This window comes from Microchirus variegatus (assembly GCF_963457635.1).
Source record: "Microchirus variegatus genome assembly, chromosome: 7".
Classification (NCBI taxonomy): Eukaryota; Metazoa; Chordata; class Actinopteri; order Pleuronectiformes; family Soleidae; genus Microchirus; species Microchirus variegatus.
Genome location: NC_139808.1, coordinates 5,202,573 through 5,274,661, shown reverse-complemented (window position 1 = coordinate 5,274,661; position 72,089 = coordinate 5,202,573). Strand labels below are relative to the sequence as shown.

General features: G+C 42.6%; 3 protein-coding genes across 3 annotated transcripts in view; 2 read left to right on the top strand and 1 right to left on the bottom strand.

The window, feature by feature from the left end:
* The window catches only part of gli1 (GLI family zinc finger 1), a gene marked incomplete at both ends in the record, with an annotated part of 8,959 nt that extends 4,689 nt beyond the window's left edge, over positions 1-4,270 (top strand). Inside the window, 6 exons of the mRNA XM_083892919.1 lie at positions 13-153; positions 329-478; positions 569-733; positions 917-1,159; positions 1,274-1,598; positions 1,707-4,270. Coding sequence (XP_083749045.1) covers positions 13-153; positions 329-478; positions 569-733; positions 917-1,159; positions 1,274-1,598; positions 1,707-4,270 — 3,588 coding nt within the window. The remainder of the gene's footprint in view (positions 1-12; positions 154-328; positions 479-568; positions 734-916; positions 1,160-1,273; positions 1,599-1,706) is intronic.
* Positions 4,271-12,570: 8,300 nt separating this feature from the next.
* Positions 12,571-40,122, top strand: LOC310929980 (zinc finger E-box-binding homeobox 2; the record flags this gene model as incomplete). Its single annotated transcript, XM_083892860.1, has 8 exons — positions 12,571-12,628; positions 32,873-33,172; positions 35,882-36,097; positions 36,273-36,466; positions 36,566-36,677; positions 36,881-38,400; positions 38,488-38,671; positions 39,491-40,122. The coding sequence occupies 8 exons, from the start codon at positions 12,571-12,573 to the stop codon at positions 40,120-40,122; spliced, it is 3,216 nt and encodes a 1,071-aa protein (XP_083748986.1).
* Positions 40,123-44,973: 4,851 nt separating this feature from the next.
* On the bottom strand, positions 44,974-71,647 carry arhgap9 (Rho GTPase activating protein 9; the record flags this gene model as incomplete). Its single annotated transcript, XM_083892612.1, has 19 exons — positions 44,974-45,160; positions 49,237-49,342; positions 50,969-51,103; positions 51,799-51,852; positions 52,139-52,216; positions 52,797-52,895; positions 55,107-55,226; positions 55,613-55,718; positions 56,060-56,158; positions 56,496-56,591; positions 57,138-57,225; positions 57,315-57,376; positions 57,742-57,840; positions 58,067-58,213; positions 61,045-61,110; positions 65,599-65,853; positions 69,979-70,385; positions 70,520-70,709; positions 71,426-71,647. The coding sequence occupies 19 exons, from the start codon at positions 71,645-71,647 to the stop codon at positions 44,974-44,976; spliced, it is 2,616 nt and encodes an 871-aa protein (XP_083748738.1).
* Between the last annotated feature and the right edge of the window lie 442 nt (positions 71,648-72,089).

The window sequence follows — 72,089 nt, the reverse complement described above, 5'->3', positions numbered from 1 at the left end:
TGTGCATCCCAGGACCCTCTCCTTGGTCTGTTAGACGGCAGAGACGACCTGGACAAAGACGATGGGAAACCAGAGCCAGAAGCAGTTTATGAAACCAACTGTCACTGGGAAAGCTGCAACAAGGAATTTGACACACAAGACCAGCTCGTTCATGTGAGACATATTGATCTATAGACGCCGAAGGGTGGAGAAACAAGAAAGGGGAAACTATTAGAAAGTTTGAGCGGTGTTATAATAAGATGAATCCTTTTTTTTTATAGAAATGGTATCTACTGTAGATCCCTTTTGATTATTAATTTACTTGACTGCTTTTATCTTTGCTCTGCAGCACATCAACAATGAGCACATTCATGGCGAGAAGAAGGAGTTTGTGTGTCACTGGCAGGAGTGCTCTCGCGAGCAGAGGCCTTTCAAGGCCCAGTACATGCTGGTGGTTCATATGCGCAGACACACTGGAGAGAAGCCACACAAGTGCACTGTGAGTCGATCTCATTTTTATCTATCTTTATCTTATGCTTTTCTTTATTGCAACGTGTTTTTAACAAAACAACTGTACATATGTTTTCAGTTTGAAGGCTGCAACAAAGCCTACTCTCGTCTGGAAAATCTAAAGACTCACCTGCGCTCCCACACCGGGGAGAAACCATATGTGTGTGAACATGAAGGCTGCAACAAGGCTTTCTCCAACGCTTCAGATCGCGCCAAGCACCAGAACCGAACTCACTCCAATGAGGTACTGTGATGCAAACAAAGTCATTTTATCGGCATAGGTTAATAGCTAATGTCTACTTTTGGATATGCACTTAAGCAAGAATAATACTGACATAAACAAGGTAGACAATGCAAATGATGACATGCAAGATGATACTCATAAACTAGATTATGTGCACTGACTGATACTTTTGCTCTTTTGCAGAAACCTTACGTATGTAAGATCCCCGGTTGCACTAAACGCTACACAGACCCGAGTTCTCTACGCAAACATGTGAAGACGGTGCACGGCCCTGAAGCCCACATTACCAAGAAGCATCGCGGAGACACGGGCCCTCGGCCACCTGGGTCAGCTATGACACCTGGTGGCCAAAACTCTGAACTGCTGCTGGAGAAAGAGGAGACTCACAGGGAGGACTGCAAACTGTTGGCACCTGAGACTGCCCTGGTTAGTGCTTTTGTTTTTATTTATGGCCTGCAATTCAACTAACTGAAAGAAGGTTTTTCATAATAAGTATTAAACAACAACAAGTCATTTATTGCATATTTGAATACATTACAGAAATCTCAGCCAAGTCCTGGTGGTCAATCGTCCTGCAGTAGTGAACGCTCTCCTCTAGGGAGTGCCAACAACAACGACAGCGGGGTGGAGATGAACTTAAATGCAGCAGGCAGTTTGGAGGATCTCACAGCGCTAGAAGATGGAGTAGGGGCTGGAGGAGGAGGAGGAGGTGGAGGAGGGGAGCCAGGAGGTCTAGGAGGAACAATGGGTATGTCAACACAGGCTTTGAAGAGACTGGAGAACCTGAAGATTGACAAACTGAAGCAAATCCGTAGACCTACCCCTCCTGGCCGCTGTGCCAACAACAAGCTACCAACACTTCCTGGTAAGTTCTAATGATAAATCATTATTGCTTTTCTTTATCAGTAGATCAAAATTGATTTGCATTGATGAGCTGTCTGTAACATATTTTCTATTGGATGTTCATTTTCAGGTACAGGAGACAATCACGGAATGTGTGCACCTTCTCCACTGCTTTCAAATCGACGCGTCATGGAGTTGTCTAACCATGAGTTAGGAGGTGGAGCTTCCATCGGCTGCTCTACTAATGACAGGAGAGGAAGTGGCACCAGCAGCCTAAGCTCTGCTTATACCGTCAGCCGTCGCTCCTCCATGGTGTCTCCTTATCTGTCCAGCAGGCGCTCCAGTGAGGTCTCACAGATAGGAGGGACAGGAGGAGGAGGACAGTGTCACCTTCTTGGCTCAGATCAGAGTGGGGGCGATACCCTCTCCCCCGAGACCAATCGTAGAGGAGTTCCATGTCCTGGAGGTGGAGGTTTGCCAGGTCTTCCAAATTTAACACCCGCCCAGCAGTATAGCCTAAAGGCCAAATATGCTGCAGCAACTGGTGGACCACCACCTACTCCTTTACCCAATATGGAGCAGCCATTAACTCCAGGCAGAAGAGGAGGCATTTTGAGTGAATATCAGGGGCAGCCTCTGCCTCCTTTCATTCAGCACAGTGGTCCACGTAGACACAGTGCCAACACAGAGTATGGCACTGGTGTTATCTTTCCTCACCAGGCTCCAGGCAACAGCAGCAGGCGAGCCAGTGACCCGGTTCGGCCATCAGCAGATCCGCAAGCTCTTCCAAAGCGTTTCAATAGCCTTAACAATGTGTCTATGATGAGCCGAAGGAATGCGCTGCAACATCGTGGTTCTGACACCAGTCTTTCACGCCACCTGTACTCCCCGCGGCCACCTAGCATTACTGAGAATGTAATGATGGAGTCCATGGGTATGGAGCCACACCTTGCCCCTGTTGATACCAGGGAACGTTCCATGATGATGCCCCCTGGAGAAAGAAACTTCAGGGGATATCAGCAACAGCATCAAACTCTTGGAGGAGTTGGAGTTGGAGGTCCTCTTCCAAACCAGCTGTCCCCAAGCCATGACTCACTGGGCTGTCCAGACCAGGGTTACATGCAGGGGCACTACCAGAACCAGGCAAGGGAAGTCACTTCTAGGACTGGCGGAAATCCAATGGCCCAAGAAAGACCCATTCATCCAGACGGCGTGGCAAATACACTTCTCCAGCAGGCTGAGTACAGTATGAGCAATTGCCAGCTCAGTCCCTCACGTCCTCAATATCCCAGCATAGGTCAGAGCGGTAACGCTGGAGGCCCATGGAGTGACACCCACCGCCATGTCCAAACTTCCAACCATGCTCTCCAGAATCAGCGAGCAGCACAGTATCCAGAGCACGCCCTGCAGCAACAGCAGACACAGGCCCACTTCACCAATCCGACAGGGCTCTATAACAGTCCCGATGGAACCCACAAACTCACCATCAAGCCTGAGCAGCAGTTTCATCCCGGGATGGGAGGCAGAGATGCCTGTCAAAATGCTAAACTCCAACAACAGCAGATGCTCCTCCAGCAAACTCCGGGTTACCAACAACAGCCCGGCCAAGTTATGATGAGGAACTCTAACAATCCGAGCTGTGATTTTCAAGGGCAGAACCAAAACTCTTACCCAAATAGAGGTGGGTTGAGTTTGGGTTGTGCTGGGCCAGCTCTCGCAGAGGGCCAGAGATCAGAAACCCCCATGATGCAGGTGAAGGAAATGATGGTCAGGAACTATGTACAGTCCCAACAAGCACTCATGTGGGAGCAGCAACAGGAACAGCAGCAGCAAAGTGGAATAAAACCTTCTTCTCTCTCTGACAATATGGATATGAGTGGCCAGACAATGATGCAGCACAGTCCACAGCACCAAAACCAGAATCTGTATTCTAACCAGACCTATCCCTCATACCCCAACCAGAACTTGGTCATGAGTCCTCCAGCCCACAGCCAAGGACCTGCGCCCGTGACATGTAAAGACCAGCAGCTGACAGGTCTCCCAGGCACATGCTATGGTCAGGAGATGGTAGTCCCCAGGCCTCCTCAGGGAAGGAAACCCCTCAGTCGCCAGAATAGCCTCTCGCAGGTAGGAGGAGGCTACCTGGGCAGCCCGCCTCACCTCAGTCCTGTCCATTCTACTACCAGCCCTAGACGAGGGGTCAGGCTGCCTCCAGTTCAGCATCCACAGAATGAAATGTTTTCTCCTTCCAATAACAACAACATTTACTACTCAGGTCAGATCAGCATGGAAATGGAGAAACACATGGACGCCCAGAACGGGCCTTGTAACAACCAGCAGCATAACATGCCATCAAACCTTGGTCCAACGGGTGGAAATAAGCCCTCCCCAATGGCTCCTTACCCAGAGTCCGGCCCCATCTCCAATGACTTAGAAAACCTTGACCTGGACAACACGCGCATAGACTTCACTTCCATCATCGATGATGCCGAGTCGTCCTCATTCAGCCTGGTTAGCAATCCCCTTCAGGGTCAGCCAGGTTCTGCCTCCCAGGCCTCGTCCCGCCTCACCACCCCCCAGACTTCTGTCAGCCTAGTTGCAGGTTCTGGCCTGACCAACATGGCTGTTGGTGACATGACGTCCATGCTTACCTCGCTGGCTGGGGAGAATAAATACCTGAACACACTGTCTTAGAAGACGCATATATTCAGGATAACACTCAAATTGAGTCCTTGGCATGGTCTTAATAAGGACAACCTGGAGTTCCTCTTCCTTATCATGATTTTCTCTTGGACATTATGGGGTATGACTTTTGAATGGAACATTTCATATATTGGATCATTAGTCTGGACTTTTTTTTAAATACATCCCCACAAGCCTTTATGAATGAACACAACACATTAATCCTTCTTGGAGTCAGGATCCTGGATTTGCAAGGGGTTCTGTTACTACTGGATACCAATGTTTGGGAATAACAATATACCATAACGCATGCTGGTTGCTGGCTGAAACTAAGCTAATGTGATGTGGTCCCTTCATGGGTTTCAAAATTGTTAAAAGTCACACCTTAAACCTTAAAACCAAAGGTGCCTGATCACTCTCACTCCTTGCTGTATTCCTCTGCCTTTGGTACTTAGTATTTTTATGCCTGACATGAAACTGATCCTGAACTTTTTCCAAGAAGGCATTCCAGTCACACGGGGGCGCCGTGGCAACAGTGGAGCAGAGAATGATACGTGTAAATACGTTTTTATATACATTTATATATGTTGTTAATATGACAATGAGACATTTGGAGCAAAATCATCCTCTGTCTCGTGATCGACTGCTTGGATACTGAAGGTTAAACGTTCACACGGGAGTTAGTAAGATAATACTTTGGCAGGCTGAGAAAGATGTGCTTTTTAGCGATTGAGAATTTCATTTCTCGGTGCTACTAAATATTAACCTGTATGGCTAGATTTTCTCATGAACTCTGTACCAGGAGAGTATTCACACACAGGAACCACGTTGTTATCCCACAAATGCAGACACAGACACTCAGGACTTTGAATCTTTGGTGTTGAAATTGTGTTCTTTCCAGACAGAGAGTTTGCACTCGACATGTTTACTGTAAAGTGTCCCTAAAGCAGCTGTGTGTACAGTGACGTTTATCGACGTCAGACACGGAAAAGTGCCTTGTCATCTCTAAGGTACATAGGCTACATATGAGTAACGCTAAGTAAGCTAATGTTACACGATATATTCAACTCAACACTAACCAGACCTACGACTCGTACATGACTCAGATGAGGATGACGGCTTTTTATTTTCCTTTTAATGAAACCTGATTCAGCTGGTATGTATTTGCTAAGAGATCAGTAATAGTTGCCTGCATTTGAGAAGGTACTGAGGTAAATAGTACGGCGCTGCTTCACGTTGGCTCTAATCCCAAAGAGGAGTTCATTGGAGACAAAGAAAAAATCTGCATCACTAATTCAAGACCGGGGATCAACGTTATGAGTTGCCGCCGTTGCAGTGAAATGCATATTTTGTGGGTACACTGAGGTACTTTTTTAGTGACTGTTAATCGTATAGGAAAGAATGGCTGGAGTAATTTTACACTGTGGCTTTGCACTGACTACAGCACTGTCTGGAAAGGTCTCTGTCTTCTGACGATTCACACGAACCTCATTTTGCTAAGAATCACAGACTTATCACAGTATTTTTTTTATTTTTTTTTGAAGAACACGTCTGAGAACAGCCAGACTCAATAAGAAAATATCACTTTGAAGCATTGTTTTGTGACTGTTCAGGAAAACCACAACACAAAGTGTTATAATTGCCTTTGCAGGAATGAACATTTATTCATATTGGTACAGTGTACAACCTACCAAAGACACCTTAAAATGAAAGTAATGCACAAATAGTCTACTTTTAACACAACACTAATACTAGCAACAAGCAACACTGACTGATAGTGCTGTTCTCTAGAATGTATGAGATGTTTTGTATAAAGTGATCTTTTTATTAATGAACTTTATGTACGTCTTCTCTGTGCTGTGCGTGTGTGTGTGTGCGTGTTTATAACTGTCATCCTTCAATTCTGACTTTTTTGCTGGCAAAAGAATATCACCTTTAGCAACAGAAAGATATAATAGTAGCATAACTGTAATAGACAGAAAAAAAGCCACGTGATATATTTTGTGTACAATTTTCTACATTTTTATACAAATGTGCTATATTTTACCAGTTCATGAATAAACATGTTCAGTTTGGGATGGATGCAGAATGTTTGTCAAAGTTATTTTCTTTCAAGATTTCAAGATTCTTTGACAGAATTCAAACTTCAATTTTAGATAAATAAGTTAAAGATGACTCTTGCCTTTTCAGCAAAGGAGACTTTGTGACCCACGTGGAAACAAGGCTTTTCTGCATGGAGTTTGCATGTGTGCCCCGTGTTTGCATGGGTTGGGGATTAGGTAAATTTCGGATACTCTAAATCACATGTGTCAAACTCAAGGCCCGGGGGGCCAGATGTGGCCCGCCACGTCATTTTATGTGGCCCTGCGAGTGATTAATTGGTCTTAAAAATCTGTGTTAAAATAGGTCCATAGCTGCTTTAAGGCATGCATTGACCATAAACTACATTTCCCACAATGCATGGCGATTGCGTTACCCGCAAAGTGACGGCACCGCCACTAGATCGCAGTGTATCTTGCGACGAGTGAAATTGAGATTGAGACTGTGATCGGGTTACATCTATAATGCATCAGGTTTGTAACTTGAATAAGTAATAAATACAGAAAGTTATTTAGCAATATGTCACGGAGCAGTTACCTTTATTTTAAATTATATTTGGTGACATTTAGTCACATTTATTCTGTATGACAGTTACATCTGGCCCTTTGAGGGTAACCATTATGCTGATGTGGCCCTCAACATCATAATACGACCCTCATGTGGACGATAAAGTGGTAGAAAATGGATGGATGAAGTTAAAGCTGCACAAAGCAAGAAGTGAGTTTAAGAAGAGTGGCTGCTCTGCTGGATGACACCAACAAGATAACGTGCCGTGGTTGTGCCGGGTGGATTTTTGCAGTGACTCTTTTCCTCCAGTAGAGTGCAGTACTGCCTGAGAAGATGCACAGTGCCTGTTGCATTCACTTCAAATGAAAAGCATAGTGTGGCCTCTTCTTTCTACATGGTTTCCCCCCCCTGCAGTACCTGTTATTGCATTAATTGTGATTCAGCACAACTCATGCAGAAAATAAAAGTATAATCAATTCAATCATTTTTTCCCTTCATGGATTGAATAGAAAAGCCTTTGTTATGAAACTGTTTTAGACCTTTTTTATGAATTGAATGATCTGCTATAAGCAGTTAATACAGTGTAAAAAACACATCTGTTATTCGTGACATCAGGGTCTTTGTGGCACAGTGGGCTGCTGCTGAATGCTATGATAATACAAAATAAACGTTACTACTGTTAATATTCTCACCATCACACGTGTGCTTTAAAGCATGTGTCACTTGTCAAGAGGCTGATGGGAAAAGCTGAGGAAAAAAACAAAACATCGACTGTCTCATTTGATACTTCATACTAGTAATTTCCCAAACTCTCGGGCTTGCGCCTCCCTAAAATTAAGTCATGACTCAGTGGAGTCATTTATCTATTTATTTATTTATTTATTTAATTTCACGGTGAAAAGGAGAAACAATTTTGTGGGGAGGGGGGAAACAAAATCAGTAGGTTCAAGGTGTATTTATTTGTCATTCCAGCCATGTGAAAATACACCCAGAGAAGGAATGAAATAGCAGTTTATCGCAGTCAGAAAGGAGACACAATGAAGGCGCATGTGAAAATGCACCCACAAAAAAGACAATTTATAGACTTCCTAAAGTGGAATCCAGGGATTAAGTTGAAATATATGTCCCCAATTTATATTTGCTGATAAAAACTAATAATGAATTTGACCACAACTGCTGAAAAGATTCACGGTGTAGTTTCACAAATTTGTTTATACTATACTAGTTTATACTTTTTAACAAACTTTGGAATATACCCACTTAATTTCATTAACTACACTTAGAAATAAATGTGCTCACTAGAACCATATAAGGTTCTTCGGCTTTTTATAAAGGTTCCACCAAGAACCCTTTTAAAACTCTTTCTTAGAAATAAGGGTTCCAAAAGGGTTCTTCTACAAGGGTTGAGGTTCTACCTGGAACCATTTGCTTCTGAAAAACCCTTTCCCTACTAAAGGGTTTTTCAAGGGTTCTTGGTAACACTAATGGTTCCAGTAAGAACCATTTTGATCCAGAGAACCCTTTAAAACCCCTTTCCTGAATAAAGGGTCTTAAAATGGTTCTTGGTTGAACCCTCCAAAAGGGTTCCAGGGTTCCTGAAGCCAAAAAGGGTTCTCCTATTAGGACAAGCAGAAGAACCTTATATGGTTCTACTTAGCACTTTTATTTCTAAGAGTGTATACGTCGGTATGCTTTTCATAAATTATATTCAGAATCTATTTTTCTTAACCAAATGCAGAGACCATGTCTCTTTATACAACATTACATAAAGAACAATTAATATACTGTTTTGAATGATTATGATTTTTTTTAATAGCAAATGGTTCCAGGTAGAACCTCAGCCCTTACAGAAGAACCCTTTTGGAACCCTTATTTCTAAGAGTGCAGCCCACAAACATGTCTGCTATACATATTTATCCACCACTTAGACACGAAGAGAAGATCTTTCACTGGTGAAGGAAACAGTTTGAAATGCCCCCTTTAACATGCACATCTATTGTTTTAAAACGGTCCTACATTCTTAAATCGTGTCCTATAGTTGTCAGTAACCACAGCAACAGTGCACACATGCAACAGGTGCAACCTCACCAGTCAATAGTGGACTCCCACTTTTAACAGGTTTAAACTAGACAGAGAGTTAATAAAAACATATCTTTAAAACAGATTTGAGCATTATGGTGTTATGACACACTACAGTCACAGAGGACGTTCTCCTGAGAGACTTTAGTGATTTGAAACCTAGCATGGCCAGATTTTGTGATCCCTAAATCTCATTAACCTTTGCAGTTCATACATAGAAGGATTTTATTGTCAAACAATCATATTTCAGCTGAAGGTTACAAGCTGAAACAGTGATAAAGTTTTCTTCATAGGTGACGTGCTTAAAAACCTTACTTACTCTGCTTTTACACGTTGAAACATAGACATTTAGGGAATTATTCGTGCATCAACAACAGCTAATTTAAACTCACACAAACCACCACTTCTGAGTCCATGTATTCGCTTTATTTACGCACTTGAAATGTCACAAAGAAGTTGCACAGACTAACAAGAAAAAAGGGAGTCATGACGAGATAATTGATGCTTTGTAGAATTTATTGTAAACGACGAGTGAGGGCGCCTGGGCTGGTTCCATGTTCAGACTCTAATGTAACTCTCTGTTTGACACAGAGATATAAATCTGTGACTAACTCACAGTAACCTTTACCTCACGCCTCGGGGCACAGTGATTGTCATGCGAAAAGAGGTCGGTGTTTTCATCAGAGAGACGTAAAGAGTGTGTACAGCATGCACGTGTGTGTGTGTGTGTGTGTGTGTGTGTGTGTGTGTGTTTAAATCTATATTCTTCTTTTACGTTGTTTCCCTGAAGGTAACGTTAAATAAACAGCACTGGTTTGTACAGCGTGGTCTTCTCGCTCCTCTGCTGAGCAACAAATGGAAATGTCAAAATAAGAAGTGAGTTTTTCAAATGCAAAGAAGTGGGCAGCATAATGACTTTTCTCTTTTCTTGTCTTGCCATTCAGGGGGGGGGGGCTTTTCTTTCCCTTTGTCACTAAGGTTGGCATATAATTAACTCCTGCTTAATATGCTGTTTAAGGGCTCTCCTCCCCATGCAAGAAGCTTTGAACCCATAGACCACAGACTGGGACAAAACCCCAGTGGGACTGCTTCCTCCGTGTGTGTGTGTGTGTGTGCGTGCGTGTGTGTGTGTGTTTGTGAGCGACAGAGAAATAAGTTATTTCAACAAGACAGTGGAGGGAAAAGCTTCACCGCCACAGCATCGCTGCATCCGTCCAACACAACAAATGTGCTCACAAATCCCAACTCTTAATGTGTGTGTCAGTGAAATCCTTTAATATAAGTGGGGGGAAAAAAAACACCTTAACACCTGAAAGAGAGACATACAGTAAACTAATGTGACTTTAAACAGGACTCCCAGGACCTCTGAGGAACCTCTGTACCTCACTGACCCTCCTCCATCAATAACAAAGTTTATTGCCCACCACTCTGCTCCTCACCCACCTCCACTCTCCTCCCCTCTTTCTATCCATCTCACCACAAAAGGGCCCGTGATGACCCCTTCTGTCCCTCTCTCTCCTTCTTTCAGCTCGCCGCTCCCTCCCCACCTTCAGGATGCTTTCTCTTCCAGAATCCATTAAGAGACGGCAGTTGTGATGGGTGAAGGAATGAAGGAATGAAGAGAGAGAGATAGAGTGGGGGATTTGGTATTTTGGGTTGTCATCATGAGCAGATAATGCAGGAGAAAACGGGTCTTCTAGGAAGTGTGATGTCATGATGACAGTTGACGATCTAAACTGAATCATAATGACAATTTTTTTTTTAAAAGTGTGTAATGACAGCTTCTTATTATCCCTATTAGTACTTTATACAAGCCAACCTGACCTAAACATTTTATTCTGTCTTTTTTTTCCCCCCTCACACTTTGTTGGATACATTATGTGTCCTCCTCTTTGCTTTTATACTTAAGAGGTGGGGGGGCGCTGCAAAAAGCCAAGGTGGGGGTCCTGAACGCTGCGTTAGAGTTCTATGTCGGATGTTTTTTTCAGTTGCAAAACAGATTAAGGTCCAGGTTGCAACACAAAGGAGCGTCAATGCACCACTTCCTACAGCCATCCAGCGGTGAATGGCGCGCAGGACGGGGGTCCACTCCAGGACACTCGAGCGCAGGTGCGACCTGCATAAAACAGTCAGGGCCATAAAACACCAAGAAGAAGAAGAAGAAGAGGAGGAGGAGGAGGGGGAAGGGGAGGGGGGGGCGCGCACACATACCTGTCCCCATTAACCAGCAGTTATACGGTAATCCCCTCGTGCAGCGTGAAAATGCGTAAAGGTGACACACAGAGGGGATCAATTAGCACTTTCAGATCCGTGTGTGTGTGTGTGTGGAGGAGAAATTAGATTCAGTAAATTAACAATGCAAAACACACACACACACACACACACACACACTGTATTATTTGTGATTAAACTCGTGGAAAAAATAATATTTTTCCTTGTTGAGAAAAAAAAAAGCACTGCAATATGAAATAATAATATAGTTCCACCCAATGATTATACTGCGCGTTTATTGTTCGAACAAAAGAACCGAAAAAAAAAAAATCGGGGGAAAAAAGTTGCACACAAAATGATTTGCACATTTTTCAACCCAAAGTTTCTGGACACAAAGGAAACAGATGAAGCCATGTTACAGTTTAGAAAAGCTGTCATGTGACGTTAGAATAACCAAAGCTGCTTTAAAGTAGAAAAACCAAGAACATTAAAGTGTGTTAATCATCACGAGAGTCCTGGAATGACAGGAAAGACGCAGACTAAATCACTTGGACTGTATGGTGGACATTTTCTGGTCACTTTTTTTGGGGGGGCAATTCCACAGCTTCTTCTGAAAAGAAGTTTGACAAAAATGACTTTTTGGAGGGATATATGTGATATATTTTCCTTTTTTTTGTCATCCAGCTGATGAAAATACAAATGATACACTTAAATAAACATTTATTGACCATCATTTATGGTCTGTCTCCGTCTGTCTCGTGCCTTTAACTGCACAAAGGCAATCAAAACAAATCTTCAACTCTGTCAAATAAACTTCTGGAGGAAAATGTTGGGGAACATACAGCACTTTTGAGGACAGAAATGTGTAAATAAACAAGCAATAATCGACCTTTACCTCGTGAAAAACACACTGGAGTGAAGGCTAAAGCGGACGTGATGAGGTCAGAACATGTTCACATGTTCCTCTCTTTATAGAAGGAGAGAGAGGAGGCGCAGGGGGAAGAGGATTCTGGACAATAATGTTGTCAAAGCTGGACCTGCTCCTCTGTGCGTGCATGTGTGTGTGAGTGAGTGAGTACGAGAGGGTGAGTTCCTCCACCATCACCATCATCATCATCATCATCATCACCAAAATGAGGAAGGTGACCGTGCGCGCTGCCAACACTGACCTCAGGTCCAACCTCTGCTGCTGACATCACTCCTCCTCACGCGGCTCCTCGTCGCCTTCAGCCCTCGGAGTCCCCCCATCAAGGATCTGAGTCTCCCGCTGTGACCGAAGGAGGCGATGCCTCGACACCATTCATTCTCAGGCAGGCGCTCACTCAGGACACACATACACCGCTGCTCATCATCATCATCATCATCATCATCATAGCCAAAGGACAAACTGTGAAGCGAAGTGAAGAAGTGTGAGGATGACAGAGGAAAGCAGGGGCAAACGGAGGAAACAAGCGAACCCCAGGAGGAACCGAGGTAAGAGGCGAACTCTTCCAGCGCGAGAGACGTCGCTCCCCGTGACGCAAAAGGGCACGAGAGCACCAAACAATCACGTATATATGCACCCACACTTATATATATATATGCACCTTTATTTTTTTTATTTGTTTTAAACCATTCATATACTTTAATCCGCATTTTTCTTTTTCTTTTAAATACTTTGTTTTATTCTGAAGAAAAGGTTGCGCGAGGAAACCCGGCGACAAAAAGTCCATCAGCACTTCTGTGAGATCTCGTGATCCATTAAACTCTCGTGAATCCTTAAAGGTTAAAGTTTTTCCACTTCGTTTTTAAACTTTCAACACATTTTATTGATGTCAGTGTTCAGAAAAAGTGATTTTTGTCAGTAAGGAACGCTTCTCTGTGCCATGTTGGCTTCAGCTGTGCTGTTGCGTTTTGTGCGTAAAGTTGAACATGCTCCGAGATTTAGACTTTCGAGGACGCACTCTGCTTGTTGGCTATTTTGTTTATTATTTCTGTGTCATTTCACATGACTTTGTGTGCGTTTTTGGTGCTTAAGTATTGTCTAGTCAACATTTCTTCATAATGAAAGTGGAAAAAAATGGCTTAAGTGAGACTTTTGTTCAGCTTAAATTAGTAAAATATCAATTAAACCTAAAAAAAAGACACTTAAAATATGTATTATTGCAGGAATCACATTGATGTGGTGTCAAAGAAAAAGGACTTAAATTATGAAATAGTTCTCACTCACTCACATGTGTAATCCTGATATTTTGTTATAATATTTAATGTCATTTTCATACATTTTCATTATCAACCACCTCATCAAAAGCTTCAGTTTCCTGTGTAGGTTATCATCATCAGCAGTATATACAGGGGGGAACATGGTGACTGTGTGTGTGTGTGTGTGTGTGTGTGTGTGTGTGTGTGTGTGTGTGTACGCTGAATATAAGGAACACTTCATCAGTGGAGAGACTCTTGTTTTGTGCCTTGTTTTCAAGTGTGTGGCAGCTCAGAAAGTCACCGGCTGCAGCAGAGGGTAAACACACTCGCACATGGATACACACGTAAACATTCGGTCGCCTATTCTTCTGATGAGGACTGAAAATTTATGTTAGAATCAAAATCCTTGCCTCCCCAAAAAAAAAAAACCCAAAGCCACAGGACTCTAAAATTATCCACTACATCGGACATTTCTCTAAACCCTAAATTTAACTGGCAACCCCCCTGGCTTTTAAAAAACAAGTGTAAAACTATAGCCTTTAGAACCTTACAGGGGCAAATTGTAATTTAAATTAATACTGAGGTGTTTGTGGGTGATAGTTTGTGTGTAACGCAATTTATTTTGTGTGTGTTAAGCAAGGCAACTATTTGCCCAAGTGCAAACATGGCCTTAAACTGTGATTATCTTTCTGTCACCGAGAGTCAACTGCCGCCCAAAAGCAGAGACACAGTCGGCACATTATACTGTTTTTTTTATATATATATATATATATATATATATATATATATATATACTGCTTTAATTCTTCACTCTTTATTCTTTTAAATACAAGTCAGGCACCTTGCTTGTTTTTTTGTCCGTCCTCCTCTGAGCTGACAAACGTTTGCTTGTAAGGACCCCATTAGTTTTGCTGTGAGTGTTTCCTCATTTTCATTCAGAGAGGTGTGATTCTCAGCAGAGTGTCACCAGGGTGAGATCCTCTCTCTTTAGCCGCCCTAACATTAACCGACGACGACCCACCCCCCCCCCCCCCGCCACGTGTATACAAGCACACTGTCCTCCTCACCTTTGACTGGCAACGTAGCAGTTTGTCGACCGATTAAGCTCCTAGTTCACAAATCAACAGCGTCGCCGCGCTGTGAAAGCTATCTGAGGAGGTAGAGGAGGGGGGGGGGGTTTAAGAACACGTATTGAAAGGAACTGTCACGTATCAGACTAAAAAAAAAACACCCAACAGCACAGTTCCTTTAATTTCCAGCGGTCACCTCAGAGCACACACACACACACACATCACGCCTGTTTAAGTCACGCTAAGGTTGCAAGATGTGAGTTTTTTTTAAAAGATCAAAAAACGCTGATTACAAATTGGTATTCGGCCCCAAATCTCCAAACTGTCTTAAATGTCATGCTGTCGTGTGATTTTCGATGTCACTCTTTATGACTTTTTCTTTCGTTGTCTTTCATTTGTAATCACTGATCGCTTGCTTTACGAGTTAGTCTGGAGATGCTCTTTCATGGCATGTGTCACACATGCATCGTGTCGGTGTGTGTGTGTGTGTGTGTGTGTATTAAAGCTGTGTTTAGGGTTTGGAATGTGAGCATCTAGTTAAAGGTCCTTGATAAAAAAACCCAAAAAAAACCCAAAACGAATCTGGCAGGCCCTGACTCATGAGACAGCGATGCGAGGATCTTTTCCAAAACCAGAAGAAAGAGAGGAAAAGAACATAAGCTGACTTTTCTTCTCTCCCCAAAGGCGCCTATTGATTATGTCTCTGTCTCCCCCAATAAAAGTGTCAATGTTCACCAATATCAAGTCGGCGTGAGGATATTTACTCCGCTGCTTTCATTCCTGGCAGATTGAAAACAGTCGTGCGACCGAGGACGGAAACATATCCACTCTGAAATGATGACTTGTGTACTGGCTGTGAGCGAGAGTGTGAAATGATTAGTTGTGCGGCCTTTCTCTCTCCAGTCCCAGGCCTCTTTTAAACATCTATGTGATCGTTAGATAGCAGAGATGACACTGAAAGGACTTAGCGTTTGTGATTTTAATTGAGTTAGTTTTCTCAAAACACTATTAAGGTTGCGATATTGTGACTTATTTGAATCCAGTGGACTGGGCTTTCCCCCCCCTTTGCTCTCATCCTTCGTGGGCATCAACGACATCCAGGCGACAGATCAAACTCACTCAGTCCTGACCCTTGAATCAGATGTTGGGTTTGTATTTCACGAGCCCCCCCCCCCCCCCCACACACACACACACACACACACACAAACACATGTCGCGCTGTTTGCCTTATGCTTCGGCTTTTTGTTAGTTGGTGAAAAAACAAAAAAACCCTCTTCCACTTCCATTGTTGAAAGTCGACGTGCCCGTTTAAGAGCGAGCCTCTCTCCCGTTTCCCCTCCGCTCCCTCGTTCTCGTTTTTCTTTCTTTTTTCAAGTGCCAATTTATTTAAACTCCTTTCCCCTTTTTTTTTTTTTTTTTTTTTTTCTTCTTCTTTCTCCTTCATTGATTTCCAAACCCCAGTCTTTGTATGCAGCTGGGGCCCAGCTGTGTGTCTGTGACTGTGTATGTGTATGTGTATGTGTATGTGTGTGCATACATGCGAGTGTGTGTGTGGGTTTTTTCTGGCACGGTGCTGCCACAGTGAGCATAGCACAGTGTACACAAAGAACTTGAGCAGCGAAAAAGAGAGGGAAAAAAGAGGAAAAAGAGCGAGAGAATAGAGGTGGTGGGGGGGGGGGGGACGGGACTTTTGAAATGAAAGACTGACGCGCTTCTTACTGTACAAAGTACAGGGGCTGGGCCTTTCTGGACCGAGCCTACTTTATAAGATGTATCGGCGCTTTGGGGACGAGGGGCGGGGAGGAGGGAGCGAGACAGCAATGAAGAGCTCAGGCACCACGGTTTATTACCAGGGCTCCTTCAAGGGAGTCAGCTCAGGCGTCAGAACCAGCGGGTGGGAGGGACCAGGCGAGGCAAGAAGAGGACGACTGAGCCGATGGGGGCGACAGGAGTGACAGCGCCGAAGACGAACGATAAAAAACGACGGCGGGGGTTTGGTGGGACATTAGAGGTAGAGACAGAAGAAGATGGTGCGACAGAATGTGGGATAATCTTAAGTGCTTCCTCATTTGTTCCCCCCCAACGTTCCCATAGCTCTAAGTGTCACAGATTTTTCCCATCCCATCCCTGTGCTGTGCTGTGTGTTGTGTGTGTGTGTTTGATGCCAGATCAACACAGCAGTAATGGGGAATCCCTTGATTGGGTCCCTCTGGTGTTTTTTTTTTTCTTCTTCACATATTTATTCAATTATTGCTCATTGTGATGTTTCACATTGAGCCAAAAAGCGCGGTCCCCATGTCTTACTGTACATTCCTCGCGATGCGGCTGCCACACTGGTGATCCACTCCAGGAGGAATTATTTGGAAAAGTTTTGCGGTGCCGTTGCTGGATTAATACTCGCAAGAGGGGGTTTTCCGCCATATTTAGCTGCTGCTGCTGCTGCGCATGGGTTTTGTAGGATGTTTGAAAAGCGGGATGTTGGAGCGTATATATGCATCCTTTATGTTTATAAGCGGTAGCATTCAGAAGTGTCATCTTATTGTGTCTCTTTTCCTGCCCAAACGTTGTCCTGATGATTAAGCGAAGAAGAAGAACACAGTGAAGGCAAAACTTCTAGGGGGACCAATAAAAACATGGGATGGTGTTGTTTTTCTATCACCATGTGCAACCAGTTTTAACACACACACACACACAATGACAGGATTAAGACTTAAAAACCTAGTCCAGCTTTGAGAGTCTATACCTGGCGATACACTGCGAAGAGAATGAAATGAAACTTCTGTGCTCTGAGCCCCTCTTCAGATGAGGAAAGTCCAGCCCGGTGTAGTTATCAGGAACAGTTAAATTGTCTCGGCAGATAAGACGTGACAGTTGAGTGTACGTCTGAGGATCACACTCCTTTAAACTGTAAGATAACACGATTAACCACAGAGCTCATGAGGTGTGTGTGCAACGCATTTGTGTGTGTGTGTCACTTTCACACGTTCAACACCAATAATATTACTTGTGACATGTCACTCTGTTCTATTATCGGAGAGGAACATGTTTACATACATGTACGGTGTAATGTTCCATTTCCAGGATTATTATTATTATTAATATATTCAGTGTTTTTTTGGCGTGGACTCTCTTCTCTGAGCATTGATCTGTTGCACGTGTCTGACACAAAAGGAAGATGTTCAAACTCCCTGCGCACAATTTATAGATATGTGCCGTTTTATCACACCTCAAATTAAATTTGGAACCGTGATTCAGCTGTCATGTATTACAAGGTCCAGATGGGGTGGCAGAGAGAGAGAAAGAGAGAGAAAGAAAGAAAGAAAGAAAGAAAGTCTGGCAGGCAGATACACTCCCGCCTGAACGAGAGTTTGCCAACATTTTGGGAGCTGGTTGAAAAGAGGAGCAGTTTGATATGCTTATGTGCGACAGAAGAGGAGAGGGGTGGCGTCGAGGATGGGCCTTTTTTTATCACCTCGGTCAAGAAAAACCTCACACCTGCTGATACGGGGAAAAGGAGTCGTGCTTGTGGTTTCAGTTTGTTTACTTCTCGTTTTTTTTGTTTCCCCTTCCCCTCTCTCTCTCTCTCTCTCCTTGAGAATAAGTTTTCTATTTTGCAAACAAATTATTCCTGTGTCATTTACACTACCGTTCACTTAGAAATGTCCTTATTTTTTAAGGAAAAGCCCATTTTTTCTCTATACATCAGGGCAATTCAACTAAAATTTCCGAAGGGCCAGTTTTTTCGGAAGGCTGTCCAGCCAGTGGGCCGGTCAACCCCTGTACTACTGTTTTGTGTTGCATGTAAAGTAAACAGATACAAATACAAATAGATACAACATGTTATAAATTACTGAGCACTTATTTATTGAAATGGCTGCTAGTTTTAGTGCAAAAAGGTGACAGTTACAGAACCACCAACATTTGGGTATAACAGTCACAACTAGACAAAACATTAAGGTGCAATGGCCACAAAAGGCTTTTTTTTTGCAGAAATATAAATAACAGCACCAATAATATTCAGGTACAATTGCTACAGTTGGCTCATAGTGCAACATATTCTGGTACATGCATAGGCTGCCTACAATTACAGCTGTATTATTATTTGCTAAAAAAGTGTCACAAAGTGTCACAAAGTGCCAGAAATAGGCGAAGCTGCAGTTTTATTGGCTTTTTTTAAATAAAACATTCATTATTTATGGGTTAATTGCTTGAAGGGCCGGTTGAATAGTTGAATAGCCTTGGTATACATCGTTAATGAGGTATACGACTATTCTAGCTGCAAACGTCTGGTTTTTAATGGAATATGTATATAGGTGTATAGAGGCCCATTTACAGCAACCATCTTCTCTCCAGTGTTATTGGATGATTAGAAAACCCTTGTTCAATGATGTTAGCACAGCTGAAAACAGTTTTGCTGCTTCTTTGACGAAAGGGCAAAATTATTATTTGGAATAAACATCCTCTTTTTCTAGGCCTATATTTTCGATTCGTTTTGTAACTCTTTTGATGAATAAAAGTCTGACTTTTATTGGAAAACACCAAAAAAATCATATAGGTGACCCCCAAACGCCATACACTACCAAACGGTAGTATGTGCTCGTCCACATAAGACAACCGTGACGGGAGTACACTTATTATGTGTCTGCAAAATTGCAAATAAAACATGTCATACTTTCATTTTTTTTCTTCCCCCCTCATCGATGTGAAGTTTTTTCGTCAGTCGTGAAATCCTAGCACCCTCCCCTGCTGCGCTGCTGACAGTTTTGACAGCAGCTGGTTTTAACTCGGTGTAACCGTCGGTCATTTGGGAGAGTTTTTAAAGCGTTGCTCGTCCCTGTGATGGGAGTGACGGAGTTTTGGTCCGTGGTCCAAACACAGACACCAGTGTCATATCCGGTGTTTATCTGCGTATAAGACAAAGCATCTCAAAAGTACAGGAGCTGCCGTGTTGCAATTGTTGGAGGTTTGCGCGGTGGTTTTCCTGGAGCGCAGCCGCGGGTTCAAGTTCCCACCGATGCTCACAGGCCTGACCGATCATGGAACAAACCTCACCTGTAACTCATAGCATCTCATTTTGTTTTTTATAGCATTGACATTGTGAAGTCAAAGCGATGAATTTGATGCGTTATACTCTGATTTTGATTTTGTAGTGTGCTCCAGGCCAGATCTGCTAACATCAGGGAGGTGGTGGATGGGTGGTGGTGGTGGGGGAGGGTTTCGGTTTATGACCTGCACTGCAGTTACCCATTATGGAGCCCTTCGGGGAGGTGTCATATCATCCCCCCCCTCTTTACAGCCTTTGGACACACGCTCTGATGATGTCATCAGAATTGTTTGCACCGAATCAGCTTTTGAGAGAACAGTGGCCGACGTCCATGGAAATGTTTAGCTGTGCTTTTCAACGATGACTCTCCGTAAACCGTCAAAGGAATCTCTAAGAACAGATTCAGTGATTAATAAGTATATTAGTATAAATGTAGCGTATTAGCTACAAGCTTTTTTGACTTTTTAATGATGTGCACTTGACAAAACAGCAACAGCAGCATCATATGAATTCAGTGTAATTCAGTCTCAGGTGAATCTCCCCGTACCTGAGATCACCTGGTACTACTACACTTTCAGAAATAAGGGTTCCAAAAGAGTTCTTCTACAAGGGCTGAGGTTCTACCTGGAACCATTTGCTTCAGAAAAACTATTTCCCGAAGAAAGGGTTTTTTCAAGGGTTCTTGGTAACACTAATGGTTCCAGTAAGAACCATTTTGATCCAGAGAACCCTTTAAAACCCCTTTCCTGAATAAAGGGTTTTAAAAGGGTTCTTGGTGGAACCCTACAAAAGGGTTTCTACCTGGAGCCAAAAAGGGTTCTCCTATGAGGACAAGGTGAAGAACCTTATATGGTTCTACTTAGCACTTTTATTTCTAAGCGTGCACCACAGAGTGAAAGTATTGTCCAGTCAGATGTTATTAGAAGTTTTAACTGATAAAGACCGGATACAAACATTTAATTCACTCATTCATTCATTCATTGGTTCCTTCCAACCCACATGTAAACATTTTTGTACTAATCTCTTGAATTAATTTGGTCAAATCAGGGACAATAATGTACAAATACACATTTGTGACAATTAAGATCCATCTGTGGAACTGAGACAGGTGAACAAACACAAGACAGAATACACACACTAAGAATATCTGAATTTACAAAGATTGTTGTAAAATGACTTAAAAGATGAAAGCAAGATAAAAATCTGTGCTTGATGTTCTTAAAAGAGAAGATGACTCGAGCCTGATCGATAAGAAAACTCTGAGGCAGCAGCGTTGCAGCAGCAGCAGCAGCAGCAGTATTAGATGGTGCAAATGAAACCGAAGCTCAGGTATGATAAAGAACAGGATCCATGTACCGGAAGAAATTGTGTGCTAGAAAGGAAGCAACTGAGTCTTTGAGTTTGTCACTGATTCCCTTTGCGTTTTATCGCGGCGCAACAATCTCTTATCTGTTTTTGGTCTTTCTAATGGTTCGTGACAGGTTATCTCGTATCTGTATCGGTGCCACCGGTGTTGCAAGACGACGCACGAGGGAGGGCGATAAGTTAGAGTTACTCGTAAAACCTGAATTGAATATAGGCACAGAGACCAAAAAACATTCTGGAGTTAAAGAGCTATTTTCTTCTTTTTTTTTTCCTTTTCCTTTCTGTGCGCTCATAGGGAAACAGTGCAGTTATGATTATATGGTGCATGTGTCCAGCTTTTCAGTTTCAGGGATGGAAGGGGAAATAAGTCTCAAGGCAAGCTTGGCAGCGTATCTGAGGGGGGGTTACATCATCTAAATGATACAAGTAATAGGAAGGTGTGAATGTGTCCGGGCCTAACATTAGGACGGACGCACTATTTTTGGCTCTTTGTGTCACACTCAGTTTGTTTAATCGCTCTCACTCTTATTTATTGGACTGTTTTCTGTCCTCCTCCTTATCTCCTCTTCGCCGTATCAGCGCCCCCCCCCCATCCCTCCCCCCCCACCCCACACACACACACTTTTCTGTTTCTATCCTCTCACTTCTTTTCTTCCCCCTCTCTCCCTTTAACTATCCATCTTCTTCTGCTTCTCCAAACCCTGAACAGTTGCCATCATGTCGCCCCCCCCCCCACCACCACCACCACCACCACCACCACCCCCCTCCCCCGCGTGCCTCCCCTGTCCCACTGACACCACACGCTGCTCCCATCCCCCGAAAAACCACTTCAAACAGCCAGCGCCATCAAAGCCCGCAGTCAGTCAGCCAGGCAGTCAGCCAGGCAGCCAGCGAAGCAGCCAGTCAGCCAGCCAGCCTTCTGCTTCGACTTAAAATTACTGTTGTCCCAGTCGCGAGAGCTGCTTTCCTCCTCTGATACACATCAAAGATCCTCTTAAACTGCCCAAGTTTGCTTTTTAAACCTTTCTTCTTGTCGACTTTTTTTTTATATACATTATTTGACTGGTTGAGGTTTTACTCGCTCGCTCGCTCTCTTGTCTTCTTTGCCGTCACTTTTCTTTTTCTCCAACATGGGACAGGTCAGTAATGACATGCAGTTCCGCTGCCTTTGCATTTCCTTTCTTTCTTTCTTTCTTTCTTTCCTCTATGACTTTAATTAGCGTTGTTTCAGGCCTCATATGCACAACACACACACACACACGCGCATGCACTAAAAGAGAGGAACACGCGGACGTGTGTAAATTAATATGCGATGTGAATGAAACATCCTCCCAATCAAATTTCCATGACCACAAAAACGCCAGTTAAACTCTGTATGTGTGTGTGTTGCTGTGTGCTTTAATGGCAGAAAACACTGATGAAACAGAGAGAGAGAGAGAAAGAAAGAAAGAAAGAAAGAGAGTGCAAGGCGTGTGAGGAAAGGCTGGGAGAAAGCAAAGAAAACACGAGCGACGCTGCCAAAGTCGAAAACTTCTTCTATGTTTCGAAGCCTTCAAGGTCACTTGTGGTCACTCTCTCTCCGAAATGTTTGGATTATCGTTTGCACTTGAAGGATGTAATGTCCACATGTGCCAGATGATGGCGCCCTGTCTGTACGTTACAGTGCCACTGTGTGTGTGTGTGTGTGTGTCTCCAATAGAAGAACATCACTTGTCATTATAAAGTACAATGATTTCATACCTCACACATATCTGATACAGTTTTACTGTCTGAAGTCGGCAATTACCCGATCTATTTTTAAACTGTGGAGGGAAATAAAATGTAAAAAAAGAGGGCAATTTGACTAATATCAGTTATGATGGCACAAGCAGCTGTAAGAGTGGAGTTTCTCTTGAGTGAATACCTTCACATGTGTGCGCTCTGATCTTTTATATCTCACTGTGGTTCCTCAGAAAACCGTGTATCTCGTGTTTTCAGAACTGCGCTCGCGGTTACATTAAGACATTTTGGGCTTTAATGCACAACATTCTCCCCCTCCTTTTTTTTTTTTTTATAACACCTCCGACAGATCACATACACAGATGCCAGACAAAGTCACAGGGATACCGGGCATATTTGTTCCACCCTCAAAACAAATCTCCTGCAGCGAATAACTGAAAGTTGCAGCTTAAGCTGAACTAACCAGAATCCCACATTGTATAGCTGTTAAACTCAAAAGAGAGCTTTTATTTTAGCATGCACCCCTATTAAAAAAAACTTCAGAACCTTTGTGCTCCGTCAGAGAACGTTTTAATATTCAAAAGGAGCCACTATTGTGCGGTTTCTTGCGCCAACGTACAAAATAAAGAGCCACATCAGACAGCCTGGAACCCGTCCCTGAGCATTTTCATGTGCAAAGAAAAAAGAGGGAAAACAAATTTGGAGGGGGGAGACAGGGGTATTTATAGAGTGGTGTGAGAGTCTCTGCAATGACAGGAGTCTAATGAAGTGGAGTTTGGGTTTTGATTCACAGTGTGGTGAGTGCGTGGGTCCCTCTGTGACCCTTATTGCATTCCACCGCCGATTCCTCGCTACACGGAAACCAGCGCGGGCCACAGGAGGAGGCAGAGGGCCAGAACTCCAAAATAACGTGTTTCTTTAACCAGGCTAACCTTTCACAGCAGCGTTCGGGCCCGTGCTTGCAGTGCAGTAGATGCACAGCGGGGCCACAGCGGCATTATTTAAATGTGCACCCACTTTCATTCTGAGTGTATACATACACACCAAATGAATCCAATTCAGCGTCTCATTTTCCTCTGATTGCAGCCTCGATAGAAAGAACATAGTTCAATTTCAGATTAAACGATCGGCTGCAACGCTACAGACGTGTGGTGGCAGATGACCTGTTTTCAAAGAGTGTGCACCAGCCCTAACACAACATTAAAACATGTCCCAGTTTTTTTGGTTTTTTTTACTCTGACAACAGAGCAGACAAAAGCACATTCATCATTAAAAACAACAACAGCAGCGTCTTAACTCTTCACAAGCTGCCCACAAAGTCAATGCACAAGTCACACGGACGCGCTTTAAAGGTATAAAGGCAGGTGTGAAACAAGGTAGCTTCTTTATTTTGATCAGTCACTGTGGTGGTCCAGAGGACAGGTAAACACACACTGTGGCAAACATGTAGGCAGCAGCACACAGGAAACCGCCAAAGGAAGAGCAAATAACCACAAAGGCTCATTGCAAACTTCTTAACTTACACCTTTGTCTCATTTCTGCAAAGAGACAAACTGATTGCTTTTCACACATATTAGAATGAAACTCTTTTTGGGTTTCAAATCTCAATTCTTTCCTGAACAAAGAGTTTTAATCCTCTGTGGATTATTTTGGGTCATACAGACACTACCGTTCAAAAGTTTGGGGTCACCTATACAATTTTTTTTGGGGTGTTTTGCATTAAAAGTCACACTTTTATTCATCAAAAGATTTGCAAAATGAATAGAAAGAGCCAGCAAAACTGTTTTCAGTTGTGCTAACATTATTGCACAAGGGTTTTCTAATCATCCAATAGCCTTCTAACGCGATTAGCAAACACAACGTACCATTAGAACACTGGAGATGGGCCTCTATACACCTATGTACGCGTTCACCGACACAATTTTTGTGTTTTTTGCATTAAAAGTCACACTTTTATTCATCAAAAGATTTGCAAAATGAATAGAAAGCACCAGCAAAACTGTTTTCAGCTGTGCTAACATCAATGCACAAGGGTTTTCTCATCATCCAATAGCCTTCTAACGCGATTAGCAAACACTATGTACCATTAGAACAGTGGAGAGATGGTTGCTGTAAATGGGCCTCTATACACCTATGTACATATTCCATTAAAAACCAAACAGACTTTTGCAGCTAGAATAGTCGTTTACCACATTAACAATGTATAGAGTGTATTCTGATTTATTTACTGTTATATTCATTGAAAAAAAGTGCTTTTCCTTCAAAAGTAAGGACATTTCTATGTGGACCCCAACCTTTTCAACGCTAGTGTACATGAATGTATCCACTTTTACATCCGCGCAGTTGTCTCTTTAAAACTCGTACCTGTGCGAAATGTACAGCTATTAATTTCGAGTTCCTGTGGGGCCCCCGGCGGTGCAACTTCACCATCATTATAGGCTACCAAAATAAACGGTGGATTTCTATAGATGACTCACCACAATCTAAGAATATACGCTGGTGTGTGGGAATCTTCAAGAAGGGTGAAAGTATACACCCCGTAAAGTGTGTTTCTGCTCTCGCGCCGCCACCTCCTGTCTGTTAGCTGTCGCCTATACCGCCAAAGTCACAGTTCCGTCATTGCGTCACATGTGCTGGTGATGCTTCCCCCCCCCTCCCCCAAATATGTTCACTGTCACTCCTCCTACTTCTATTTTATTTTATTTTTTAATCTCTTTGATGAAGAATACTGAAAGCACACAGGCATGACACAGAGAATGATGTCATGAACATGACAGGACTAAGAGGATAAGGTATATGAAAAGTAATGCCTACTTCATAGATTACTGAAATCAAAGACATGTAAAATAAATAAATGATTAGAATCAAAGGCCAAGAGATGTTCACTATTTGACTTTTTTGAAATCAAACAAGAGGCAGGTCTCCTCTGCAGTGATGTGACACACACACACACACACACACACACCCACACACACGTAGAAAGAGAATAACAGATCACTGATACTGAAATCAGTGGATTTTCAGATACACGGCGTCCGTGGCAGCTGTACACATCCACTCCACAGAATGTCAGAGTGTGATTTTTCTTTTCTTTTTTCTTTTTTCTTAGAGGAGCCTGCATGGGCGAATCAAAGCTCAGCCCCCGAGACACTGAGCCACTCATATGTGAATAATGAAACTAACTCCAGCGCACCAGAGTCGCATTATCAGCGCGTGGTATCAGCGAACACATCTCGGGTCTTTGAAGCTCATAAAAATGCCCCCCCCCCCCCCCAAAAGGGGAATCTGTGTTTGTGTCACCAGGCTTCTAATTGAACAGAGTCATTAAAAAAAAGCCACAGTGAACAAAGGCTGAAATAGTTTCAATACGGTGTTTGTTGTCAGTTTCAAGTGTGCAACGATGGTGCTGCTGCTGTTCTTTTGCAGCACTTTAATCAATCGGCCGGACATTAGTAGGGACAATATCTCCTTGAATTGGTGCTGAGATGTTGTTGGTGTAAATACACTGAGGTGGTGTAAGGGGTCTCCTCCTCTAATGAGCGGGAACATCCAACAGCGCAGGGCTGCTGCGAATCTGCTGCTGTGACACCACTGTCTCTGAAGTTCAGAGATCACACACACACACAGACACACACACATTCTTGTACTTGCGGCATACTGAGGACCGGGTAAAAGTGCTGTCAAAGTGAGGACCAGCATTTCCACTTTATAAATCAACACAATTACACATATCTACTTCATGAATGACATCTATGAAGAACTACTGGGTGCAGTACCATAAAATGTCTGCAGGTGGAGCCCCAGAGCAAAACGTGTGTGAAACACAAGGGCTGGAAAACGGGTTTTTGAACCAAATTGATGACTTCTGTTGAGTATAGCATGCTTACAACCTAAGGAAGTGATTTTAATGAAAACAAAGTGAGGACTAGGCCAAAATGTCCTCACTTTGTAAAAATGACCTCACTTTGTTGGTTAAAAACCCCTCACTTGTCCTCAGTATGCCGCAAGTACAAGAACACACACACACACACACACACACAGCAGTGAGTTGGCCCCTTTTTTTTGTCCCCGCTATACAGTTGTGTTTCATTTGTTTTATTTGTTTGTTTGTCTTTCTCTACACCCTTAAGTGTGTGTGTGTGTGTGTGTGTGTGTGTGTGTGTGTGTGTGTGTGTGTGTGTGTGTGTGTGTGTGTGTGTGTGTGTGTGTGTGTGCATGCTGAGGGAATTTCCCTCTGGGTTTTTTCACAGCTCAGAATCACTTGGAGGCTTTTTTGTGCCCGGGGACAGTTTAACACTGATGCGTTCTCATTTTCCTTCCCACCCTTTTTTTGCCTTTTTTCTTATCTCTTACTTTACCTCCCACCCCCCCCTCACCCCCTCAGTGTATAGTCCACCATACATCTGCACTCTTCATGTGCTGGTGTCTGTCTCTCTCTCTGTCTCTGCACCTCCGTTTACCCTCTTTCTGTAAACCTACACACCACAGCGGCGGCGGCGTACGTCAAAACGCGCAAATGCACGAATCACATAACTTGCACCACGCAGCACATTTTTTCGCCGGCTCTTCCTCTTGCACTAATTTGACCTTTTTTACAATCTCCATTACACAGTCACACTTCTCGTTTGCCAGCAGCCATTTTTCAGCCAAACTCTTTTTTAATTTTTTAATTTTGCCAGACCGCTGCCACCGACCATAGCTAACGAAGAAGCTTAAATTTGAGTCAAACTGAAAACTTCAGACTTTGCAGCGTGACGTCGCCTCTGGTATCGCTGTGGTTATTTTCACCGTCATTAGACGAGAATGTTTGCACTTCCTCTTCTCCGGCCGCAGAAATGCAATAAACAACAACAACAACAAAAAAAAGGAGCAAAACATCACATTATCACCATTCCCGTCGGTTAACGTGTAATTTAGAGCGTTTAATTTGCTGTCAGCATATAATGCGTAAAACATTTGGATCATTTCAAATTAAAAGGTTGCGTTCCATCGCGAGGCTGTCACTCCAGACGCAGTTTTCTGGGTTTTTCTGCAAATTACGGTCGGCCTCGTGTGTCCAAACTTGTGTCGCGCGAGTCACACATTTGAGTGACACAGGTGTGGTCATGTCACCTCTGAGCTCAGGCCAAAGGTGCTAAAGTGAGATGCAGCCTCAGAGAATACAAAGACACACACACACACACACACACACACACAGAGAGAGAGAGTTGCTGCTTAGATGAAGGGAATCAGGTGGGAGGTGTCTCTTCTTGGTTGTGGTCCTCCTCTGACTCATTGTACGAATGTCAGGCAGCAGGTATATGAAAAGAAAAAGAGAGAGAGAGAGAGAGAGAGAGCTGCCACAGTGAGAATAACACGCTTGATGATTATTTTTGCGTGTGATATAATTAAAGCGCAGTCATCGTTTGTGGACATGAGTGTGCTCCTCTGGAGATGAATGTGGACCCAGCAGCGTGTGTCTCTGAACTGCTCTCATAGGTACCGTAACCCGAAAGAAAAAGAAAAAACTTATATTGTAATAATGCAGTCGTCTTCCTGTTTTGCTCGGTGTTTGTTTAGCGCGTGGGCATCCGTGACCTTCATGTGGTAATTTATTTGAGTCTGAAAATAGCGGTTTTAGTTTTCTCTCGGAGCCTGTGAAACCCGTCGTGTGTGTTTAGAACTCAAAGCTTCGTCGTGTGTATTTTTGACATGTGGAAAAAACTTGCGTGACAAAAGTAGATTAATGAGTACCATTTTATTCATACACTCATTTGTCTTCTACCGCCTTTGTACTACTTTATGAGCTATTCCATAACTTATGTCATGTTAAACGTTTTCTTCCAGGTAGATAAATAATGATGAATATAAAAATGATTGAGAAATTCAAATCTAAATATGAGAAGTTTTAAAAAAGTACAATAAAGTAAAAAAAAAGGAAGAAGAATGAATGGCTTAAAGCATTCAAATTAAATTTTTGGTAACACTTTAGATTAGGGAACACATTACTAACACGCATATGAGTTGCATACTAGCCCTTTATTAGTAAATATTAAGTACGTATTCACAAATTATGTAGGAAAAATCGTAATTCATGTCGTAATAGAGGTAGAATAAGGTTATATAGAATAAGTTGTTAATACATGCTTATTGTTTGCCAATAAAGGGCTAGTATGCAACTTATATGCAAGTTAGTAATGGTGAATGTATGTTCCCTAATCTAAAGTGTTACCCAATTTTTACTTAAACCCAATCTTATTTTGATTTTGTTTCCATGGTCATCTTTTAAAAAGATGTCGTAGATGCAGAGGCGATTCTAGAGTCTGTAGGGGCCCTAGGCAAAACAAATCCCAGGGGGCCCTTCCAACCAGTGTTCATCACCATTATGTTACGAATAATCTGACACCAACGAAAAATGTATGACAAAATAAAAAATTCAAAATATTTTTTTTTTTTCTAAATGACATGGAAAAACCTTGTAATTAAAAAGTATGTGAAAATATAAATGTAAAGAACAATAAAATACTGTAAGTAGCTTTTAAAAAACTATATAAACTTAGTAAAAAAAAAATACATTACACTGTAAAGAACCCAGATTATAAAACAATACAAATATATAGAAGAATAAAATACTGTAAAAAAACAGATATAAACTGAGTAAAAAAGATATGCATTGTACTGCAAATAATCCTCTTCATTTTCCAACTTGCAGAACAATAACTTCACACAGGTTAAAGTGAGGTGGGGCCCCTTTAGGGAGGTTTCCTACTGAGATGTCATTGCAAATTGCCAATTGTTTTTTAAGGGGGACTGGGATGCGGCTGGTCACTGCACATTTCTGTAAAAACAGCCCTCAGCCTATAGGGGGGCTATAGGGGGCTCGGGGGCCCCAAGCAGTTGCCCGCCTTGCCTGTTCACAGGCTGCGCCTCTGCGTAGATGTAAAACTACACCTCATTATTTACACGCATAATTCATTTGAATTCAAACAAATTCCCCCCCAAAAAAAGAGTCACATTATATCATGTTGTTGTCGTTCAACGCTGTTGCATGCGCGGCGATCGCTCTGGCCTTTAAAACGAGACGGTTACGAGCCCGTAAATAAATCAGCAGAATGCTATAATAAATTCACGGTGCGGTAAATTGGGCCTGGCTTGTTTGTTGCCATTTAAAACCCAAACAAGGTAATTTCAAGGTAATTGCTGTGTGTTTACTATTCGGCCACATAATGACTGAGTCAATACCAGATGACACACTGTATGTGCGTTGTAAAATAAACGCCTGCGTCCTGCCGTACACTAGATTCTCCTCCACAGATTTAAACTGGACAGGATTGTTTCTTCTTCTTCTTCTTTTAATGTGGTCGTTTAAACTCCGTGTCACTAACATGTGTGCTTATGAATTTATTCAGGCGCTATCTGCCTGCCTCAGGCCTCAGATCAGATTCAAGATGGATCAAAAGTTAGGCGTACAAGTCAAAATTCGGCTTTTCTGACTCGTCTTAGATGAAAAGAAGAAGACATGTTTCTGGCAGGCGGACCGTCAATCTTTGCGTTCAGGCTCTGTCAGCGAGAGAGAGAGAGAGAGAGCAGACAGATCTTCTTTTTTTTTATAATAGAGTGTGTGTGTGTGTGTGTGTGTGTGTGTGTGTGTGTGTGTGATCTGAACACAGTTGTTGTCAAACCATCAGAAACAGTCCCCAGACGACTCGAGAGCGATCACCATTGTCAAGCATGATGCAGCACAGTTCTGTTAGCGCTCTCTGGATATGAGTCACGTTCTTCCCACGCACACAACACACTGTGTGCATGCAGCAGCAGCAGCACCAGCACCAGCACCAGCAGCAGCAGTGAGCGAGTGTGTTGTTTTCTCCCCCTCGGATGAGCTGTGTTTGGCTTATTAATCAAATTACGCATTCAAAAAAGTGTCAGTCTCGCTCATTTATACCTCAGCACGCAATCTTTATCCTCGCAGGCGTTCCCCTCCTGCATAGATCGAGCCGTTCCAACGGCACGATAGGGGGAAAACAAAGGAGGATACAAACGCCATCCAAATAAATAAATCAACAGGCCCCTGATAATGAAAGCCATCCGTGCTCAGCGCCGCTTTAATGACAGGACGTATAGACTCAGTGTCAGTCACTGTCATGCGAGAGAAAAATTAGAGCCAATTTGATGCTAATCTGGAGCAGATTTCTCTCCATCAGGGCCGAGCAGTTTGGCCTCATCATCCCAGGAATCTTCTGCATTAGTGATACATCAACTTTACAGCTTCATAAGAGTCCCCCCCGCATAGAATTAACACAAAGTCATTCGTTGCCCATGAGTTAGTTCAGCGTAAATTGTACAGAGGTGGAAGTGAGGCTGGGGCAGCACAGAGCATCTGCTGATACAAACAGATACGTGTGTGTGTGTAGGTGTTATATCGATATAGAGTCATCTGAGGAATATGTGCACAAACATGCTGACTATTTACAAGTGACTTTGATTGTGAGGGGCGCCCCCCCTGCAGCCCCCCCTTTCGTAGCAGAGTCACTGTGTATACGTTTTAAGTCTGAAATGTAAATGTCACCGTGTTTGAGCGACAGGCTTTTATTATGACTGTGAGCTGTGGTCGTATTCGCGCGTGCAACATGTGAGAGGGTGCAGTCGATACGGCTCGAGTGGAGATTTTTATTTATTTTTTGGTGTTGTTTTGACACTTTAACTTTGCTTGTGTTTTGTGAAATTTGATGAGCTGTGAAAGTTAATTTTTTTCCCTCCCTCAAGTTGCGTGAAAGCCAAATTCTATTAACCCTTTAAGGTACGCACCAAGAAAAAGAGCAAAGGAAAAATTATTTCTTTGCATTTTTTAATATTTTATTTTATTTACTTATGATAACAATAACGACAATCAATATATATATATATATATATATATTTTTTTTTTAATTTTAAATTAGACCCTACAGTACTTCAGATACAGGCCTCTACCAAACAGTTGAGATGTCTGTTCATAATAAACCTGGTTTTCACAATTCATACAACATTCAGATCAAGTCACATTAAGTGTTAGTGAGTTCAGATTGATGCATTTTTCAATGCGATATAGTGACTTAAAGTGTGCTCGACCAAATGGTTGAGTAGTACCTTAAAGGGTTAAACCTAATTTATTTCTTTTTTGACGCGAACGTCAACAAACACTGATCGGAAAACCCCGTTTTTCACGATGCAAAGGGCCGACTTGGCACAGGACGTAAAAACAGCTTGACTTTCCCTCTGATGCTCCATTTCAAACGCACTGGCACAAGGAGATCTATTTGTGTTCTTAAATAGTCATTATTTGGTTGTGATTAGATATTACTAATCAGTGAGAGGGAAACACAGAGCCCTCAAAGAAAGCTTGGAAATAAGAGACTACAGCTTAAATCCTGGGCATGTGTTTGTAATTGTCATTTATTTTCTTCGCCATGGGAAAAAAAAAAAGAAACGTGGACACTGAGGGTAAACTTTTTTTTTTTTTTTTTTAAATTACAATAGGTTATTTATCTTACTTCATCCCTTCTCTGCCCGCAGCCTCTCGCCACATTGTCATGTCACATATCACACATGTGCTGAAAATACGAGGCTTTAGCATTAAAAAAAGATTTTCCCTTCTTCAGATGTTGCTGAGGAGGAGAAACTGTTTAGCTCCAAGTAAGAAAAACATAAATTACAGTGATTTACATCAGTATTAAAATAAGCTGCATTTTACTGGACTGGATTTTAAATCAGAACAATGGCACTTTTCACTTAATTAAATACATGTATATTTTGTATTTGCATTGGTTTCCAAATGAAAGGCTTTAAAGGAATAAAACACTTTTTTATCTTGCTCGGTAAAATGTATAAACTGTGTATGTTGCAATGCACGCTGAAGCGTTGATCATTATCCACGCATCAACCCACACAAAGCCACATGCAATGTTTTAATCACAGAAACACATATCACTCGGCGACAGTTTCATTCCTCTCGACAACAATGATTTAAATATAATAGCTCTAAATTTACTAAACTTTTTTTTTTTTTTTTAAATATCTGGTTTCAGTTCCTTACATTTTTTAAAAAAATTTAACAATCATCTCTGGTTTCCAGTGGCCACAATCCAAAGCTCAAATAACTAAATATCATCTGAATTAACAAGAAACATGTCTATGATATTATGAATCATGTTTTTAAGAACAAAAAAAAGGAATTCTTTTGGATCATTTAACATAGATTAAAGACACATGTCGCTGATATTGGATTTTTCAAACACAATATAGCATTGCGAAATTATACACTCCTATGCATAGCATTAAGTCCCGATCTCTGATGTTGTTCTCACTTTCCACCTCTCACAGTGGATGCTGAACAGGTGACTACACTGGGCTCTGAAGGGGAGGATGAGGTGGGCCTGTGGAGCCTGGAGCCCCAGGACTGCCAGGAGAGCCTGGACAAGACGAGCCTGACGCCCAGCGAGGGCACGGAGGAGGCCAGCAGCCCTGCCCGCTCCACGCAGCCGCACAGCCTCAGCCTCAGCCTCAGCCCCAGCAGCAGGAACTACTGGGTGCAGGTGGAGCCGGAGGCTGAAGCTGCCGAGGACGTTATTACTGCAGCCACCGGTGACAGGGAAGGAGACCATGATCCACTGAGGATGTACTGTAAGTTATGAGCTAAATTACAGAGAATAAGATGTGAAACTTTGTTTTTCTGCTTCAGTTTCTGAAAGGGTTTTTCAGAAGCAAACGTTTCCAGGTACACTCTTAGAAATAAGGGTTCCAAAAGGGTTCTTCTACAAGGGCTGAGGTTCTACCTGGCACCATTTGCTTCTGAAAAACCGTTTCCTGGAGGTTTTCAAGGGTTCTTGGTAACACTAATGGTTCCAGTAAGAATGATTTTGATCCAGAGAACCCTTTAAAACCCACCTGGTTCCACCTAGAACCCTTTTGGAGGGTTCCACCAAGAACCCTTTTAAAACCCTTTCTTCGGGAATGGGTTTTTCAGAAGCAAGGGTTCTTGGTAACACCAATGGTTCCAGTAAGAACCATTTTGATCCAGAGAACCCTTTAAAACCCCTTTCCTGAATAAAGGGTTTTAAAAGGGCTCTTGGTGGAACCCTCCAAAAAGGTTTCAGGTGGAACCTTAATAAAAAGGTTCTACCTGGAGCCAAAAAGGGTTCTCCTATGAGGACAAGCCGAAGAACCTTATATGGTGCTACTTAGCACTTTTATTTTAAGAGTGCAGAACCTCGGCCCTTGTAGAAGAACACTATTGGAACCCTCATTTCTAAGAGTGTGTATACTGAATGAGACTGCAGCGTAGGACACTATGTTAAGTGTAAACACCCTCTGTGTGTTTTTTTTCTGACGCAAGAGAACCTCTCCAGTCTCAAGATGCTCCACAAAACCCTCTAGATACACCTTCATATCGGCTCCTCATGAAACCGTGGCTTCCCTGAAAGCCGTTTCCTTTTTCTTCTTCTTTTTTTCTTTTTTTTTTGCACTCGACTCTTTGAAAAAGCACAGCCTTGTGAAAGCATGACAAAAGAACTCATCCCACACAATGTCACAATATTTCCATGCATCAAAGAGGTGACGTTACGGTACTGAAATCAGCACTGTGCGACGCGAGGCTTTCCCTTTTATTTAAGGGGAGATCAAAGGCGGCGCACGGAGCTTTGCCTACTAACAATCACTTAGCTCCTCGCCTCGTGTGATTTGGCCTCGCCTGATGAAGGCGAAGCTGAGTTTTTACAACACTCCACCGCACAGGCTCGTCCCTTCACCACATAAAAAAACAGCTCAAAATATGCCAGCATCTGCAAACATTTGAAAAATCTTCCTCAAAGTCACTGTAAGTGAAGTTGACTGGCTCGAGATAGGAGACACCCTCTCTCTCCTTCACATTGAGTACATGTGTGGTTTTCTCTCTCTTGGCCTGACTGTCACTGCACTCACAGGCTCAACTGAGGACCACATTCCTCACAACCAGCTCGCTGGATTTATTGTTTTATCTTTCAGTAAACAATTCAGTCCTATTAGATTCGGTTTGCAATTTAGTTGAGACTCGAGAAAGACTTAACTTCAGCTACACTCCGTGATCGAGTAGAACGGCTCGACCACAACTGTTGCACTGACGACTGATCGACTTGTGAATTTGTGTTTCAGTTTCATTGTGTGAAGACTTTTTAATAACCCGAACGTCTCAAATCAATCACAGATCATATGACTCTGAATAAGACTGTAAACTGAAGTTCTTCAAAGGAAAACCTGTCCTATTTTTGTTTGTATTTGGATCTTAGTAACACATTTTTTCCTCTTTACATTAGAGCACGGCTGAACTAATTTTTGCTCAGGGGCAACATACAGCACAACTTGATCTCAAGTGGGCCGGACCAGTAAAATAATAGCATAATAACGTATGAACAACAAGAACTCTGAATTTTTCTCCTTTATTTTACATTTAATGAAGTATCTTTTTCACAAAACATGACATTTCTGGAGAAATATAAGTGCAATTTCAACAATATTATGCTTAAATGTACCAACACATACATTTAGTCACAGGTATCTGGAAGTGAAAAATATTAATTAGTAAAATAATATAAGTATTTGACATTGACATTTTAACAAATTCATCCTGTGGGCCGGATTGGACCCTCTGGTGGGCCAGTTCTGGCCCCTGGGCCATTATGTTTGACACCCCTGTATTAGAGTATATACACTACCGTACAATTTTTGTATGTCTTCCATTAAAAGTCACACATTTATTCATCAAAAGAGTTGCAAAATGAATAGAAAATATAGTCAAGATATTGACAAGAATAGAAATAATGATTTTTATTCAAAATAATCATTTTACCCTTTCGTTAAAGAACCAGCAAAACTGTTTTCAGCTGTTCTAACATCATTGCACAAGGGTTTTCAAGGGTTTTCTAATCATCCAATAGTCTTCTAACGCGATTAGCAAACACAATGTACCATTAGAACACTGGAAATGGGCCTCTATACACCTATGTACATATTCCATTAAAAACCAGACGTTTGCAGCTAGAATAGTCGTTTACCACATTAACAATGTATAGAGTGTATTTATGATTCATTTAATGTTATATTCATTTAAAAAAAACAAAACACTTTTCCTTCAAAAATAAGGACATTTCTAAGTGACCCCAAACTTTTGAACAGCAGTGTAGGTATATTGTAGTAATAATAATATTTCGTTGCAGATGTATCTGCATATAAAGCCACACACACCTCAACTGGTTTACAAGAAGCTTGCGTAGCTGTTAAAAACACAAACAACATTTCCTTTTGCAGATGTTTCACTTCCTCTGTGTTCGTCTGTGTTTTTTTTTTTTTTTTGCCCAGGTAAGAACTCAGACTCCCAGAATGCCCTGGAGGACCTGGCTCATTATGAATTTTTGGCCCAGCTAAAGAAGGCTTCTACCTCTTCTGCCAGTCTCTTGGATCATCTGAACCACAACGGCACAGCAGCTGCGTATCATCACCAGGGCGGCAAACACGATGACCTGCCGCCTGCCATCTGGTCACCGGGAGCTCAGCACTGCTCACCTGAGGGCGCAGGTACGTTGAGTAGCAAAGAGTTATCTTTTAAAGGTAAAAAAAGATAACTCTAAAACCAGCTTTTGACCTGTCCACTGGTACAGTCTTCAGCCCCCCCCCCCCTGCAGTGTAGAACATGGGTGGATACGGCACATGAAGATTTATGTGGTCTCTTCCAATTGTCTCTGGGTTTCAGACGCAGGAAGAAACCAGCAGGTTTGTCCGTTCTGCCACAGGATGTTTCAGCGAGGAGCCACTTTGAGGGAGCACATAAAGTACTGTCAAGAGAGGGAGGGGGGCCACATGGTCTGTCCACTCTGTGGATACACTGCCCCCCTTAGGGCACAGATGGAGCAGCACCTGGCACTTCACAATCAGATGCAGGACAAGGTGAGGTTTTCATTCAGTCAAACATTGTGTATATTTGAAGATGAAATTGTTATTCCACCAACCCCCGTCATTGAACCTAACAAGGTCCTGTCTCTCTAGAGTCCCATCACGCTGGATCAAGGCATGGAAACCAGGAAGTTCAAATGTCTCCAGTGTGGGAAAGCCTTCAAGTACAAACACCACCTCAAAGAGCATCTCCGCATCCACAGCGGTGAGGCAGCATGACATCAAAACAATTGTACTCGCCCATTAATTTGCTATTGTTTCCATTGTATCACTAACCGTCACTTAGCGTGTCAGTTGCACAGTATGAAATTACACACACACACAAGTTTATGTGTTGACAGAAAACCCTAACATAAGATATTTTCAGCTTTGCATCTGTTGACTGATTCCTCTTGCTTTGTCCTTTAGGTGAGAAACCCTACGAGTGCTCCAACTGCAAAAAACGATTCTCTCACTCCGGCTCTTACAGCTCCCACTTGAGCAGCAAAAAGTGCCACAGTGGTGGAGGAGGAAATGGAGGGGGAAATCCAGGAGGAGCCAGTGGGGCATTTAATGGACACAGCCAAAGCCCCTACCACCACCACTCATTTCTCCCGTCTCCCTCTGCAGGCAGAGGGAGGATCAGTAATGACAAGGACTCGCCTATACAGAATCAAGATCATTCCAGATCTCTGGGCAGAGTACCAGAGGATCCTCATCAGCTTCTGTTGCAGGATAGCAACCAGAACCCCGCTGGCTTTCCCAAAGCTTTGGATCTGGCTCAGCTCTGGGACCCCTCGGCAGAGCTTTCTCTGAGGGCCAGTATCCTGAAAGAGACCGGCATGCTCCCTTATCCTTACTCTGGGACCAAGTTTGAGCAGATGCTGCAGGAGATGCTTCACAGGGAGGTGAAAAAGGAGGAGGACATGGAAAGAGGTGGCGAGGAGAAGAGGCTCATCCACAACGGAGGGCCCGAGAAGAAAGTGTCGCCTGAAAGAAGGAGAGAGTCGGGTGAAGGGGAGCGAGGTGTGCTCGGGGTGACGTGTCGCTGGTGCTCGCAGCTTTTCCCCAATGTGGCCGTGCTGCTTCAGCACGAGCGCTACCTCTGCAAGATGAACCGCGAGGCGGTGGAGATGCCCGAGGGTCTACGCGGCAAAGACCACTCCTCGCCGCCTGTGTTTTTACCCCGACCTGCTCTTCACCCAGAGAACAGCAAACCATGTGAGGTCATGAATGGCCTCTCTGGAAACAAGTCGCCACTGCACAAGGCCACAAGCTGGCATTCTGTCACACAGCAGCTTCTGGTGGCCATGCACTCCCCGCCGCCGCAGCATCGCCAAGATGTCCTGTCCTCACGTGCATATTGGTCCAGCCAGGAGAGGATAAGCCCGAGCCAATCCATCACCCACTCTCCAGATCTGTCATCGCCCAGAGCCAGAAGAAGAGTTCCCTCTTCTGGATTCAGCTCTCCAGTCTGCCTCGACCTGACCAGCTGTCCTCCTGAAATCTCCTCACCTCAGAACCAGACCGGCAGCTCTTGGTCTGCACAGAATGAACCTCTGGACCTCTCCTTACCTAAGCAGCTCTCAGACCAAGAGGGGAGGAACAGAACTGTCAACGGCAGCTCGTCCAGGGGTGACAAGAGAGAGTTTGGGAGCCAGCAGCTCAAGAGACTCATGTCCAACTTAAGTCCAACATCACATCTACCCTTTCACCACCACCCGGTCTACAGCGGGGCCAGAGCTCCTGTGTTTCCAGGATCCCTGTACAATGGCTTTCCTATCATCAACCAGTCTGGGTTAGGGCTTTCAGGACACGATGTCGCCGCGTCGATTCCATTCAGCCAGCCAGCTAACAGCTCGGGATTCCTCTCCCCTTTGACTTACATGATGGAGGCAGACGCAGAGGCCGCACTGAAGAAGATCCACCATGAAAGACAAGCTCTAATGGTACGTCAGGCTCACATATGTCACGCCGTAGTTACTCAACATTAAGCATGTATTACAGTCGTGTCATTTTAACGCTTTTCTTTACAGGGCGACGTGTTAAGCCGAGGAGCTTTGGAATACCTCTCGCTAATGGATGAAAGTCTGGAGGGAGAGGGCGGGCCAGGGAGGAAGAGGCTGAAGAAGACAGACGAGGGGATGTACGCTTGTGACATTTGCGAGAAAACCTTCCAGAAGAGTAGCTCGCTGCTGCGACATAAATATGAGCACACAGGTCGGTACATAATAATCACCGTTTACTGAAACACTTGGACGAGGTGCCAATCTTGTGGTTTCTCACAGTTTCTTATAAATGGTTTAAAACGAGCTGTCAATCACCCAAATTGACCAAGGTAAGCCAGAGTTATGGCGCTGCGTAACTGAAGACGCTGCAGAGTCACAGAGTTGTTATTACGCACCCCACAGGGAGCATCCATTTACAGCGAGTTTTCATACAGTTTTTTTTTGCAAAACAAGTTCTTTTTAGACCAATAGTGACATGTAAATTAAATTAAATGGGTTTTTAATAATTTGGTACCTAAGAAATCTCAAATGGCACAGATGGTGCCAAACAGTGCCAAAAGAGAGAACGCCTAGACATCTCTTTACTAAAACCTCTGTAACTTTACTCTGCTTCACTTCAACAGTATCAGACTTTGCACAGCTCATGTCCACATGTTAAGCTCCTACTGCATATTTTAAAGGTGATATTTGCTTTAAAATGCAATATTTTTTTAGGCGAGAGAAAAAAAATCCTTCATTTATGCTGTTCCATGTGCATTTACTCTGACACAGTGGCATCTACAGTGAGACTTACACCTCTGGTGGAATCTCAAGTGTTATCTTTATTTTTATACCAAGATACCTGCAGAGATTTTTAGTTTTCAAGCAGGGACCCCAAAAAGAGGGTCAGGGAAGAAGAGGTTAATAATCGTTTTTTTTACACTTTGCACCATTGTGGTCTTGCTGGCAACATTTTTGTTGTACAGGCAGTTGTTCAATGACAAATAAAACTCTTTGAATCTTGAATCTAATTTCTCCGTCTCCATTCCAGGAAAACGTCCTCACGAGTGCAAAATCTGCAACAAGGCCTTCAAGCATAAGCACCATCTGATCGAGCACAGCCGGCTGCACTCGGGAGAGAAACCCTACCAATGTGACAAATGCGGCAAGCGCTTCTCTCACTCCGGCTCTTACTCGCAGCACATGAACCACCGCTACGCTTACTGCAGCAAAGACCAGGATCCGGACCAGGAACACGAGGAGATGCCTTTCACGCCTCGAGCGGACGGCGCTCTCGCGGGCCGGCTGGCCGACGAGGCCCCTCTGTCTGCGGAGGACACCCAAACTCCACATTTGTTCCTCAGCGACTCCAGTCTGGACGGAGCGACGGAGGGATTCAAAGAGGAGGAGGAGGAAGAGGAGGAAGGTAAAGAAGCAGGAGTTAGCGATGGTCACGCGGAAGAGGCAAATGAAGATTTGCCAGGGGAGCAGTTAGATGATTACACCGCTCACGATTCACCAACGAGGGAGCACAAAGAGAGGGACAGTTGTGATGTGGCGGACCATGTTGACAATGTAGACGAAGACATGTGGGACAAGGGCACTGAGGACAAGCTGAGTGGAAATGTAGACAAATACGAACTAAGCCTGGATGTTACAGATTTACCCAACATAAAAACCTAAGGTGACCTTAACAAGCCAATACAATGCATATACTGTACATATAAAAGACTTTTGATACCATTTTTGAAAAAATCTTTTTTTGTATATATACTGTATATATAATAGCTTCACTGATTTTTTTTTTTTTTTTTTTACTTTACCACATGAAAAATGCACAAATCTGCCAAAGAACAGGCCTTAAAGTGGATCAAGCCAAACAATATGTGACCATACAGGTTCAAAAAAAATGCAAAATGTACTTCACGTGCCTACAGTGTTTTGTTAGTTTTTTATATATTGTTTTCCTTTCTTTTTTTACAGAGAAAGTTAATATGTTTGGGTTGACTTCCGTAAAAAGGTCAAATATCCACTTTTTTATATGCTTACTGCTGCTGACAACCGCTAAACCAGAAGCTTGTGTGTGTGTGTGTGTTTTAATTTACTTAGTTTGGAACGTTATGACCGCTCACATGCGTCCCAGTGGGTGGTTTTCAGAAAACTGGAATTGATCGATCGCAGGGCGGGAGGACGTCCGCTGTTATTGTGAATACCATGAAGGCCGCGAGGTTCTGAAAGGTTACAGATGCAAGACTTAACGCAACCACCTGATGCCTTGTATTTATTCCTTCTAATAAGTCCATATACCAGTATCTTGGTGTGTCTATGGGGAGTTTTGTTACCTCCATTTTAAGAATTAACCAACCAAAAACACACATGTATACGGTAGTTTTTACTTTTTCTCCCCCAAAGCAAATATGGGAGCAAGCAGTAGAAGTTACTGTCAATCATTAATGCTGTGAAATCATAAGGTAAAAAACCAACTCATCTCTTCAGGGGTATGAACGGTGCTCAGTGGCTTAAATTCATCAGCAATCTATCCGGTGTGCAAAAACGTGGGGGGGGGGGGGAGAAAGGGAAGGCATATATTTATTTATTTTTTCAAACTAAAAAAAAAAGAAGAGTGAACTGCACCTATTTAATTGCACATCTTAGGTTTTGAAAGAGTCATTTCTGCATTTCCGTGCGGAACGTTCAAAACGGGGCAAAAGATGAAGTCAGTCTCTGGGGGGGGTTTTTCTTTCTTTCATGTGTCTCACTATTTGTGTATCATTTACATGGAGCTGCTCTATTTCATTCAATGCCATAAATGTCATGGTGTGTTGTAATAATAAATGTGCATGTGCCACAGCCTGTCGTCACACTTCTGGAACAATAAAAAAAAAAAAAAAGTGTTACACATTTTCAGGTGTGGCAAGTCGGTCAAGACTCAGGACATGATCATCACTTTTTCTTTTTTAAAACAACCTCCTACTTCCTCTTTCCGACTGAGGTGTAGTCGACGTGAAAAGTTCCCTCGGATGTGCCGACGCTGTGAGTAATCCGACGAGGCCTTGGCTCGACGAGATAAGACGGCGGCGTGCGAGGTGTGACTTAAGTTTTCATGCACGCTGTTGATCAAAGCCACTGTGTGTGTGTGTGTGTGTTTATCACTAAAGATATGCATCTGTGACACCCAACTGCCACCCTCCTCTTGCATATTTCCTTACCTGTTTACTTCACTCAGAGTCTGTACACTTTTAATGTTGAGCAGTATTTTTTTTTTTATTTCTGTTGGGCACAAATGCAACTTTTGCATCCCCCCCCCCTCCTGTCTGTTTTTTTTATACACATTTTTTTGTTGTTGCATGTTTGTGGATATTTTTTGTAATAAAAAAAATTGTACACATTTTACTCTGGAGTTCATTGAATCGTCCTCATTCACTAAAGTGAACTAAAAATAGAACGTACAGGGTGCAAGACAATAGATTTCAAAGGAGTTGTTCATTGAATTATTACTGCTGCCTTTTTTAAGTTATATAAAAATCAGAGGGGGGGGGCTTTAAACGTAACACAGCTGTCACCCTTTGATGATACAATGCCACTTCTTTTTTTTTTTCGGTGTAAATACAGACCATAACCCCACCGAAGCTCAGCTGTGGCCGTGGGGCACTCGGTTTCCCATCACTGTAAAACTGTTCCCATCACCACTCACAATCTATTTGCATGATGATTCATCAGAGGTGGCTGTTCTGCAGCATGTGGCTGGGGACAGTCAGCGCCTTTGAGAGGCTGTGTGTGCTCGTATGTGACTGACAAAACTCAACTGTAGGTCATAGATCGACTCAGTTGACTTAAACAATCTGCAAAACCCCATAACTGACCAAAAAAAAAACCAACAATGCCGTGACATAAGAGAGATGCTGTACTCATCGTGGACTCACGGTGGTCGTGAGTAAGATGACATTTAGGAGACGAGAAGCGCCTTGATTTAACTCAGACGGCAGCATCAGTATTACGTGTCACAAGCAACAGGTTTTAGGTTTCTATTACCAGGAACAACAACAACAGGGTGAATAAATAGCACAGCTAAATTTATGTTTCACTGGTTTCTTCTTCAACCAGAGCAACAGGACGTGACGGCACAGGTATATTTTCATTTATTACACCAGTATTGTTAGATTTATTATTTTTCTTTTTTTAAAAGAAAAGTATTATTTGCAATTACATTGTGCAAGACACTGATTCTGATACACATCAATTTGTTTTTCTGGTCTTCACTTCATTTTATACTTTCATTCTTTGAGCAGTCAAACCTGAAAGAATAAAGTATTCAGATTCATTAAAATCTATTCCTTTTTTGGGGAGGGGTTTCACTGCTCTAATAATTGCCTCCATATATGCATCAAAAATCTCGTGTTGACACCAAATTGTGTCCAAAATCCAGTGCCGCTTCTGCTTTCATTGGCACAAAAGTCACATAGGATTTTTGCATTGTTTTAAATGTATATCAGAAAGTGGCGACAGTTGCTGTATCGCGACATAACTGTCACGTTACTGAAGATTAACAGAGAAAAAGACAGACAAGGCTGGGGAAAGGAAAATTAAGAGCAGAGCGGCCGACGTTCTCCGGCGACGTGCTGATTAGAAGGGTTGTGGTGTTTGATTGTGTCTCTTATGTATGCACTGATTTTAATTTGAGGCAGTGATTAGCACACACACACACACACACACACACAAGTGAGATAAAAACACATCACAGAGCGATCGAGTCTATAGAAGTTTCTCTCCCTCTCCCACTGGGCTTTTATTCATGTAATATCTCCTCACATTCAAAGTTTGTGGGAAGAACAAAGCACGCAGAAAGAAGTATACTTTTAAAATGTTGAATTATGCTGGAAATATTCAGTGTGATTTGAGGACTGGGTCAAAAACAGGAATCGCAGAACACTTACGTTAATGACTCAGAGAGATAAATGTATACATTAAGCCTTATGTGCTTTGATCTGCTCGACTAAACAACCTTGGTTGTCATTTTGAGTCCATTAACCTGAATTTAAGGATCCCAAAGTAGTTCCCTACCTCGCATGCTCACGCGACTTGAAATAATACAAGTGCGTGATTGAATAAATACATCTAATAAATCCCTTAAAAAATCTCAGAGAAGCCCCCCCCCCCACCACCACCACCACCACCACCCCTGTGCCTCTCTCTTCTGCTCTTTTTCGTCCTTTGCCAAACCCACAGTCAATATAAAATTACCAAAGCCGCAGAGCGAGAGAGTGAGAAGGTTTTTGGGGGAAAATCCACATTTTTAAAACATATGCATTTCCAGTTCCTCTTTTGTTCTGTTATTAAAAGCAGCATATGCACCAATCACAGGGGATGCCTCTAACCGCCGCGTCTCCGAGACGCCCACATACCTCCACACTCTTATATTATCTCTCATGCAAACCCATCGCTTGGTACAAACAACCTGACAGACACATGCACACCAAATATAACAAAACACATCCAATCATTTTCAATTTTTTTTTGTCTCGCTGTTTTTTTTAATTATTATTATTATTATCATTATTGCAGGAGAGTTAACAATCAGGTCCAAGTCATATTTCTGACAGCACACTGCTCTGGTCAGAACACATGTAGCAGTTTGAATTTGGCTTCTTATACATTAAATGTTTAGGTTACAGGTTTTGACAAACACAATATGTCACATATTTACAGCGTTAATCATTTGAATCTAACACAAGGAGTTTTAAAAATAGGTCCAAAAAGTGTACAATAAAGGAAACCCTGAAGGTTCAAACACATAATATTCTATACTGTTTGGTACAAAGGAACATTTGCTGTCATGTTGGCACATTCATCCACATCCATGAGGAGTTTGACGCTTAATCTAAACACCGTATGACTTCAGTGATGTGGGAACAACACGCTCAGCTCATCCGCACGACGCACAGTGGGGTAGAATCCATCGACCCCGTCCCTTTGCACGAGGTGCTGCAGCTTTCACAGTGAGAAGGTTCTGCAAAGTTTTAGTTTCAGTGCCACGTTTTTTTAAAAAAAAAAAAACATCCTTTTCTCACATTCTCTGATTAATAACCGATCGATACGAAACTAGACGAACAGGCTGGAGCTAGGAGATTCATCACTTTTATGGCTTTTCATTTATCATGATCGAGTCTGAAACATGAAGGAAAAGTGACAAGGAGGCATCTGTTCACGCAGTAAAGAACACCGGGGCTGGGATCCACATTTTGCAGTCAAAGGCACAAGTACTGCAGCTAAAGTTGGCTTGTTTTACTATTATTGTTTTCACATGGCTTTATATGGAGGCCAGATGTCATGATTAGCAGCTTTCTGTCCTGGTTCTTTTTACCCCATAATTATCTTTTGATGTGAAATCCATTTTACACCATATGAGTCAACAGGCAAAGAGGACAAAAACGCTGCACTACTTGTGCTTTTGTCTGATCTGGAGGAGCCTTTTGAACCCCCCCCCCCCTCTCCCCTCACACACCACCCCCCAAAAAAAACCCATGTCCAGAAAGATCAAGAGGGGCCTCTCGTTCCAAAGATGTGGTCAAATTCGCTGAGGATGAGCTCCACTGCCTGGTTCTGGTAAACCATATTCACCGCCATGTTGCCGTTGTCCCGCTCTGGTCGCATCAGCGTCGGCCCGAACACAATGCCAATGTTCTGTGTGGTCATTCTGTTGGAATCTGAACGTTCCAACACTCTGTGAGGAATGAAAGAGAAGGGAACACAGCATTTTAATGACACCTACAACTTCAGCAGGAGCTACAAGGGTGGACCGCTCTGAAAACTTGCACAGAACGTGATAGTTCCCAATAAAACTGATACTCTGACACTCCAAGGTTCATACTTGTGGTTTTGAATGGAATAGATAGGCATAAAATTAGCTTTAAAAAATGAAAGCCTGCACTTGAACTAATATTTTTTGACGATCATTCCACCGAGACAATGACATTACATGTTGTTCCGACTTGAGTTCCCTCTCCGCAGCCAGTCCACAAACCACGTGATCGCACTGTGACTCATGCGACAGCAGCTGGGTTCTACAACTCTCATGTGACTCAGAAGGTATCGACAGCACATTCACACCCCACAAGTCGGTCAGGGGGTCAACAACCTGCGTATTTAACATAACGACTCTCGACGTGGGTAACAACCCACAGAGGTTTAACACTGGGGAGTTCACGCACGTCAATCAGAACTGAAGGACCTTGGCAAGGAACTTAAGCAAGTCCATTTTTTGATGTTCACTGATGTAGAACCCAGTGTTGCAGTCAAGACCACGGCGGTAGATCAGTGGCAGAGCGAGTCGTCTTTCAACTCGAAGGTTCGGCTTCATGCTGATGAAAGTGTGAGCAGCTTTAAGCTAACCCTAAATCCTAACACTAACCGAAGTGTACCAAGAATCCTTACCCCTAACCGAAGTGTACCAAGAACCCTAACCCCTAAACGAAGTGTACCAAGAACCCTAACCCCTAACCGAAGTGTACAAAGAACCCTAACCCCTAACCGAAGTGTACCAAGAACCCTAACCCCTAAACGAAGTGTACCAAGAACCCTAACCCCTAACCGAAGTGTACAAAGAACCCTAACCCCTAACCGAAGTGTACAAAGAACCCTAACCCCTAAACGAAGTGTACCAAGAACCCTAACCACTAACCGAAGTGTACCAAGAACCCTAACCCCTAAACGAAGTGTACCAAGAACCCTAACCCCTAACCGAAGTGTACCAAGAACCCTAACCCCTAAACGAAGTGTACCAGGAACCCTAACCCCTAACCGAAGTGTGTCAAGAACCCTAACCCCTAACCGAAGTGTACCAAGAACCCTAACCCCTAAACGAAGTGTACCAGGAACCCTAACCGAAGTGTATCAAGAACCCTAACCCCTAACCGAAGTGTACCAAGAACCCTAACCCCTAAACGAAGTGTACCAGGAACCCTAACCCCTAACCGAAGTGTACCAGGAACCCTAACCCCTAACCGAAGTGTACCAGGAACCCTAACCCCTAAACGAAGTGTACCAGGAACCCTAACCCCTAAACGAAGTGTACCAGGAACCCTAACCCCTAACCGAAGTGTACCAAGAACCCTAACCCCTAACCGAAGTGTACCAAGAACCCTAACCCCTAACCGAAGTGTACCAAGAACCCTAACCCCTAAACGAAGTGTACCAGGAACCCTAACCCCTAACGGAAGTGTATCAAGAACCCTAACCCCTAACCGAAGTGTACCAGGAACCCTAACCCCTAAACGAAGTGTACCAAGAACCCAAGAATGAGTCAAGACCAATGCACATAATGCCTGTCAGGCTCTTTTAAACAACTAATATTTCAATAAAGCAGTGAATTGAAAACACAAATTTGACTGAATATTTAAGAATCACCACAAGCATTATGCAAAACCCCAAAGAGATTTCACATCAGCTGATATCAGACATTATACAATGATTCTCTAAAGTGAAAGTGAAGCTCTCGTGTGTACATTTAAGCCGCTGCCAAATGAGTTCACACAATGCCGATCGGGTCCACGTTGATCTCGATCAGTATAACAGTGTTTTGTCCCCATGTCACCTGATTATTTTAAAGCGGCAGCAAAACAACTACGACATAGTTTGAAAATGCCCCTCTAGCGGATCTCCCTTCCTTTATGCAGAGTGAAACTGACACAGATGGTCCAGAAAGAGACACCGTGTCTGCTCTTTGATCAATCTACAGTATATCGGGACGGCTTGTGTCAATCTGGTGCTCGTTTATCGACTTCAGTGTCTACAGAGTGACTTTTTGGACATCTTTGGACACCGCATTTGTCTGTGGGATATTGTGTGGCACTGTCCTTCATATCTGTGGTCCCAATAGCTACCAATAGCTATTGCTATTAGAGCAGGGGCGTACAGAATATTTCAGAGACATTAAGCTACGTACAAGCTACGTACATCACGTTGCTTATATAGTCAATTAGTAAAGATGCACATAAACGTGCACTTTGAGGATTTACACTACTGTTCAAAAGTTTGGGGTCACTTACAAATGTTATTTTTGAAGGAAAAGCACTTTTTTTCAATGAATATAAAATTAAATGAATCAGAAATGCACATTGTTAATGTGGTAAACGACTATTCTAGCTGCAAATGTCTGGTTTTTAATGGAATATGTACATAGGTGTATCGAGGCCCATTTCCAGTGTTCTAATGGTACATTGTGTTTGCTAATCGTGTTAGAAGGCTATTGGATGATTAGCAAACCCTGAAAATAGTTTTGCTGGTATATTTTTGATTCATTTTGCAAACTCTCTTGATGAATAAAAGTGTGACTTTTAATGGAAAACACCAAAAAAAAGGGTATAGGCGACGCCAAACTTTTTGAACGGTAGTGTAGTCAGCTAACACCATTATGATGTCAACGTTTTAATTTCCCCCAGGCTTTAAAGTTTAAGTCTCGTTCGAGTTAATGTTTGGGTTTGAAGGCATAGTTTAGACGTTAACTGGTCAGCGTGTGACATCTTTATAGTCCTTACAAACTCAGGACGGAGCAAATGACAGAGACGATTATTGGAACATCTTCCGCGCACGTTGTGATTATGCATGTTCACGCCTATGTGCGTTTTTTAAAATAAAGATATATGCACGTAGGTGTCCACTGCTTGTATTCATGTTGGTGTCTTTGAGTGTGTGTGTGTGTGTGTGTGTGTGTGTGTGTGATCTGGGGGGACTCAGGAATGGGTTAAAGCCACGGCATGAGGCATTCTTCTAAAAATGCCATTCCCACCAAGCCACAGAAGCAGCCAGCAATTGCTCAAAACTTCCACATTAAAAAGAGAGGAGGAAAAAGAGAGAGGGAAAGAGCAGAGGGAAGAGAAAAAAGGAGCGAGCAAGGGAGAGGGCGAGGAGAGAGAAAAGAGAGAGGTTCCAGTGGTGGCGGCGGTGGTGTTGGTATGCCTTCCAGCAGACGAACCACAAGGCTCCCATGGGACCTTCAAGGCAAGGAGGAGAGCGGGGAGGTGGGGAGGTGGAGGGGGGGGGGAGAAGAAGGGAAGGGGAAGGATAAAGAAAAAGGAGAGAGGGATGGAAAGATGAGGAAGAAGAGAGGAAGAGGAAGGGTAGAACGAGAAAAAGGGGGGGGGGAGAGGATAAAGAGGATGTAAGGAAACAATGGTTGTAAGCCAGCGACAGAGGAGGCGACAGACGTGATTGAGCGGGGAGAAAATAAATGATAAACAGAACTTTTGGGGGGGGGGGGAGCAATGACAGCAGGGAGAAAATGAGAGAAAGACACAGAGTTGACAAATTCATGGGGCCCACCACCACCACACCCTGGCACAAACATCAGCCTCAGAACACGAACGCTCACCCCTGGAGTGGAAGGAAAAAAAACCATACGCGGTGAAACTACACGTTTTTATGTACTGTAAAAGGAACTGGCGAGCGGAACATCGCACACTATTCATCTTCCTCCAAGTCGTTTCATCTCAAACTTTAACAGTGTGATCCTGGTACAGCGCTGGCACGCTGATCATTGACAGAAAAGTGACTGAAAACAACAAGGGAACTACTCCATCTTGTGGTCAAATGATACAACAAAAAGTAAAAAAAAAAAAAAAAAAACGGGACATTTTATTTTGCTTACACGCTCATCTGGTTCATTTTTTCACGCCGACATGTGCCAAGGGAATAGTCGCCCCGTGTTATGAAATGGCATCAGATCAGTAAATGTAACCCAACAGGGGCGGATAAACTAGCAGATTGTTTATTGCACGTGGTTTCAATCCCACCCTCTCTCACCGTCTGAGATGGCGGCACATGAAGAGAAGTGTATCATGGTTCGGAGGAGGCATGTTCAGCACCAGACACTTCAAACGGTCCACTTTGTCCATGTAGTCAGACATCTCTGCAACAGAGAGTAAAGAGACATGTCGTTGGATCGTAAAATACTGTTATCATTAGCGCTTTTATCGCCCTTATCGGCGTCCCCGACACTTGATTTACATCCATTAACTGATATCACATGTCGTTTATTGGCCTCCGCCGTGTGAGTGGATACAGCAGCGGCTTACAATTAGAAACTATCATCACTGTGGTTTGAAGCAGAGAACACACAGATAACGATCAGGCTGATAAGAAAATGGTGGATTCATGTCAAGATTGCATTTACATTTTTTACAACATTTTTTTTTCCCCCTAGTGTGCAAGTTTTCTTTCTGCTTGTCATTTAATTTTATTGCGAGATTATCTTCTGTTTTAGGACGAGTAAAAGTCACAATACATTTGGCTTATCGTGGTGGTGAAAGTAAAGTCAAAGAAAAGTTTGAACAAATCCTGTGAAAAAGTAACTGTAACCGGTAAATTAGTTAGGTTTGCTCCATATAACAAACATATTGTTCAAAAATCATAAGAATCACATTCATTAGTTATAATGTAATTGTTTTTCGGTGCATTTATTTGACCTCAAACTAGTTGAGAACAAGTGTAACATCACCTAATTCTGAACGCTGCATATGGAAGAATATTTCTGAACACCAAACACCTCACATACTACAAAATACAGTATATACTTTATTGTCTCATTAGGAAATTAATTTTGGGCTCAGTTGTTGCGTGTGCCTTAATGTAATGTACAATAATTTAATACATTAAGTAGATAAATACAGACACAAAAAAAACGTATATATCCACACTATAAGACCCTGGGTATTTCTTCCTCCACACACCATGTGTCATGTTATGTGTTGTTGTACCTGTGGTTGCTCTGGTCACTGTCTATGGGAACAGAGCTGATGTGTATTTACAGTATATTAATTATATTAACTAAATTATATTAACTAAATTCTGGTCTACAGTAAATTACAGCAGAATGACTCGTTAGAATCTGCCTACTTCAACCAAAATAGACAATTTAGTTAAGTCCTGAGTCAATCCCACATTATGCTTTCTCACTCAGGCGTTCATTATGTTAATCCGTGGCTACAAAATAACCACCGTACAATGCAATTCTCTGCTTTTTGTCCTATTACATTTGTTGCCCTAATTTAAGGATTTACCTTTTTATTTTTATTTTTTTTTATTTAAGGAGATTTATGTCTGTAGTAGGAGTGGAAAGGTTTGGGCTGAGTGCCACAGGGCAGGGTAAGAGGAGTCATAAAAGTACCGACAAACACATTGTCGGTTTTGTTCTTTTCTTGGGATTTGTTGACAATAAAAATAGAAATAGAAATACGCCAGCCTCGTCCTTTAAATAACGGGAGTCGACTTTTTATTTGCATTTGGGAGTCGAGGAACATGGGAATTTTGTGTGCAGTGAAACTACTGTTCCATTTGAGTTTGCTCAATAAATTACAGCTGTGCAACTATTTTTTAAAACCTCCACATCTTTCATACAATATATAAATTGTATGCATATGTTTAGCTGTCATGAATATAATCCTTTCAGTCAAATAAAAATATGTATAATTTCATACACACTTTGTGGGCAGCGATGGTGTCACTGAGTGATGCTCAGATAAAAGTGGTCACTTACTGACTGTCTCTACAATGTCTGTGAAGAAGCCATAGGGCACCAGAGGCTCGGGAAGCTCGCGGAAGAAAAGTTTCAAAGCTCCCGTGATGACATGGATGTCCTCCCACTCGCCGTCGTCCAAATTCAGCTTCTCCTCTGAGAGACGGGGAGGGATGGGAGGAAGAGGAGGAGGAGGAGGAGGAGGGGGGCGACGGGAGAAGAGAGACAAATTAAACTAAAAGTGAGGCAATAATGAAAAAAAAAAAACAAAGACAGAGACAAAATGTGCGACAACAAACAAGTCACGGTGTCGTTTAGTGAAGAACTTGAACAGAACACAGTGCAAAAGGCGGAACACCAAGGCTTGTAGCTGCAGGAAGGAGATAGCTGTGGTCTGTGCAAGTCAAAGATGGACACACACACACACACACACGCACACATTCGCACATATCTCACACAGCCACACATTCAGAGGTACAGAGCACACATTGTTTAATCCAGGCCTTGCTCATATTCCACTATTTAGCAGCTTATTCTAGGTGCTGATTCCTGATTCTCCCGTTTCTGTCCACTTGATGGCAGCCATGGACTGTGTGTGTGTGTGTGTGTGTGTGTGTGTGGGGGGGGGGGAACCTCTGTACAACCTGCTCTGTGTTATTACATCAGAAAACGTAAAGCAGAAGCGCCTAAGGGACACACATACATTAAGCAAAGGGTAGAAAAAGCACCAAACTTTCAGTGTGTTTTTTTTTCTTGGACACGTTGCGCACATACACATATAATGCACAAAAAACAAGCGGGCCGTCGACACATGAAAGCGAGACCCGTTGTCCTCGTTCGTCTCAATCTACCTTGCACCAAATCCACTGGGAACATGTAGCGGCCGTCTGTAGTCACCGCTCGCTCTGCAAACACCAGCAGTTACTCAGTAAGCTTCGCTCACAGTCACTTTAACCATGACATTTTTTGTGTGTGTGCTGCCAGTGAGGAGTGTGTGTATGTATGTGTCTGATATTTTGGATTTAAACAGCATCAGTAGGCATTTGACTTGATTTGAAGAGGCTGAAAAAGAGGATTAAGATTACGGATGTAATGGGGTTTTCTTTCCCCTTCTACCCCATCTGCCCTCAAATATCAGCATTAATCATGACATTGACTTTAGGTTCATCACTCCTCCTCCTCCTCCCTCACCGTGGTTCACTAGGTAGCGTAGTTTCTGAATCACTGCCAGGTTCCCTGAGACTCTGTAGATGCCGTCAGTCTCCAGTCCTGCAACACACACATATATAGCTTTATGAGTTTATTCTGCAATGCACACATTTAGAGAGTGCCATTTTATGCATCATGGTGCTGCCACTACTCCAGTTTATTATCTATTGTTTGAATATGCAGAGTTTAATCCTCTACTGATTTCTTTTGTGATAGTAAATGTAATATCTTTGGGCTTTTGACTGTTCCTTGTGCAAATGTTCCTTATTTTAAGTAAAGCTCATGGATTAATTTAAGAAAATGACGACAGCGACAGCTTTTCACTGTTTAACAAATGATCTATACATACAATCAAAACCAGATTTGAGATACTTGTTTTCTAAGTTAAACATTTATTGACAGAAACAGTTCACAAATAAACTCTCTTGCTCTCTCAACTGTCACAAGACGTCTTATTTGTGTGCGTTTGAGTCAACAGCCCTTTTAAAAAAGGTACATCTTCTCTTTGATGATTTACGCAACACAGCAGATCAGACGGAGTGACTCAAAATTGCTATTTAAGCCGTTTCCTCATGTGGCCGCTCCACACCGAGCATCACGTGACGCAGTGAGCCGGTGGTCGGTTCTGCAGTGACTGTACCTCTGCTCTCCACGGCCTCGGTGCAAAGTCTGACGAAACGAGGGACGGTGCTTCTCTCTCGGTTACAGAGCATCTCCAGACAACAACCAAATACCTGATCTGGAGAGAGAGAGACAGAGAGACAGAGATAACACAAACAGTCACACAAGTCGCTTCTCGTGTTTGTTTGGTTTTTTTTTTTATCCCTCCTCGGGTAACATCCATAATGTAAGAGCGACACGATTGAGTGAATCTAGAGAGGCATATACAGTTCATGATTTGAGGAGACCTATATGTTTGACTCTGCTCCCAAAGGAGACGCAGGCTCACGAGTGATGATGAAACACAACCCCTGTACTGCAGACTCTATAGGGTGAAAAATAATTATATGCACCCTTTCACTCCAGAGTATAGCGTGATCGCACTGTATTAAATCTGATGAAGGACTGGAATGAACTTAGACGTGAGGAAAATGGAATCAAAAACCATCTCAGCAGCAGTTTATTAGACAATAATGATGATGAATAAAATGTTATCGTAGCTGGAAAAGTCTTTTAAAACAAAGTGCTGTGCTTCTCTTGGAATACGGACAAAGCATCAAAGCTCAAACAAGCTTGAAAAACACAAAATAGATTGGTGAAAAATATGGAAATAATCCAAATCTACCTGTTTTTTCACCTAATGCTTCCGTGCTCATTTGCATTTACATTGTGCAATTATTTACCTTTACTGTGAGGGCAAGCACAATGTTTTAAAACATATTAATTTCAATATGTAGATCATTTACTGTACTATATGTACTATATATATGTATAAATGTTCAACTGGGTTAAATACGGGAAGGCCACAGAATATGATTCAGATTATTTTCACATTAACACGTCAGTGACCTCACCTGACCTCTGTTTGTGGTGTGTTTCTTCACTCATTTATACAGACTTTTCTATTTAGTGGTCGACTTTAAACACATTGTTCCATCCATCAGAGCCGACTGACAATGACATTTGCCGTAATTGTACATAATTGGGTCATAAATAAGGGTCCAGTGCAATATCACCAGATAAATGCAGCTGTTCAGTGTTCTGAATATACTGTTCTTCTAGCCTTTCTTAAATCTCTCTTTTTATATGTATTTCATTGACTTCCTCCAGTAAGTCGACTTTGACAAGTCTTGCATGTTTGTGCTTCCACAGTTGCACTTGCCAATATGACCAACAGAGGCCGCCAAAGGCTTGCTGCATGAATGGGGTGCCAAGTCTGCCATCCCTGATTCCAGTTGCAATGACAACTAGAATGCATTTGCGGGGGAACTGCAGAGTGTGCTTGCTCGGGTGCATTTCACTAATGCGAGCCCCGATGATGCGTGGCAAGGCAGAGCTGCACTTGTGTCAGTAAACGGTTAGACTCATATTGGAGTTCCGAGTTCATGTACAAAGTTTGGTTTCAATACGTGAAAGTGTTCCTGATATATGACCTAACTTCCTGTTTTGCGGCTATGCCGCCGACTTCGTTTTTAACTTTTTGGACGCTTGGTCCAAGGATCGTGTACGTCAAGTTTTGTGAAGGTCGGACAAAAAATTGTGACCTGTGAAAGTTTAGTTTCGCTTCCTATTCAATCTAATACGGCAGAAGAACAATAAGGGTCAGTAACACTATCCACTACCAAGCAAGTATTTGAGTATTAGAGTGTGAGAGGAGGAAGAGGAGGTGGAAATATCTGGAGAAACCGCACACAGACCAATCGCAGTCAAACCAGGACTTGAACCAAGAATCCTCTATCTCTCTCTATGTATTGTATAACAGAGGCCATGGTAGTGCTATAATAATTGGCAGACAAGGAAACATCTTTGGAGAATCCCTTCCACCACAGACAAAGAGGAGGGGGATATCGATTCACATTCACTGCAGGGTGCGAGGCATCACCACAGGTGGTTTCTGGCCTACTCTCGGCTAAATGATCAAATATCTACAACTTTACAACTCAAATACAGAGTTGATAGCTGTAATATTAAGTCGAAAAATGAGATTCTTGGTGTCAATATCGCCAGGTAGAGACACATTAGTAAGTAGCAGCAGTTTCAATATCCCCCATTAATTTGAACGGGACACAAAAAGCTGAACGTATGAAGGAGGAGAGATGTGCCAAATAATGTACAGAAGAATAAGAAGAAGATGATGATGAATAAATGCCATAAGAACAAATCTGTGTTGAGTCAGCATTCACACTACAAGGAAGAAGGATAAGAAGCATTTTTTTGCATTAAAGAGAGCCACTGCGCTGATAAATAAAGGATAACGCATGCATTCAAAAACCTCAAAAAGAAAGCTGACCTTTAATGAGGCCTTTCTCCTGCAGAGCCTGCAGAGGAGGTCTCCTCATGATCAGCTTCTTCAGCCGCGTCTTTACTCTTTTCCTCTCTGTGTTTTCCAGGTTGGATGACGAGCGAGGGACTGTGGAGGAAGGAGAGGAGAAGGTGGAAGGAGGAGAAGAAGAAGAAAAAGAGGAGGAGGAGGAGGTCAGTGCAGGGCATTCGGTGACGAGGCTGGAGAAGAGGTGGGAGGGGAGCGTGGTGAGGATGAACAGTGGCAGGGCCGGTCGATAACGGAGGTGAGAGAATATTTGCCAAGGAGAACGAGTGAAAATATAGGCGGGCTGAATGGAGGAGAGGAAGGAGGGATGTGAGAGGCCTGTACGGAGGTTTGAACAAAAGAAAGTGACAGTGATGATGATGATGACGATGATGGCGTGACAGCCCTGTTGTAATGGAGTGGAGGACGTGTGTGAAGGAGGAAAGTCAAAATAAACCGGTGACGTCGTCACGTGATCGACGACTTACGAGACGTTCTCCTGTCGTCCTCGTCTCCGCTGTGGTCCAGCATCTCCACGCTGCCCGCTCGCCTCAGAGAGTACAGGAGGACGTTGTCCAGTGGGTTTTCACGGTCCTGAAATGCAGGAGGAGTGAAAATGTGTCACGGTATTTCTCAGTATTCAAGAAAAGAACATTTTATGTAATCGAGGGCTTTTTTTAAGTTACTGATTGTTCTGTTTTTTTGGTGCAAAAACAGAAGCAAAAGATCATCTCATGCTTCCTGTAGATACTGAGGAATATTATTATTCATTTAGAATGATGACATAATGAAACCCAATGAATGCTGATGACACATTTACGCGGAGAATAATAAGCCACACTGGTTATTTATCCCCAGACTGTGATCTTGACTATAGCGTTCTATATATTTGCTTTTACTACTTTGTTGAATGAAGGAGCAGCTCTGTGTCTCACCAGCCTGTCGATGACGCGCTGAATGGTGTTAAACCACTCCCTTATCAGAGAGTCTGTCTCTGACTGCAGCAGGAACTCGTTACCTGTTACCGTCCTCAACTGAAACCAGAAAAACATACACGAAACCATATTAATGCACCGCCACAGAGCACACTGAGGATTTTAAGTATATTTTATCTCTTTAGCAATTCACTTCTTTCTTCTTTGTCAGAATGCACCACTTGTGCTCAGTAAAAAAATATATTTTTACTACTTCCTTTCTCTCTCTGAGGTCACAGACCTCCAACTTGTGCTTCCTTCTCTGATAAAAGACGCTTCACTTCTGTTTTTCTGTTATCTACTCATCAGTTCACAAAACTGATTAACATAATCCCTCATGGGCCTCCCTCTATACTACTTAGTACTGTTGAATTTTCAGCTTTGTGCTTATTTTTACCTTGAAGACATTCTTCTTGCTGGACAAATCATTGGCCCATTGCAGCTGTGCACCTCTTAAATCCATGCTGCTCTCAGGGCGACTGTTTCCTGGTTTCTGTTGTTGATAAACAGGTACAAACAAGATCATATAATATATATATTTCCAACATTTTGTGAGAATTTGGCGAATACGTGCTTTAAAAAAATTTAGTTTTTCTGCTGTACAGGATTTGTGGGACACCTCTTTCACACACGCATTATGAACACAGCTGGCGCTTGTCACTTTACTGCATGGATCCACGAGGGGAGGTACATCCAGCTGTTTGAAAATGAGAAATAATTTCTGCAGAAAACTCAACTTCTGCATTTATGAGGAGACTCATACCAAGTCATGCAATCATCCCATCTTCTATCACTTTATCCTCCACATCCTCCCTCCACATCAGCTGACATAGGGCAAAAGGCGGTGTCACACCCTGGACAGATCGCCAATCCATCACATGGACACATTCACACCTATGGTGAATTTAGAGTGTCTAATTTACCTAAAATCCCCATATTGCACGTTTTTGGATTGCAGGAGGACCCCAGAGATAATTCAACACCCATTTGTACTTGAGCAAAACCCATTTAAGCACCGACTTTAGTTCTGATCTCTTACCCAGCTGGAAGGTGTCTGTGATTTGGGATCTTTGAAGAAAACCAGACTGTTCCCTACCAACACGACCCAGGACGGACTCCAGCTTTTTCTGCAACCCATCAAACGTGCATACTGCTCAGTTGGTGCTTGGCCCAGGAAACACGATTAAAACATATTTTTCTCTCCCAGATGCCTCACCTAAGTTTGCGGCCTCCCTCCGCAATTTTTGTCTTGTTCAAAAGGCCGGCTTTCTCCAGCTCCTGAGGAGAACGCAGCATTAATATTAATAGTGTGTCAATACTGTTATCACTTAAAGATAAGGGTAAATGAGGACACGTTTTAAGTGTTAACTGTAAGAAAGCTTTTCCTCGGTTGTAATACGCTGCATCCTGAGCAAACCCATTTCAACTTTACTGTTGCATCACTCGCACAAAATAGCGAGAGGAGAGCTGCTCTCTGAAATCTCCCACTGCGCTATGGCCCCATTTAAGGTGTTAAGGTGCAAGAGAACAACATTGATATAAGCTATGGAGGTATGGCGAGTACAGTATATAAAGACAGTAGGGAACAAAGTCTCTCTAACACAAATGTGCATCAAATGAAAAGGTGTAAGGCGTAGTCTCACTGGTGTGCAGCCGTCGCTGTCTGGAGAGCTCTCAGGAGACGGAGGCTCCACGATGATGTTGGTCACATTACAGGAGTAATCCCTGCATTGCTGGACCAGCTGAAACACAGGAAGTCAGCCTCAGATTTTGTGGATTTGCCAGTGTATAATATTATATTATAGTGGGGCTGGGCGATATGTTATCACAGTAAAAACCAGTTTTACATTTGCAGTGCAGAGTTTTCCCCTCTGTCTGTATGTTTATCTTGAACTTCCTCATTGTGTGTGTGTTTCTGCAAACGCAGTTCATCAGCTTTAGTGTAATGTGCTCTGCAGGGAAGTATACCTTGCCGTTCTCAGGCAGGATCATAGATTGGGAGTGGCTGAGCGGCGGCTTGGCATCATGCACGGAGGCAGAGTTACGGCACCGGGCATCTGCGCTGCTGAATGCCATCAAGGTGAGGGCATCAGAGGAGGCCGCGCGCTGCATGTTCTTTATCAAAAATAAAAGTCAGCGTTATTATTTTTGGGTCAGGGGTCAGAGATGGAACTGACAAACAAGGGAGAGGGAAAACACAGATTTACCTAATGCAACATACTTCCATGTCATTGCACTTTGTATTCAAATGCTGTGGCAGCTGATGTTGATGTTGTGCACACTATTGAAGAACTATTTCATTTACAATATGTTTACCATGTATATTATTGTATTGAGAACAATGAGGAAATGAGGATGCACTACCATTCATAAGTTTGGGGTCACCTATTCATTTTTGTGTGTTTTCCATTAAAGGCCTCACTTTTATTCATCAAAAGAGTTGCAAAATGAATGGAAAATAGACATAGACAAGATTAGAAATAATGATTTTTATACAAAATAATCATGACATTTTGCCCTTACGTCAAAGAACCAGCAAAACTGTTTTCAGCTGTGCTAACATCATTGCACCATTGGGTTTTCAAGGGTTTTCTAATCATCCAATAGCCTTCTAACTCAATGTACCATTAGAACACTGGAGAGATGGTTGCTGGAAATGGGCCTCTATACACCTATGTACATATTCCATTAAAAACTAGACGTTTGCAGCTAGAACTAGTCGTTTACCACATTAACAATGTATAGAGCAGGGGTGTCAAACTCATTTTCACTGAGGGCCACATTAGCATAATAGTTACCCTCAAAGGGCCAGATGTTATTGTCATACAGAATAAATGTAACCAAATATAATGTAAAATAAAGGTAACCACTCCGTAACATATTGATAAATAACTTAACTCTGTATTTATTACTTATTTCACTCATCGCATGATGCATATACAATGATGCACTGCGATCTAGTGGCGGTGCCGTCACTTTGCGGGTAACGCAATCGCCATGCATTGTGGGAAATGTAGTTTATGGTCAACGCATGCCTTAAAGCAGCATAGACCTATTTTATCACAGATTTTTAAGACCAATTAATCACTCGCAGGCCACATAAAATGACATGGCGGGCCACATCTGGCCCCCGGGCCTTGAGTTTGACACGTGGTATAGAGTGTATTTCTGATTCATTTAATGTTATATTAATTGAAAATAAAGTGTTTTTCCTTAAAAAATAAGGACATTTTTTTAAGTGACCCCAAACCTTTGAACGGTAGTGTACAATCTGTAATGTGTGTGCTACATTTCCCCAGAGAAGATCTGATGGTTAGAAGTGGCTTTTGGGCAATAAAAAAACAAAATAACAAAACATATGGACAGCACAAGTGGCACAAAACTGTGCGCAAAACTATAGATGACATAGGAGTCACTGGACAGACAGATAACACAACAGTACAACATTATTTGAAAGTTAACTGGAAGAAGTGTTGACCCTCTGACGACAAGGAAACCAACTGAGCAAAGAGTCTTCAACCTGCCTTTATAACCTCCCACTGCTGATTGGCCTCAGCTGTGGGAGAACACAGGTGCAGCCAATAGCACCTGATTAACACAGACTGCTGAGTGACTTTCCAGCACTCAACAGTAAACAGTGCCTTTTTTGGTTCTTTTTTGGTTTGTTTTTGGACATTTTAATCAACATTATATCTTATATATGTTTTGGACATGCTTGTTTGACTCCTGACAAGAGTTGTTTGAAAAATTTAAAAATGATCAAGTCGTGTTTACGAACGCCAGAGTCAGGGAACCAACTGTTAGTTTGCAAATCTTTCACAGTCACATCGTTACTGACACATTTGGTCAATGTGCAGAACACGATGTCCCAGCGTTAGCGGTTATGACAGCGACGTTTGCCATCGCAGAATCTGTCAGATCGACTTCCACTGCAAGCATTTTGGGAAGAACGACACACAGCGGTGCGGCATTGTAACTTTAATGTGCTTTGTGTATGAAGAGCAAAAATAGGAAGCGAAGCATTCTGGCACTTCAGGCATCGGTGCCCTTCATGAGGACGGCACAGATGAGCAAATTGAGAGACACTGTGGTTTCAGTGAAAAGTCCATCTCGTTTTTGCCTCACTTCACAGGAAAGGCTGAGACACAGATTGTCAATGACGCATGCCTGCACAGCTGCAGTATCACATGCAAAACACTTCAGGTCTTCAATCCCATGCACAGACAATTATTCACACACTTTTGGAAACAACAGCCACGATGAATCCCTGTAACCTAGTTTCAACAATCAGACTAAATGTCCCTCCTAATGTTTGCCATCTCCTCATGCAACACGGCTTAGCACTAAGAGCCAAATCGGCTCCTTTGCTAAGACGAGGCCTTTAAAAGGGCTTTAAACCAAAATGCACCCACACCCCACTGTGATGCAACATGTTACACTGAAAACTGCTTGGATAACAGTCTTTATTTTTTTTCTTACACCATGAGTTGCTATTTCACCACCTTAATATACATAAACGCTGATCTCTGAGAATCTAAGAAGAGCAAAGCTGGCAGTATTATAACACATTCCGCTGTAATACAGTGGATATGCGGTTTCGGCAAATCTAAAGACTCCAGAGTTCATTGATTATCATTAAGCAGTGACAAAACACTGAGGATTAGCATCACAGTCAGTCATGCAAACAACAACAGCAGGAGTTGTCTTCGCTCGTGTGTGCAAGCAGAACATAAAACGACGTCGAGGCGGCAAACAAAACCACTAGCGTGCCATTTTGATAAGCAAATACATCATGCTGTGTACTTATATGAAAATCTAGCCGGTAAAAAGATTTCATTCTTTAATTTAGTCTTTTTTTTTTTTTTTTACGAGATGAAAGTCAAGGTGAAGTGCATTAGATGCCCTCTGGCAACGAAAGAGTTCAGCAGGAAGACGATGGTTTTTACCTGCTTCGTCTGCCAGCCACGGTCGGTATTCCTCTGGTGGCTTCCAAAAATAAAATCAGGTGACAGCTAGAGAGAGCGAGAGAAGCGGGAAGACAAACACAGATGTGAAACGGTTACTATTTATATTTAATTTAAAACACAAGTCTATTCCATTTTATGTGCAATAGACCCCCCAAAAACTCTGTTTCACTCTGGAGGCTTCTCTGTCAGTGTTTGGGGGGAAACTAGATTCACCAGCATTTGTAGAGCAAAATGGTCTGAACCCAAAAAAAGACAGCAATTGGAGTATATTCAACACCCCACGTGAAAAACAGGATGCTGGCAGTTTGTTCAGTTGTATTTTGACCATGACGCCCAGGCTAACGCTCTCACCGATATCAAAACTACCCCTTTTTCCTGTGCCCCAATCCCAACATCGAGAAAATGCCCTTTGATTCACCGCCACCGCTCAGAGGCACACACACACACACGCACGCACACACACACACACACACACACACACACACACACACACACACACACACACACACCCCCACACACACACAAACATACACACACAGTGCATTCAACTGAAGCTGACGAGAGGAAGTTGCAGCCGTTGCCCTGTGAGACTGAAACATCCACTGCACAGTATAATGTTTGAATCAGTTCAAGTTCAGTTCAAATAAACCCCAGTATAATTGAACTATATTAGTCAAATGAATGATATTCAGTTCCGTTAACATGCAGGACACTCGACATGTGCCGCTAGAAATACAAAACACGGATTGAAAACATCACAGTTGGTACTAAAAAAAAATGACATCGTGTAGGAAACTAAAAGCAAACTTACAGCATAGGTGCTCATTATAACTTATCCCCCAGTTATCAACTCCCAAGTCTTGTTCCCGAGCGCCTGTTATCTGTCAAATTCGAAATCCTCAAACCTTCCGTCGCCCCTCACGTTACGGCACTTTTTCTTCTCGGTGTGAAAAATGTGAAAACCATTCATCCCTCCCTCTCGTTCCAGCCCACGACTTACTTCCCCATTCGAGAGAGAGAAGCTGCTTCACCTCGTGCAGCGAGTCTCAGCTCAACCAGGAAGGTGAGCTCAACTCAACCGTTACAACAGACCTTTACTGACACATAATCCAACAGCTTTTGTTATCAGTCCTGTAGGTCAAAAAAGAGTAAGGGTAGACATAATGTGAAGATATCAAGGGGTTTGGCTTTCAAAAACACTTTTAAAGCGCATTTAATACTCTTATTACAACAGTAAGCAGCATTGAAACCAGCTGTGGACAGAGGGCACTTCCGATACAACATGAGTGAGATTTAACACCTCAACACAAAGAGCTGAAGTTGACACCTTTATAGAAAATAGAGAGGAAGTACGAATGGTTAATGGTGCAAGTACAAATAGTGGCAGATAGAAAGGTGCAGAGCAGCTTTTGCCACTTCAAATGCAAATTAAATGAAGCCTGGGTTTTCCCCCTCTAGGCATGGATACATCGTTTCATCCAGCCTCTCCAACCTGCTGCGCAGGAGCAATCAACTCCCAGGACTCCACCTGAGCACTCACACACACACACACACACACACACACATCAATCAGTCAATTGTGCACACCTGCACACACACACACACACACACACACACACACAAGCAGAGAGATACAAGGAAAGGAAAGAAAGAGCCAAAAACAATTAAAATGACAGGATCGATATTTCTTTTGAGACCAAAAAAAGTGGATGTGCAAACACAGAGTTTGAAATCTTTCCAAATTTGGAACATAACAGATGTCTTTGAGGTGAGATTCAACACCACATCATATTTTGTCTAAAGGAAGTAAACAAGTGTCTTCATATATGGACATTGGACATGAGCAAACTATTGTTTATTGGGGGCTTTTTAATCTAAAACTGACAGAAAAGTGTGATTGTGATGTTGTCAAATGTCCTCGTTTGTCTAATCTACAGTAAAAAAAAAAATCCAAGACAGAAAGGAACAAATACGATAACGATTTGATGAGCTGGAAACACACAAAAATGCAAAAATGCAAAAACCCTTTCCCAAAGAAAGGGTTTTTCAAGCATTTTTGGTAACACTAATGGTTCCAGTAAGAACCATTTTGATCCAGAGAACCCTCTAAAACCCTTTTCCTGAATAAAGGGTTTTAAATGGGTTCTTGGTGGAACCCTCCAAAAGGGTTCCAGGTAGAACCTTGGCCAAAAAGGGTTCTCCTATGAGGACAAGCCGAAGAACCTTATATGGTTCTCGTTAGCACTTATATTTTTTAGAGTGTAGTTTCAAATATAGAAAAAATGTAAAGATATACACATATATAGGTCATTTTGTGTTTGAACACACCTGGGTAACAAACATGAAGTATGCATTATATATATCTATCTATCAGTGCTTAAGTTCCTGTTTGGTAACACATGTTCCACCGTATAACAACTGACACATGTAGGTCAACAGAATTTACCTCAAACCGACTTGAGAGCACATCAGCGCTTTGATCACGCTGGTGCGTTTTTGATGAGCAACATTAAATTTGAAACACTGATGCAACACTGAGGCAACGCAACCTTGAGATGCAAAATGCTTATCCCTGACAATCTGGATCATACAGCAGGTTTGTTTTCTTTTTGGTTTTTTTTTACTCCAGCGTCACTTTACTTCATCGATGGCATCACTGAGTCAATATGTGGACAGGTCAGATGTGATGTCTGTTGTATAAATTCCCCCAAAACCTTTATGTGATGTGACACAACAGATCAACTTCCTCAATTCAAAAAAAGGGCAAACCCACTCTTGTACAATCAGGTTTTACACAAAAGTTGAAATAAATGATTGAGAGTGTAAGTTTTTTACGATGTCAGCAAGGTCATGGAGGGGTTGTTAGTTGATGGAAATTTACAGTGAATGGTTTAAATTTAGTGATGTTTGTTTTTTTTAGATCCCTAGTCTTCCTATGTAGAGTCCTTCTGCTCTTCTACATCAGATACAGAGGCATTACTACTAATGTTATATACATTTGTGTGTGTTGGTCAATAAACAATATGACGTAATATGGTCCACTTTTTGCTTTGTCTCTGCTTACCGCTTTGTGCAATCTGGGTAAACAAGATAGGAGGAAGAGGTGTGTTCTCTTCTGTGTTTACAGACACCAGATGCACATTTTTGCATAAAAACAACTATTAAATACCTAAAGTTTGAGTCTTTAATTTGTTTTTTGAAATGTTTTATGTTTTCTGCTGAAATCCCATTCTATGTCCAGATTGCCATCGATAAATAGAGGGATAAAAAAAATGGTACAGGTACATCCCAGCCTGTCCTGTGTGCTCTTTCATCAAATGTTCTTTGGCTTGTCATCATAGGAGAATCCTTTTTGGCTCCAGGTAGAACCTTTTTATAACGGTTCCATCAAGAACCCTTTTAAAACCATTTATTCAGGGTTCTCTGGATCAAAATGGTTCTTACTGGAACCATTAGTGTTACCAAGAACCCTTGAAAAATCCTTTCTTTGGGAAAGGGTTTTTCAGGAGCAAATGGTTCCAGGTAGAACCTCAGCCCCTTGTTGAGGGACCCTTTTGGAACCCTTTTTTCTAAGAGTGTACATGGAGTCAGTGCTTCAGTCTGGATCCATTTGATTGGTAGTGTTTATTACAGCCTTGTTTTTAAAAAAATGGTGTTTAAGTCACAAACTAAGCCTATCAGTGGTTAACGGAGAATAAAATGAATGTTCATTTAAAATAAAAAATGTTGAATGTTGGATGATGAGTCTTTGAATCGTCTGCTGGGGACAAATTAAGTTTGAGTTAAAAAGTCAAGCTTGATAATACAAGAACATTTTCAATTCAATATTCCCTCCCAAATTGTTTACCCTTAACACAAACCTATTCACTGTCTTGGCAAACAGGATTACTGTTCTATTGCCAGCGTCTGAAAGTGTCAGTTGGCTGTTTGAGGGTTTTCTTTTTCTAAATCTCCATCAGTTGGTTTACAACTACCAAATTTTTATACTTTTGACTTTTGTGAAGATCACACAAACGACATCTGTGTTATTATGTGTCAATATAGAGGTGCTACAATCTTAGAAATAAGATTGTAGCACCTCTATATGTGCTATAGAGTGCTAAGTAGAACCATATAAGGTTCTTCAGCTTGTCTTCATAGGAGAACCCTTTTTGGCTCCAAGTGGAACCTTTTATAAAGGTTTCACATGGAACCCCTTTGGAGGGTTCCACTAAGAACCCTTGAAAAACCCTTTCTTCAGGAAAGGGTTTTTCAGAAGCAAATGGTTCCAGGTAGAACCTAAGCCCTTGTAGAAGGACAATTGTGGAACCCTTATTTCTAAGAGTGTCGTATTGCTTTAAATCTGTGAACCTTTTCCCTTTTTCCCTTTTCTTTTCAGACTTGTAAGAATCAGAATACTTTAAGAGGTAAGCAAATAACCATATTTCCTAAAAGGTTGAAGTATTCCGGTGGAAGCTGTATGTCACTGACCTCAGTTGTTTGCTGAATAATGTTCAACAACACTCCACCGTGTTGTGTGCAGTGTGTGTGTACCTTGTTGTCAGCGCATCCACGAGCCCGGCGAGGGGGTTTCCAGGACCTCTCCTTGGTGATGTTGTTGACATAGTAGAATCTTCCTGTCGCTGGGTCTGAGTACTGCTCCCACAGGTCCTTGAGCTGAAGAGGCTGCTGACCCGGAGCAGGACAGGGTGGAACTGCTGGCAGTGTCTGTCTCCCTGGCTGCATGTTATCAGTGTAAAGGGGAGAGTCTTGCCAGGACAGTTGTGACAGGTAGGACTCTGCCGGGACCTTGTCGGTAGACAGAGAAAAAGGGGAAGAGGGCATATTGTAAAATAAGTTTTCACTCACAGTATGAGACAAAAACAAACACAACTAGCTCATTGAGCAAACAAAACGAATGAATTCCCCCACCTCTCAGTGCAGATTAACCAATCAGACTTTAGATTAAGATGGATTTTGCAGAGATGCATGTGCTGACCCCATTGAGAAAGGACTAAAGTAACAACTACAAGAGAGGAAACCCTTCAAATCCAATCAGATTAACTGAAAAGGAAGTGTGTGGGAAAACATAAGAGTTAGGGTTAGCATAGCTGAGATATAATTCAAGTGATTGACCGGCCTGCCGCTGATTGATCCCTGTTATATAACACAACACTCAGGCATTTCAGATAATGACTCAGCGTGTGTGTGCTGTGCATGTGTGCATTGTGTGTGCAACACTGTCGGCCTATGTGTAAGTTATGTGACAGTAGTTTGGATTTCCTGCCTACGTTCATATCGGCCATTTGATAAAATGCACTTCAGTTCAAACACACATGGTAGCCATGATGCTTTTCTGATGACTCTTTATTGGTTTCTTACAAAGAATAAAAGGGACTCTTTGATCATATCTTTTTTTATATACTTCCTCATCATTCTTCCTCTTCTCCTTTGACCTTGGTATTCTCATTCTTATTAACCATGTATTCACACTTAGTCGTGTGGTTTGCATGCTACTGAAGAATGACATGTGCAAAACAGGGCAGCAGCTTTATTTATGTGCCAACAACACCCAGCACTGTACTAACCCAAGTATACTGTTCCGTTCATATGGTGTCTTTTAAATGTCCAGTGTGTGAGAACTGTAACATTTAATGGTGCTAACCGCTAAGCTAAGTGCATTAGGGAACTACGGTGGCCTTAGCATACCTGAAAGAAAGTGCAAAACACACACTGGCTAGCTTGGCTGTTCGAGGTGATGTTGAAACATTGTGACACAAGATGTCGGCCTTTAACTGAAGTACACATACAAGTCTACTAAGGTGACAGAGGCAATGATTTTAATTTTAAAGCAATTGCACAACTATACAAAACAGACTTATGGGTAAGTGTGCAAGTTCTGCCAGTAAAACTCTAGTTAGACTCTTAATGTGTGATCCAAACAGAGATGTTTTAAGTCCATACAAGGGTTTCTCACTCCTGGTCTTGGGGAGTCACTGTCCAGCATGTTTTAGGTGTTTCCCTGCTCCAACACACCTGATTCAAATAACTGGGTCGTTATCAGGCTTCAGCAGAGCTTACTGACGAGCTGACCATTTGAATCAGGTGTGTGTGAGCAGGGAAAACATCTAAAACATGCAGGATCAGTTGGAATGGTCTTAATGTGTGGGTGAATGGGTACAAATCTCTGCAGCCAGCCAGCCTCCACAATCTTGGAACAAGTCGTCCCACAAAAGTGAAGGCTACTGAAGCAGCATGCCTCAGAGAAATACTCGCTATATGAAATTCACTCACTATTCAGGTGTTCCTACACTCTTAGAAATAAGGGTTCCAAAAGGGTTCTTCTGCCAGGGCTGAGGCTATACCTGGAACCATTTGCTTCTGAAAAACCCTTTACCGAACAAAGGGTTTTTCAAGGCCGCTTGTATCCGGGATCCCGGATACAAGCGGCTGAAATTAGTTTTCTCCGCAGGGTGGCAGAGCACTCCCTTAGAGATAGGGTGAGGAGCTCTGTCACCCGGGAGGAGCTCGGAGTAGAGCCGCTGCTCCTCCACATCGAAAGGAGCCGGCTGAGGTGGCTCAGGCATCTGTATCGGATGCCCCCTGGACGCCTCCCTCGGCAGGTGTTCCCGGGCATGTCCCACCGGGAGGAGACCCAGAGGAAGACCCAGGACACGTTGGAGTGACTACGTCACTCGGCTGGCCTGGGAACGCCTTGGGGTCCCCCCGGAGGAGCTAGAGGAAGTGTCCTGCGAGGGGGAGGTCTGGGCATCCCTTCTCAGACTGCTGCCCCCGCGACCCGGCCCCGGATAAGCGGAAGAAGATGGATGGATGGATGGATGGATGGATTTTTCAAGGGTTCTTGGTAACACTAATGGTTCCAGTAAGAACCATTTTGATCCGGAGAACCCTTTAAAACCCCTTTCCTGAATAAAGGGTTTTAAAATGGTTCTTCAAAACCAGGTGAAACCTTTATAAATAAATAAAAAGGTACTGCCTGGAGCCAAAAAGGGTTCTCCTATGAGGACAAGCTGAAGAACCTTATATGGTTCCACTTTTATTTCTAAGAGTGTATACTACTGCAGAACCATTGAAGGCAGAAATGTCCATAAAAACAATAGTTTGAACAAAATTCAAAAAGAAAATAATGCATATTAATCTCTTGAAATTCAAATGAAATTTCACCCCCCTGAGGTAAAAGATTCCATCAGTTTGACTGCACTTTAGAAAACCCCACAAAAATAGATGGGGGAAGGGAGAGAGAGCATCAGAGCATCTCTTTGTGTTTTCTGAATTAAAAAATGGTTTGTTATGACCCGAATGTGGCTGCAATAATCCTACTTAATGGAATCTAAGGCTTGCATAAAAGGAGAAGAGAGAGGGAGACATCAGATAGAAACAGACAGTGAGAGAATGAGAGAGAGGGATGTGAAAAAAAACACCGTCACTTCCATTGAAATCATGTCATTTGCGGCTGCTCTGTGAAGTGAGAGGAGAAGGAAAGCCCTAAAGTACTCGGAGAGACGGTTTGGAGACTCAGCTGAGGGAGCGTCCTTCAGCTGACACAGATAAATTTGAGTATTCCTCTCACCAACGGTGCCTTGTATAATCCCCTCTGATGTAATATGGGGAAGCTCTGACGTCATGACAATGTGAACTTAATTGCTTCTCTAGGAGGATTACTAAGGTCGAGTACAGACAGAAATCAAATACGACTTGTGATCTCTGCTGACGTCCGGCGGGATTCAGAAGAAAAAAAAAATACTACAGCTTTATCTATTATTTGAAACAGTTTTTGTCTGCCTTTACCTTGATTAGAACATGCATTTGCAGCAACATTGTTTTGATAAGATTATGCAATGTCTCAACATTTATTTCAATCCACAGTTGCAGACATTTTTGCCATTAAATCATGATTGGAAACCCCAAAACTACAGCCTAATCTATTAGTTTGCTTCATTTCAGTTTGGTGTAGGCCCATCCTGGATCATTTTTGTCAAGGGTCCGCAAAGACTCTTGAAATGCCCCTACAGGAGAACATTACCCTGTACTCTTAGAAATAAAAGTGCTAAGTAGAACCATATAAGGTTCTTCGGCTTGTCCTCATAGGAGAAGGTTCTACCTGGAACCATTAGTGTTACCAAGAACCCTTGAAAAATGGTTCCAGGTAGAACCTCAGCCCTTGTAGAAGAACACTTTTGGAACCCTTATTTCTAAGAGTGTGTTAGATAAATACCAGAACTTGCATACCAGACATATTATACCCTATTTCTCCAAGTTCCCTGGTGTCCTAATGAACATGTCTGTGGCATGCATTGGTCTAAATACCATAACGATGAATCTCCACAGCAGTTCAATCACCCGGACAAAACAGCCCCGTTCAGAATGCTCGGTTTTGAGTGCATGTCCATTTAAAAGTAAATGAGACACAGGAAACTATGTCCGGTTAGCATTTGGAAAAGCCACCATTTGCAGACTCTAGCCAGCACATTGCCGTCACATGTATCCACTGGACACGTGAATCCTCTGAGGCTGCAAGTTTGTGTAGAACCCTGTGTTGCACTGTGCAGATAAGAATAGAACACTTTGCAGACTTCCGCTCTTCTGGATACTATTGCCCTGGCCTGCACTCTCGTATTTTAGGGACAAAGTGGAGCCTCGCGAGACAACAATTCCAGGAATGTATCATTGTGACGTAACAACGAGACAGAAGTCAACATCGCATGTTTTATCTCCTGTACTTAGACTGAGGAGGCCTACAAAAACATGAGTGAGTCATCTTTTTTCACACTTTGCCTACTCATAGGGCCTTCAGAGTCCCAAACATAAGTATTAAAATTATTAAATGGTTGATTTTGCATAGTATGTCTCCTTTAAATCATATTGTAACTCTGTAATGTGTGATTTAACTTCTATGTGAGGTTTTGTTCCTACCTGCAGATGGTTGTTCTTGCCAGAGGCCCCCACCATGTCCCACTGGCTACAGGACTTCTTCGGGACCCTGTGGTTGGTGCGACTGGAGAAGCTGCCGCCCACCTCATCGTACGGGTTCTCCAACAGATTTTCTACCAGGTTGCTGGAACTCTGGCTGCGCGTGATCATGGGAACCACCCTGGGGTTCTGCGGCGTCATTAGGGACATAGAGGTTGTGGGAGACCCTGGGGCCACTGAGCGGCCTGACAGTGAACAGGGAGAGTTGTTGGTAAATGTGAATCCAGAAAGGGGCAGAGTGGGGAAGTGCCCTCTCCCTGTAGTGGTGGTGTTGTTGTTGTCCAGCCCCTGGAAGGCACTGTTGCTGTTGGAGTTGAGATTCCCCATGGAGCGGTAAATGGGTTTGCGCACTGTGGCGGGAAAATGAAGAAAAACTCGTTCAACAAAAAACGATTCTGAACAAGAAACGTTATTATTACATTTCATAAGAACTGTTATTGCGATTAAACAATGATTTCTCAGATTTCTTCTTCTCAAACTTTACCTTGATGCCGTCCATTAAAGGTCTCTGATGGGCTGGGGCTGACGGACACCCTTGGCAATACCCCCGAGCTGAGCGATGCAGACATTACCAGGCGCTGTGGCGAGGGCATGGGTGCGATGGGCACCTCCGTCACATATGTAGCGGGTACATACAATGGCTTTGTTTTATTAGCTGCGCCAATCCGCCGTACCTGTCACAATACAAACACAATTCCAGATGCTTTTGCTGTTTTGTCTGATTAAAATTGACTTGTTTGTTCAACAGGCACAGCAGAGGACTGAAGCCAGAGCAGAGCAATCTAACACAGAAGCATGAGACAATCTACAAAGTCAATATTTTAATAAAGTAAACATACATTTATGGGCTATTCTCATGTTCTCTATGGTTTCATCATCATCATAATTTTATCATATGAAGCATGAATATAATTACATCATATAACGATGATTATCACATTATTTGTTAACAACATAGTACGATTATGAAATTAAATGTCTAAAAGATGAATTTATCCACATGAATATTCAAGAATTGTGGTGTAATAAATGGTGTACTTCATTATTCATAGCTTTCTAAGGTGGTAACACAACTAAAATGCTCAAAAAGTATTCTGCTGATGTTTATCATTTGACTTATTTTCACATCATAAAAATATAACAGAAATAGCATTTCCTGTGTTTAGGCACATATTTCTGCACACCGATCTGTAGCTGTAATTACTCACAAACTAGCACAACAGGTGTTTGGCTTAAAATAGCCACCTACAAATGTGTACCTGTACCTGTTTTGGCTATGAATTTATTACATAACATAATATGTCAAAGTATATATTTGTGAGCAGGAGAGGCACAGGGTTTGGGTTTGAAAGCCACAATCAGGTCAACAAATGATGAGCCGTTTTCTCACCTGCCACCAATCAGTGTTGGTCTTCTTCAGGAGAATAAACCGCTCCCCCTCCCTTATCGAGACCTGGCGTCCGTCGGCACCGCGGTAGTTGTAGTCATACTGGGCCTCGAGGACCACCGTACCACTGGGGACCCCACACACTGTCATCCCCCTAGTGTTCACCACAGGTCCAGCAGTGGGCTGCGGATGCCCCACAGAGCGCCTCCAAGTGCCCGACAGCATGGCTGACAATGCAGTCCTTTACTCAACTCTTCTGAATGTCTGATAATGGAGATACTTGGACAACTGAGACTGAAGCCGGATCAGTGCCATTATCTGAAAGAATCACGGAGGGGGGAAATGGACACAGAGAGACAGAAAGAGACAGAGCGGGAGGGAAAGAGATTAGTGAGCTGTCAAGGAACAATTGAAAATTGCCGGTTCAAACAAAGAGACCATGAATCATGAATTGTATGTGGTTGTTTGGATTAATCTAGTGAAAAAGTCAGAGACCTATCCTGTATGAAAACAATTTAGCTTTTAGCCTCCCTTGCTTAAATAATAAAAATAACAATAACAACAATCAGAGATGGCAGACTTCACCCCATTCACACAACAAGCCTCTGTTGGACATATTGGCAAGTGCAAGCGTGGAAACACAAACAAACAAACAAAGAAACAAACA